Source organism: Electrophorus electricus, chromosome 3 (assembly GCF_041902795.1).
Source record: "Electrophorus electricus isolate QZ-2024a chromosome 3, ASM4190279v1, whole genome shotgun sequence".
NCBI lineage: Eukaryota > Metazoa > Chordata > Actinopteri > Gymnotiformes > Gymnotidae > Electrophorus > Electrophorus electricus.
In genome coordinates, this window is record NC_137499.1 from 2637738 (window position 1) to 2709826 (window position 72089).

General features: G+C 43.7%; 1 protein-coding gene across 3 annotated transcripts; it reads left to right on the forward strand.

The window, feature by feature from the left end:
* Positions 1 to 3025: 3025 nt before the first annotated feature.
* Positions 3026 to 50888, forward strand: galnt18b (UDP-N-acetyl-alpha-D-galactosamine:polypeptide N-acetylgalactosaminyltransferase 18b). 3 transcript variants are annotated; one of them, XM_081709533.1, is made up of 12 exons: positions 3394 to 3527; positions 24506 to 24650; positions 25678 to 25873; positions 26720 to 26886; positions 31228 to 31411; positions 31980 to 32177; positions 32428 to 32542; positions 38528 to 38713; positions 40094 to 40231; positions 42004 to 42099; positions 46229 to 46393; positions 50223 to 50888. In XM_081709533.1, the coding sequence occupies exons 2-12, from the start codon at positions 24620 to 24622 to the stop codon at positions 50367 to 50369; spliced, it is 1623 nt and encodes a 540-aa protein (XP_081565659.1). In that variant the 5' UTR covers positions 3394 to 3527; positions 24506 to 24619; the 3' UTR covers positions 50370 to 50888. The 3 variants fall into 3 exon arrangements, 2 of the variants coding, with proteins under 2 accessions (XP_026867416.1, XP_081565659.1); XR_014121863.1 differs by lacking the exons at positions 24506 to 24650; positions 50223 to 50888 and adding an exon at positions 42977 to 43674 and having other exon boundaries at positions 3026 to 3527; positions 46229 to 46365; XM_027011615.3 differs by lacking the exon at positions 24506 to 24650 and having other exon boundaries at positions 3028 to 3527.
* Positions 50889 to 72089: the final 21201 nt, after the last annotated feature.

Below are 72089 nucleotides of genomic sequence, written 5' to 3' on the forward strand. Positions count from 1 at the left end.
ACTCTTGGCTGTACATCCTAAGCACAATGCTGCATTATTGAGAAGCATAGGTTTGTCATAATTACGCATCTTTATTTCCAAATAGGAGAACAGACCCAGCCAAGGCTGGCTCCATCCTTCTGATGTCCAGTTTCCACCTCTCCGCAGACACATTCATCAATCTGACCTCACGGCCATTACCTTTGTCTGAGAGTTATGACTCAGAATGCCACAAGGGACAATAAATCTCCTTGTTCCTTTCAAACATGACTAGACAGGCCTCTGCGGAGAACACCTTCTACAGCATGCTGGACGTAGGTTTGAATTTCCATTCTAGCAGGAGCGCCTGACAAACAAGAACTGTCTCCACAGACAAATCAGCATTATGCACGCTGCTCCGTTAAACCAGGCAAATGGATGGCATGACAGGAGAGTTTTGATGGCCTTGCTGTCAGGGCAAACCCTGCAGCTTTGAACAGTGACTCAGACAGGTCTCCCATTATTCCAAGGTTAGATGAAGTCTCACTGTTTGACACAAGCTTTTACTGAAATTGTCACTTAATTTAGCATATCACTGAACAAACAAGCAAACAATGATTGAATGACCTTCTGTTCTTAGATCTTGGCCTATTTGCAATGAACCATATCATAGAGACATCATCATTAGATGACATGCTGCAGTACTAAGGTCATTAACATTCATTGAGAACTCTTTGTTTTTGTTTTTTTAAAGATAATGAATAATACAAGACAGCTAGAAAGGCACAAACAAGAAGCCTACAATGCAGTTTTATGTGGCAGCTGAAGATTAGTTTCATATGCAATAAGTACACCAGAGCCCATGCTGATTTGTAGACTTATTGATATCACAAATACCGTTACTTTGACTGAGTGGTTCAGAACGCCTGATGAGTTATAGGCACTGTTCACAGAGCTGGCTCCATATGTTCCAAAGATGCCTGCCACAAATTCTAATTGTATTGCTTTCTACAAAATTACACACACACACACACACACACACACACACACACACACACACACACACACACACACACACACACACACACACACACAAACAAACAGCACATTAAACATGCAACAGGAAGCATAAACAAACAACCACAAAGAGAAATAAAGAATTTGATTGGCAAAGCTGTGGCATAATCTATGCTCCCTTTATGGCTTATTACAGCAACACACCATATCAGCACGCTCCTCCGGCTTGCGACACCATTACCCGCATGAATCTTTTATGCAGTACGGCAAAGGCTGTTGCGTTCGTTCCCCTGGTGTGGAGAGAAACCTCGCGCAGCAGTTGAGTCACAGTGGAGTACCACATGTCAGCATCGACACAAAGAGGGCTGGGATCGATGTCATTCAGAGCGAGCCCACGGCTCCCTTATGCTGCAGCATCAGAGCCACTGAACACTGACAATATGTAACCGTTAGCAAGAACACTGTCACTTCCACTCTCAGACATCGCACTGATGCTTTTTCAGATAACTGGTGTGCATGTCATAGGTTAGGTGGGTTGTAAGATAATTTAGGTGTAGATATTTTATAACACTGTTGGCTGACCAATAAGAGACAGATGTGGTGATATGCAGTAACTATAGATGTCGTTTCCACCCTGCTGAAATGCTATGATGATCATCAGTCTCTGTGAATTTATTAGCTGTTCTTAATAAATGATTGCCAGTAGCCGAAAGTAATTTTCTTCATTGATTATTAAGCATTGACATGTGTTATATTCATATAGTATCTTACATGTCCATCTGATGTACCTTTGAGATTGAATTCAATTATTATCATTCAAGTATTACTGAAGTGCTGTAACCTTCGGTTCCTGTTTTCTTTGCGAATGTTATAGTCATTACAGTAAACTCTTTTGTCTCTATCTTGTGGTTCAGAAAAGTATGACATGTATTAGCGAAACATCAGAATGTGGATTAAGTAGTACAGATGAGTGAAGCGTGGTTTAAGTCTTTCTCTCCATCTCTGTCTCTCTCCCTGCCCTTCCCCGTTTTACGAAGGTTTTGCAAATAAATACTCCAGGCTCCTTCCTTCATATGCTTCATTAGGCGATGGGAGTGAGAGCATGCCTCACCTTTAATGCTTGCCATAACTAATTAGTTTGCTGTTACTTGAAACCCTAATTGACCGTACCGGAGCTCGCTGTGTTCGGACTGCTTGAGTGACTACGCCATGTGAATGTAAAGAAGTAACACAATCTTTTCCCAATCGTTTTTTACTGCTTTTCCTCATTTCTTTTTTAACCTCTGGAACAGGCGTGGTAGTCTGAAGATTTCAGATTCCAGATGAAAGCACTTCTCTTTGGAGTTGCTCCACTGGCGTGTCTCCACTGGTGCGTGTGCGTCCCGGGCTCAGCTGGTAAACGGCAGTGGGAAGCAGAAGGATCCTGCAGGTCTTTGCACATCTTAACCCTGTTCCTGCAGACACAGACACGCATCAAACCCGCGCTGCCTATGGAGTCACGATGTGCTGCCAAACAAGCAGATTCTCTACTATTACTTAGAAGGTGTAGCACAACAACATAACATTTATTAACAAGCATAAGATTCAACACTTTCTTGTTTTAAAGGCATAGATAGTAACTTTTAAAACGCTTTCTTGAGTCTTGTTTTGGTTTTGTTTTGCTGTATATTTATTTTGTTTATCTTTGGAAGACATTAGCAATCGCTTTGACTCCTACGCCAGCTCTCAAATGCCAGGGCTATAAAGTAACTGCGGTTTGGACCTTGATTAGAGCTTTATCTCCTGAAGAGGGAGTTTCGACATTAAATATTGTTTGCTTGCCGAGCACAACAGATACATTAACAATGCCATATTTGTTAATGACATGGGTCCATTGCCGTGTTTGGAAATTGAGCCCCGGTATCGTGGAAGAACACACCTCCGAAACTGTTATTGGACCACCCTGCAACTAAAAGCAAAGATTACGGCCGTGCTGTGGCGTCCCATTGGCCGCGCGGCTGGAGCGCAATGCCCCGCGCACCCACCCTCCCCGCTCCTGGATTATGTTGCCCAGCGCTAGCGATGGAAGGCGCGACCGTACGTGTTGGAGCAAGACAGAAGCCGTAATTTTGAATGCAGCTAAAAAGATTTGTCAGGCAAACTATGCGTGTAAAATTGTGTCTGGGGCGGCAGAAGACGCGCTGTGCTTAGAGAACAGGTTGTCGGACCACTGCAGGAATTTCACTAGGTCGTAGAGAACTGACGCGTAATTCACGCGGGCGACTCCAGCTCCGTTCTGCATCGGATTCTGGAGGCTGCGTGCAGGGATGTCGGAATGGCTTGTACCAGGAGAACCAAAACTTTGGTGTCTACGTGCGTGATCCTGAGTGGCATGACCAACATTGTCTGCCTGTTGTATGTCGGATGGGTAACTAATTATATCGCCAATGTGTACATCAAAGTTCCGATGCCTGTCCCAGCGAAAAAGTTGGAAGGCGACAAAAAGGGAGAAACTCTACGGATTATAGAACGACTCGATCGTCTCGAGAATGTTGTTAATCAGCATATCCAAGGTATGTTTTTGGAAAACTAAATACAATAGATTATTTTGAAGATGGCACTGTGAAAGACAACAATTCTAACATTTTATTTGCAATTTGGGAGGGTGTTTTTTTTTGTATGTTTAATCTGTCGCTAGATTCTTAACTCTTTTAAGGGTGCATACGTATTTCTTAACTTGTATTGATTGAGCGAAATTAAATATTTACCGAATGTAGTGTTCAGTACAGTGTTCAGCACAGTTCAGATTTACAACGGGACGTCGCAGGCCGTTTTAGGCGTTTAGACCCTCGACGAGTCTGCATCGTATAGGCCATGTGGGTTAGGCTGCATTCTGACGGAGTTACCTAGCTAGTAATCGTATTGAAATATGGCTAAATGCTGAACATTGAGATTAATATATTATATGTATAGACAGCTTTCAATTTCTAATACATTAAAGGTTTTTTTTCAGTGCTGATCTATTACTTATACAGTAGTTTGAATATCAACTTTGTAGCTAGTTCTATAATAAAGTGTAACATTTAACAGTAGGCTATAAATGATTGATTCGGTTATACAGAAAGGTGTGTGTCATCACTAATCAGACACGAAAATGAGTTGTAGGTCTATATTAAATGAGTGTAAGGCCAATTTGATCTCCATTTTCAGAAGACGCAGCAAGTCGCAACTAATTGTTTAATTCCTAGACATTAGTTCTGAAATGTTACCGTGGGCTTTCACCTTTTTTAATGTGAAAAACCTTGGAAACCATTTTCTCCTCTTCATCATCCAGTTCTTAACGCAACCATTTTCAGACCTTTATCTTCATGCTACTCAGGATGGTTTTGGTCGATTTTCATGGTAGGCGATAATATCTGCAGAAAAGAATGCCTAGAGAGTTCAGTTGAGAGTATAGTCATCCGCATCTTTATCAGACTAAATCATCTTATCTTTATCAGGTTAATAAAAGGACGTAGTGCCGATATGGTGCAAACCTTACTCCATGTTTTTTTTAATATATATATATATATATATATATATATATATATATATATATATATATATATATATATATATATATATATAATATTAATAATATTCTAAAATATTAATATCGGTAATGATATTACACCCTGTAAGCCTTCTAGATTTTGATTGTTGGTATTGACATTGAATTGGTGCACCTGTACACATGAGATAACAGAGGTTTCAAATTGTGGTCCAATTATTCTTGTAGAGCCAAATGTTTAATTGAATTTCCATGGTGTGTGTATGTGTGTGTATGTGTGTGCGTCTGTGTGTGTGTGTGTGTGTGTGTGTGTACATTCTGGGAGCTTCCCTTAGTAGAATGAAGTAAGAGATCTGTAGAAAAAATCAGGATAAATGGCTTCCAGTTTCCCGAAAGAGAGATTGTTCATTTGTTAGTCGTTGTCTGTTTGAGTCATTAAATGTCAAAATGTATGTAGTTTCCCTAAAGATTTTCAAGCATCATGCATTAATATAAACAGAGGCTCTTTTTCGGGGCTTGCCAGAGGTTTGTTAAAGCCAGAGCCTAAACTGCTTTTGTTACTTCCATATCACTTGTCCTTTCTGCTGCGTTCATTGTTTTTTTTCTAACAAACAGGGCAGCAGTGTGAAACTCAACCTGCACTCTGAAATGAATGATAACAATTCTGTTATTCATTGGCAAACACAAGTAGACTATGTTTAGCTCCATTACAAGGTTTTTATAACACCTGCTCAGCGTTTGGACTTTAATAATTTACTTCATTTAAATGCTTTGGTCCAAGTGGGTATATGCTCTATATTAATTTTAATTTGCATTTTTGGCATTTAGCCTTTTCATTTTTTGTAAAGCAATTGTTCAGAAGCGAACTGAAACAAGTAATTTAGAGCTTAACCGAGTCCCTTATGTCAGTGGCTGTTGGTTCTTTTCAGAACTCTCTCTCTGTATTTGAGGGAGCAACATGTCTTGGCTTTCTCTTCTAGTGAAATGTGAAAGGCTCTGACACCTTGTTCTTTCGATGTCCCTCACTGTGACATTAAAACTTTGCCAAAAAAACCCTTTTGCATGCCACCAAATTAGTTGCTAGCAAAATGTCTGGTTCTTAATCTGTCCTTATTTCCAAATGATGCGTACAGAGAGCAGACTTGAAAGGAATGCAAACTTTTTTTTTTTCTTGAAATATGCCATCATATCCAATATTTCCCTTCAACATAATCAAAGCCCAAACATGCGTGCCATCCGTTGTGCAGGTGTAATCTTTACTGGCACTGGCAATGCACAGAAGCTCGAGTCCTGTGTGAGAATGGGGTCACGTGAATGTGTTTCAGTCACGATGGCACCCCCTTTCCAGTGGAGCCCCCGATCTGTGAGGCACTCATGCTTGGCTGATTGCTTAAATGAACATTCCCTTCCTGGGTCAGCAGACGCACTCTGCTGCCTGGCACGGGTTTCCGCTTGCTGGACCGGCATCTGCAAAGCTAGCGCATTAGGGGTAGATTTCTCTAGTCTCAACACCCCCCTCCCCCCAGTCTCTCCATTCTACTTACAGCTTGACTTTTGGATACCACCCCAAGCACACCTTTGCTCTTTCTGATTGCTGATGTTTGTGGTTGGCCAAAAGCATATTAATTATCTCCTTCCCAGAGCCACTCAACAGTCAAGGATGACATAAGTGCACTGATTGCATCTAGTGTCCAGGCATCAAATGAGGGCTGATTGAGGATGTACTTTATTCTGGTATGCCATATTTATAACCAACATTTCTCTCTCTCTCTCTCTCTCTCTCTCTCTCTCTCTCTCTCTCTCACACACAGACACACAGACACACACACACTCCATGGCACTTGTGAGTGCTTGGTGGAATGAACGAATCGCATGCTGAAGATGCGCGCCAGCTGTAGCTTCGGCACCTGGCTCCAGCAGGCTGGAGGGTGATCTGTCTGATCTCTCCGTCATGGTGATAAAGCAAGGTGCTTCTCTTCACTGAGCCTTTACTCCATCTGAGGCAGAACCTCTATCCTTCAAAACTCAGGGAGTTGCCACGGTGGAACCTCACGTGACCCTGTGTACTTTACAGTTGAATAACCGTATCAGGGGAGCGTGGCTTGACAGGTTAACAGAAGCCGCATACCCATCTTTCTTGCCTTTTGTCCTCGGCTTGTACCTGAAAGCGTATTTCACATATTTCAGCTGGAATGTTCTGGAATAGACTTTGTTTCAAATGCTGTTTGTGTGTGCTGTTACTCTTCTGGAGGCAGTGATACAGATCAGATGGCTGAATGCAGATCTCAGAGTCGGCTTAGCTGAGGAAGTGGTATTAGGTTTCAGGTCTTTGTGTGAATTTCCTCCTCATTACAATACAGTACACTCTTCCTGCTTAAGGCTGAGGATATAGCTGGTCTCATGTTGCACCCAATTGCAAGGCTTCTGCTTGACTTCTTGATTAGGACACTTTGCAAAAGATTCCACTTGTACCAAGTTATTAAAATAAAGCATCTTAGCAAGTTTATTTAAACTTCAGTACTGCATGTAGTTACATGGGGATTTTGTTCTCACTCCTTTCATAATTCTTTTTGACAAATAATAATAAGTTTATCATTACTGTAGTTGCAGTATACTTTTAACTGTGTGTGGAAGCTGTCAGAACTGTGGAGAGGTGTGTATGTGTTTGTGTGTGTGTGTGTGTGTGTGTGTGTGTGTGTGTGTGTGTGTGTGTGTGTGTGTGTGTGTGTGTGTGTGTGTGTGTGTGTGTGTGTACATTCTGCGAGCTTCCCTTAGCAGAATGAAGTAAGAGATCTGTAGAATAAATCAGGATAAATGGCTTCCAGTTTCCAGAAAGAGAGATTGTTAATTTGTTTGTTAGTCGTCATCTGTTTGAGTCATTAAACAAACCAGAAAGCCCATTGATTTCTAAATAGATTTCTATGTGTTCAGCATACAGATTTTACTCAGGCAATAAAAAATAAAGTACTCAAACATAAAAATGCTCTTTAAAATTCTCAAAGGAAATAAAATATTGGCTGTATTTATGTTTAATCATGTTTAATTCTTACAGTTAATAATTAATATTAATAATTAGTTTAGTTTTTTAAAGAAATGTCCTGCTATTTTCACTACCAGTATATTTGTATGTGCCTGTCCTGGTGCACAGAGTTCCCGTGAGCTCAGGAACTGTGATATTTGGATATGTGCTGAGAGCTGCCTCCAGACCTCAAACCACTGGGAGTTGTATGGTGACAGAGGCGCTGTGGAATGGCTGAAGCATGGAGTTCCCCGTAAAGATGGGGGTCCTGGTTTCACCCTGTCCCCTCCCCAGTTTATTTTCAGTAAACAGCAGGTCAGGGTTAACTACCTCGCAAACCGAGGATCTGAGAAAGCTGTATAAACCAGTGACACATTGCCGTGGACATGAGAAAGCCACGCTGCGTTTGGTGTCTTCCAGAAGACTCTGGTGCTTTTTAAGTTGGTTCTGACTGCCACTGTGACTGATGAATGGCTCGGCTAATCAGTTGTCTTATCTGGCCAGAGTAAGGACCCCATCCCCGCGTGATGTATGGCTTGGGTGTGAAGGTTATCTCATGATAATCTCAATGAGTTCTGTTAATCTAAGACATTGCAAGGTCCCCCAGCCAGAGAGACACAGGCTATTAATCAGAAAAGCTCAGACAGCAGAGCACACACCACAATGTTTTTCTAGAGCTTTGCTTTTATTGCAAAAAGCACGTTAGCAGTGTTTGTCCTGAAAATGCACTTGGTTACTTAAGCAAGTCAGACATCTCTCTAGGTGCTGATGATTAGCCACACTGTGACGAGCTGTTCACCAATGCCATTTGATGTGTGCTTCTTCAGTGAGAGCTGAGGTATACATAACGGTTTTGGTAACTTGTTTCTTGGAGACTTATGCCACTGTTTCATTGAACATATTTAGGACGGTCACTGCCACAGCTAAATTTCCTACTCGTTTATCAGATGTAGAAGAAACCATGACACCAGTGAAGTAGTCGCAGCAGCAGAGCGAGTGCTTGAAGAAGACACCAACATGTTGATTTTTGTCTCAGCCAGATAGAACGAGTATTTAATTACCATAAATTAAGTGCAGTAGGACTGATAATGAAAACAATTAATTACTTTGAGGCTCGAGGGCCAAAGGCGCTCTGACAGGAACAAATTTAAAAACGATGTATTCTGACGTAACACTGTCATATTTTGTGCACATTATCCTTCACAGTGAAGCTGCTAACACAGTAATTTGCATAGAGCTACGTGTCATAGGCCCCCATAAGGTCCTGGTTTGTTTGTCTGTAGCTGTAATTCAGAGTTAGGGCAGACACATAGCAGACCAAATATCTTCCCCATAACAGCACATGGAACCTCACATTGTCTGTGTGCTGTAGGAATGGCAGGCGTGTATGCGAAGGTTAGGTTTACCACAGGAAGAGATGTTAAAGAGTAGTGACAGCAGAAGCATGTGGGTGACTCAGAAGAGAAAAAGAGACATAACTGATTGTTTTCAGAGAACTGCAGAATTAAGAGCTTGTACAGATTGCGAAGTGCGCAGGGTGTAAGACAGAGCTTGGTGTTTAGAACCAAGTCCAGCGGAAGAGCTCTGTGAGAATCAGGTCAGTGAGCCTAGTCAGGATCGCCTCAGAACAAAAAATACACACTTGGGATTGATGCAGTGCTTTCTAAGATACAACCAATATATCCATGAGTGTAACCTTTCAATGCTAAAATCTAATACATGGGCATTAGATAGTGAGACCAGTGGGGAAAATGTCATTTTGGAAAATGTCATTTTGAAAAATTACGAATATTAATATTAAAATGTATATAGCGCCTTTATATATAGTTAGCTGAATCAGGGAAATATTTATTGATCATTCACAGAGAAGAGCCTTGTGTTGCATAAGCAGTAGTCTCGATGGTCTTTAATAATACAACATGCATCCAATCACCTTACATCATTTATATGTATCCTGTAGATAACCATTTTTATAGCCTTTAAAACAGCCTCTTCAGGGGTTTAAACGTCAGTGAAATCTGACGTGTAAGGCCACCTTGTTTCCCTGATTGCCACTGCTCCTCAGAGCTGTTTCTCCTCTTTACATCATGGCCTCCTTCTGGGCAATTTGTACCAGTCACTCATACAGTCTTACACTGTTTGCTGAGTGCACGTGTGGGCACTGAGGAGAGGTTATTCTATCAGGCAAACACTTTCAGTGGCTGAGGATCTGAATAGACTCCAATTACCAACTGAAGTGTCCTATTCCCTTCCAGGCTAATGCTGCAGATGTTTCAAAGACAAAGTGATTCTGGTTGAATTTGTTACTAGAAATTAGGTCTATATTTGGATGTACAAGCTATTACACTAAAATCAGCTTTGGGATCTTATCTAAACTACCATTAATACTGTATATCCTATATATCTTATATAATAATATCCTTAATACCACTAATATGGCGATAATTCAGAATAATTTTTTTTTTTTCCATGCTGTTACAAAATCATATTTGCTGTTATACTGCTGAGACATAAGAGTATATCCTTGGAGTATATCCTGTGGTATAGTGTTGAACATACACCTAATAGAAATACTAAACTGCTATCTCAGGGAGAACGGCACACTAAGAAATGTGCACACCAAATTTTCTTCTTTTGGAACTCTTGTCTAACCCTCCCAAGGAAAAGACGCAGTTGGCACGCTGGGACAAGCCGAGGTTGTTCCTGGGCGAACTGCACAGCACAGCACAGCACCATGCATTCACCAGAATGCTAGCGAGGGAGTTCTTTTGATCAGTGTATTGTATGTATCAAAGGCTATTCGGTTAACGGCTTTCGTGTAGAATTAAGATTTCATCCGTGCCGTGTTTGTGCACTGCTGGATTGATATTAAAAGTGACGTTTCCCAGAAATGACAAACGCCATTCATACCAGGTGGAGAAAGGGATTAAAGACACTGCAGTAGGGTCATTTAAAATCTTTGTTAGCCCTTAAGAACACAGCTGGCTTTGAGGGCTTTTTTTTTTTTTAATTAACATGCCCTGTTCAAATTGATCATTCATATTCTTGTTCTCCTCTCATTACCTTGAGTCTAAGCAGTCGTGCCAATAAATTAGAAAAACACTGATTGTCACACGCTTTTATTTTACATTCATCAGATAGGTTCAGTGGATCAATTCCGACTGATTACTGCAGGAGCAAAACAGCGATCCAGCCCTATTTATTGGCAAAGGATGAGAAATAAACGCGTTCCACTCAGCAGGAAAAAAAGGGGGAAAGACAAGTGACTCCGGCTGCTTCACTCAGCAACAGTGTCTGAAATGAGCATGAGTGGTGTGGCTAAAAATGTCCTTATTTCAGCTTGAGAGAGAATATTAAACAGCAGAGGAACAGAACTAGAAGCAATGGTGTATAATTACTCGTTAATTAAGGCAGGAGTCATGCGCTGTTCAGGAAGCGTAGCCACGGAGTGTCGCTTGTTCCTAGAACTTAAGAGCGCACGCTGGGAATTGGCGCGTCGTCCCTAACAAGACCGGTGTATGCCACATTTATCTCCTGCATTGCAGGAAGAGACTTAAGGCCCATGGTATAATTATCACCTTATCTCTACTTATTATTTCTACCCAGGGATTTAATTACCACCGATGCCGATGCCGTACTGCTGTGTTTTCCTGCTGCCCGCATGCGAACTTGCTCGGATGAGTGATTGCCGACCATGGGTTCTCCATAGCAACCCGAGCCATTGTCCTTTGTCTGCTGAGCAGTCTTGTTGTTTGCAGTCGCTGTCAAAGCTGTTGTGGTGTGTTATTACATCCCTTGTCCCCCCTCCCTTAAATCTCAGCCTGGAGTGCAGGCTGGACACGACATGCTCAGTGGGACTCGTATGGTTAATGATGGGCAGGGTCTTGGTGCGTTAAGAATCACTCAGCTGGTGATGTGTGTGTCCATTGCTCTCCTTGTCATGACAGGAAATGCTGTGGCTGTACCATGTTGCCCCCCCCCCCAAAAAAAAGACCAAAGCTATTTATGATATGATTCAATGTGTTTTAACTTGGTAAAGTTTGATATTTTTCCAGCGCACTGCGAAACGTTTGGGTTATTGAAGGTCTCGGTCTTGTTACTTGTACCAATTACTTAAGAAACCTCCCCCATTCACCACACCCCATTACAGACAGAACACATAAACCCGATTCTAGCCAAACTCCAGCGTAATCCTTCCAACCGTATAACTTGTCCATTTTCTGGAGTGAAAGAGGGGCGATGAATCAGACACAGGTCTTTTGAGGTCCCAACGCGACTGTGGATGAAATAACGGAGCAGGAGAAGCTCGCACTGATTCTCTGGGAGGTGGAGAGGCCTCTCGTAAGCGCAGTGGAATCATGTCCTGGTTGTGTCGAGAGGGCTCCTGGAGGGAGGCTACAACCCTGCCATCGGCTTGAAATGCTGTCAGAGAGGTAACAAGGGGCGCGCTATTGTTAACTGAAGCCTGAAGGTGATCATCTGTTTCAAATGGCAGGAGAGGTAAACTACAGGATGAGTATCAGTGCTAACAGGCAGCAGGCTTTTGTTCTGTGTCCCTCTATACCCCCACATTCTTTTTTAACAGATTGTCTGCTTGCAGGTTGCTCTACCCCCATTGATAGCGACCGTAATATAGTTGTAGAGCTCCAGGCAATTGTGTCGATTGCTGCAAGTCGCCTGCATCGATGAATCTCAAAATCTGATTGTATGAAGAAAAGCAAGAGTGAACAAAAAAGGCTTTGTCCCTGAATTAGCATCTTAATAGAAAAATAAACGTGTTGGAGATAGGGATGTTCACTCAGCAGAGCAAACAACGTCATCGCTCGAGATGCCTTATCTTTTGCTCTGCAAGGTGCGCACTCCGAGCACCACGATAAGGAGTCCCCTGAGCTGAGAGTCATTGGGTGAATTGCCTCATTTGAACATTCCCAAAGTCACTACAGCTGTTTGCTGGCAGATCACATCTACCGGAATATGTAACGATGCATGTAAAATGCTGAATGTAAAACAGAAACCAAGCTGCAAGCGCATGTGGCTTTTCCCGGCCGTCGCAGTCAGGTTCAGTCAAATTCGAGTTTTAGCTAGAAAGCAGTGATGCTAACAGCAGCCCTCTGCACATACAAGCTAGTACATGCAAGCTAGTTCTTTGCTTTCTGTTTTAGTTCTTGTCCTCTGTGGTATTTTCTGGTACCTCAGTGATTTCTATGTATTAAGAAGACGCACAGGTCTTCATGCTTGGTGCTGCAGTGCTCTGGGCCTAAACATCCCTCACCTTTAACGCATTCAGACCTCCGGGGTCGGTATCACGTATTTTATAGTGATGTCTGGATATTAGCTACGTCACAATGGGGAGGCCCTGCAGAATTCCTTTTAGGCAGGACTGGGTCATGGCGACTGGGTATGGAGAGCCTCGTAGATGACGTTGGGCTCAGTAACGAGAGGAGCCCTGCACTCTCTGACTGCATGGGATGGGGAATTGCATCAGTGACACTTGTACGAATTGTATCAGGTGCTCGTTTGTGTGATTTAATTTGCTAGCAGGGAATTTGGCTGTGCTGCAGGATTAGATTAGTATTACCGTGTCACGGAGTGTTTTGAAGAAAAGAAAAAAAACCAGTTTGCTGAGAGCAGCTAACCTAGAAAAATGATCTCACTGCATAAATCTCTCATAGAGCACTGTACGACGAGTGATGTTCATTAAGGATAATTGCAGCGTTTATACTTCTATAGGTGCATGCAAGTCTGGGCGGTAGTGTAGTATTCTTCTCATTAAAGATTTTCATGAATGGGCCGCTGCTTCAGAACTGGTCCGTCGGTCCGCTACTCTGTCCGCACCTCAACCCCGAAGGGAGGACTATCAGTCCGTCATAGCTTTGGGCAGACCCTGGGGGACCCTCCCTGGAGATGGACCTGGCTTCGCTGTGAAAATAGCGTCATCGTTTCAGACAGATCTCCAAGTGACCTGTCCGTTCCCCTAAGCCTTGCTGACAGACACAGGGCACAGGAATATGCTCACTGGGACTGTCAGCAACGGTGCCTGTCGATGACCTGATGGGGAACTGGGTATTTGAAGATGATGGCAAAGTCAATTCATAGACTTCACAGAAATCGTTGCTTGATGTTTTATCCATTTTAAAGACATAATAGGAATCTTCAGCTGGAAAACAATTCAAAGGACACAGCGTGTGTAAAACATCACTTTCCATTTCCACTCTCCTTTTGTTCCGCGGCTTTTATGTTTCTCCAGTGATGGATTAAACTGGTTTGATTCCTTACCTGCCTGAGGTTCGGCCTGGTTCAGAGATGGGTGTTGATACAGAAGTGTGTTTGCTCACCAAAAGCCTCTGAATGCAGCTGGGATGGGCTCTGGGTCCTCATGAAGTGCATGCGCTTTGCCCACACACCCCTCATCTCTTTGCCTTTTTGACCGTACAAGTGCAGAGTATGCAAATCCAGAGTGTAAAAATAGACTCTGGTTGCATTGGTGAGTTGTACTAGAAGGTCATTATGCATAAACTCACCCGTGATGCACTAAAACGCTGTCAGTATTTGCATATTCTCCGCTGGTTGGTGCAGCGCTCATATAAACATGTTGTGCATCAGAGCATCCGTGGTGCATCCAGTGGGGATTTCTTTTTCCTAGTAGGTGCACGATTAAAGCAAAGAACAGGCACTCAGAGAGACTTGGCAGGATCTCTTTGTGTGCATGTGTACTGGGGCACAAAAAGTCATGCCGCTTTCTTTCCACCTAAAACCTTTTCCAACAAAAACCCTGCGCGCCGTAAGAGGGTCCCCCCTTTTGCCTGGTGCTTTTCAAGTTATATTGATTGAGTCTGGGATTTCAGCATTTTCTCCAGGGTTATCTCGTGGTTTACAAATACATGTAAGTGTACAATGTAATTACTTTTTGACCAGGCACAGTTTGAAGTAAGCATCACAGACAGTATCTTCTACACTCTGCATAAAGATGAGAGTGAAATTGTTGAAAGCATTAGGCAGTTGAGTTGCAGAGCTCAAATGCACACCGTACTTTCACTTTTCAGAGTGCTAAATGGCTAATTCAGAGACATCTGTCGTCGAAGCACAACAGACAGCAATTGGGAACGAGGTTGTCAAGGAAAGCGAAGAGCGAAAACACAGCAACCAGGCAGAGGTGTCAATCAGGCATGTGGTGCAGCAGCCCCTCCTCCCTTCTCTCTCCCTCTTTTCTCCCACTCTTACAGTCATTCTCTCCTCCCTTCTCTATTCCTCTTTCTTTCTCTCTCCTTCTCCGCCCCCCCCCCCCCCCCCCCCCCCCCGGCTCTTCTGTGTGGTCCTGAGGAACTGGTGAACAGGCCCCATGTGAACTGCTCTCTCACGTCCAGTCAAAGTTACATCTGCACGGTGATGATAAGACCCAAACTCCGGCTCCAGACTTTCATCGTGGCACATGGGCTGCAGTCAATTAATCACAGCTGGGCCATATCGCAAAATTAGACTCTCACATTGTTTGACGGAGGGAATATGGGTCTGGGCCTGACCAGCGTGCAGTGCGGCCTGAACATGACGAGGAGAAGTGCACGTACGACCTTCAAGCACTTCCATGCGTTAGTATCTATGCCAGCCAGCTGGATCCTTCGTTACTGCATGTTCAAGCCCGCTGTTACCTGCTCATCCACAGGCTTACAGCTGGAGGTCGGCCTGCTGATCTCCTGCTGCTCCCCTCTCACTCACGCGATTTTACGCGTATCATTTTTATTTGTGCGTATGTTCCTTTTTTATTCCTCTGAATCCAAATGCTTTTTGACCTCTGGTCTTTAACCGATGTGAATCTTCTAAGTCTTCTACACTAAGACCCTCACCTTCTTGAGAACAAAGGCTTCTGTTGTGCTGTAAGCCTGTTTACGAGAAATCTCCACTGCCAACCCTACGCTGCATCTTTAACGTTTGCTAGCACGCGTCGGCCCAGGCAGGGTTTGTGATGCGCTGAAAGAGTGCACGCGCAGGTGCCGCCGATACCGTTGCCAGGCTGCCAGAGAACTTTCGCAGGCGATAGCGAGAAGAAAAAAAACGACTTGCCAGAAGGACGGGAGGCCTGTTTATCATCAGCTGGCAATCTTTGATCCTTCCAGAAATATTTCAGGAGCATGAGCACCTTGGAGGGAAGCGCGCTTGAGTGAGTCATCAGCGCAGGCCGAAAGTGTGCCCGGCAGGTGTGCACGCTGCAGTGAAGCCCCGTTGCGCAGACACTCCGAGCGTGCTCCATAGGAACCAAGCGGTCCTAGAGTCGTGCCTGCCTATAACCACTCATCTATTGAGCCCACTGTCATGTCTTATTACAGGCCTAATAGCCTCCTGAAGTGGAGATCAAGGACTCATTGGTTGAGATGGGAGGTTTCATCTGGGGAAAATGGAAGAACGGCTGTGGAATTTCCACAGCCACCGGGGCATTTCGGTGTGAGTCCAGCACGCTGCGGTGAAGCCCCGTTGCGCAGACGCTCCGAGCGTGCTCCATAGGAACCAAGCGGTCCTAGAGTCGTGCCTGCCTATAACCACTCATCTATTGAGCCCACTGTCATGTCTTATTACAGGCCTAATAGCCTCCTGAAGTGGAGATCCAGGACTCATTGGTGGAGATGGGAGGTTTCATCTGGGGAAAATGGAAGAACGTCTGGGTCTCATCACAGGAATTTCCACAGCCACCGGGGCATTTCGGTGTGAGTCCAGTCTTCCACTGGGGTAGCGATGGAAAGGCTTTTAGTGGGCTGTGATTTCCTGCACCGTTCAAGATCCATTTGGTGGACTTGGATAGCCTGTTCGAGGTGAACGAATGGGTTTTACAGAAATGGCCCTTTCAAGAGCAGCCTAACAGCCTGAGATCTTTTATCCTGTACATTTAAGTGATGGCGGTAAATTATAGTAGCCTGGAAAACGGCTTTTAAATTGAGGGGAATTATCAGTCTCTTGGGTCTGGGTTAATCACACGTGCGTGAATAGTATGACATGGCATGTTTTCCGCACTGCTCCCAGCAGATAAACCAGGAGAACCACTCTTCTTAGACAGCGCTTTCGCAGCTCAAGTGAAGCCTGCTTCATTTGAATTAACTTATCGCCAAGAACCTGGCGAGCCCGGTGAGAACCTTACTTCATAGCTGGTGACAATACCAGCATCTGCGGGCTCCCAGTGACCCGTGCCAGATTGCCAACATTTCTCCTCGCTGGAACCAGAGGCGATCTCCGTTCCTGCATTATTTATGAACGAATGAAATAGCGGCGCCGAGATGAGAGGCCTCTTCCTCGACTGTAGCTTCCCTGGTCCTTTGGCTGCTCTGATAGATGAACCACTGATGCTCTGGATGAGAGAGAGGGCCTCGACTCTAGGAATATTACATCACTGCAGGGGGCGAGAATGACGAAGATGCACTCCAAACGAGCTTCGTACCTCGGACCCACGGCCCTCATATTGAAGAGCCCTTACACTCTTCATTCAGACATGTACCAGTCATTTCAAGGACACTGCTGGCCTTTGTAGATTGGTTGTTATAATTTAGTGTTTAGACAGTTGCCAAATGCTGATGTTGCCATAAGCACCATACAAATGTACATATATTTTTTAAGATTCGCTAAGACTACCAGCAAGCCCTTGAACTCAATGCCTCCTCTCTTCTCTCGTTTGCTCTGGTGTTATGCCTGCGATACAAGATAATGTGATTATCTACCACTGTGTAGAGGCAGCAGGGAAAATTCGTGTTCAGTTGACATAGCAAAGGACCTCAATTCCCTCTTTTAAAGAATGTTTTTCCCCTAATGGGTGAGAATGAGCACTTTTTACAGCACTTGTTCCCTAGACTACTTTGGGACTTTTGATCTCATTGGAGTGAGCTGTAGCAAAATGTCTGTTTACCAAAATTGGTAAGATAATTTAAAAAGTGAGGGAAGAAAAGTAGAATGTTATGAACTGGCTTCTTATTCATACACAGTTATGCAATGCTGAATAAGGTAGCTGAATAAGGAGGCCACAGTATTACCCAAGTCCATGTTATGGTCAGCTTCTGCTATCTGATGGGCTTTGAACTGAGGGACTGAATCTAATTGAGCTGTGACAGGTTGAGTCTCTTTTAAATTGGGATGGAAGCCATTTTTAACTAATGAAACAAAAAGAACAAAAGATTTGTTATTTGGTGCACACATCAAAGTCTTCAAAACATTAACGAAAAGCTTTAAGGAACGTTTAGCTTTTTCTGTGAGCTGCTCTTCTTTCTAATCACCGAAGGCTTGTATTGGTGACCTAATGATCTTGGCTCGGTATATTTGCGAACTACGTCTCACTCATGGCAGGCTGACAGGCTTGCTGCCATGTGCTGATGCATGGCAGGTCAGTTTTGCTGCCCTTTGCACACATTAAACAAGACAGATGAGCAGAGCCTTGCAGGACACAGTAAACCGAACACACAGGCGCCGATTCCAACTCCTCCTCCACAGTCCGCGCTCAAGAAGAAATTGTATGCACTCCAGTGTGACCCTGTCTATTGTATGTGTTTAATCGTTTTTTGCAGAAGAGTTAGCGGCCAAGAACTTAAGAATACTTCAGAAAATATATTTTTAAAAATTGTTTTTGTTTTGAAAAAAAGCCCTGGAAGGAAATGGTAGTAGTTCTCGTCAGTGTTTCTCTCATGGTTGGCAGTTGATATGCAAGTGCCTCGTGCGAGTTGCCTTCCCGAGGAGTGAAATGTCTCGATTTGTTTATTACGGTCCGAGTACACAAGACCAAAGCAAAATAAATCTTTTGGGGAGGGGAGAGGTGGCTGCTTTGTAAAAGCAACTTCAGCCGGAACCTTGACACATAGCCCTCTGACGCTCACTGGTCATTGGCATTCTGGGAGATAATGCAAGGCATTCTGGGAGATAATGCAATGGGAGCAGGCGCCTGCGTCCCCGAACCAGCTAATTGGCAGATAAGTATCATGCAGTATGTGCTGTCGTACATGCACATGTCAGCAAGCTGCGGAGCTCACGGTGGAATAAGCTGAACTGATGCTGAGTGGAGCCCTGTGAAATCTGTCCACAGACTCATTATTGCATATTAGACTTTGGAGCATTTATCATTCTAGGGTATTTAAAATACAGCAATGCCAGCAGTGTATACAGTGTATACCCCCTTCCAGTGGGAGGTCATATCGATGTTGTCATTACTTGGATCTGTTGACGCTACTCCTCCAGCTCCCATATCATCACTGGTACCATTAGCTTGGTGGTGTCTGCATTCTATAGGACCTTAAACTCAGTAGTAACTGTAAACTGTCAAAAATGTAACCCAAAATCATTAAAACATAAATTGAGTGTTGAATGGTTTAAACAGAATTGTAGAAGCGTGTGGAAAGAATAGATGTAAATTATTTTAATTATTTGTTGAGGAGACTCCTCCTCCACCAGGACGCCCAGTCCACACATTCAAGCAAGCACATTCATGAGATAGCCAGCCAGCAAAATAGAATAGGTTTTCATTCAAAAACAAATGTTAGAAAATGTTATCTATAGTGTTACCAAGGATGACAACACACTGCAGGCCTTATTTGATTGATATGTTTGCAATGTGCAAAATATATATATATGTATCTATATCTCCACTCCAGGGAGACTACCCAACTAACCAGAACATCTTCACCTGAGTAGTGATGTTCTACACTTGTTCCCTCTCTAGTTAATGACTCTCTCCTCATATATAGACTACCCTTCCTGCATTGTTTATCTGTCCATACTGAAGATAAAAACCTCCGCGTTTGGATCCGAACATACCTGTGTCCTAGTGTTTACTACAGTCGATGGGTACTGCGGTTTGTGCACATCCATGGCCAACTATGCAGAAAAGCCTTCACAAAACAATATTTGTAAGACAAAAATGTATTGCTTGAGTTATGTTTCCATGTTTTCATGGAAACATGCAGCACAATTTCATGAGTCAGTCAACATGTTTCGGATACATTTAGAAGGAAAATGTTTTTAAAGTGATAACAACTACTTTTTGTTATCACGTTAAACACATTTTTACCCCACACTTCCTGTGTGTGTGACTGCTACAACCTTGATGTTAAACTTTTCTGCCTCTTATCTCCTATCACGGTGTCTCGATGATTCACAAGGTACAGCCAGGTATAAATAGTACAAATTTCACTGTAGTTTCCTAAACAAAACCAGGACATTTTTGCAAGAGATGCTTCATCAGCAAACTCAAAAGGCTTCATCAGGTAGACATGACGAAGGACTTCTGTCCAAAACACACGTGCACACACACCAATTTGTCATAACATTAAAACCACCTGCTGCCAAAACAGCTCTGAAGCATCCCTAAGATTTGGACTCCACAAGACGTCTGAAAGAATCCTGTGGTACCTGACACCAAGACATAAGCAGCAGATTCTTTCAGTCCAGCATGTTTTGAGGTGGGGACTCCATGGATCAGACTTCTTTTACAGCACATCCCAAAGACGGATGATGGGATTGAGATCTGGAGAATATGTCGACACCTTAAACTTTTTGTCATGTTCCTCAAAGGCCACTGCCATTAGGGAATACTGTTGCGGTGAAGGGGTGTGCTTGGTCTGCAACAGTTAAGCCAGGTGGTGCACGTCAAAGTAACATTCACTTGAGCACCACACTGCCTCCATCGGCTTGCCTTCTTCCCATAGTGTGTCCTGGTGCCCAGTAGTGCACTTGCACACGGCCATCCACATGACATAAAAGCAAACATGACTCATCAGATCAGGCCTCCTTCTTCAGTTGCTCTTTGGTCCACTTCTGATGCTCGTGTGCCCACAGCAGGCTCTTTCGGTGGTGGATGATCTCGCTGGTCTATGCAGCGAGCTGCAAATCACTGTGTGTTCCGACACCTTTCTGTCATAGCGAGCATTAATATTTTCAGCAGTCTGTGCAGGAGTAGCTCTTCTGTGGGACTGGACCAGATGGGCTAGAGTAGCTCTTCTGTGGGACTGGACCACCGGTTGGTTTTCCTCTGACTGCTTTTGGAAGGTACTAACTGCTGTACGCTGGGAACCACACACAAGTACTGCTGTTTTGGACATGCAGAGTCACAGGCGTTTTGCCGTCATCAGTTGGACCACGTCAAAGTGTGTGTGCATGTGTGTGTGTGTGTGTGTGTGTGTGTGTGTGTGTGTGTGTGTGTTTGTACATTTTTAATGATCCAGTGCATCTGGTCTTGTAGAGCTGTTCTCAGCTGCTTGACTGATGTTGACATGAACTCTAGTTACAGCAGAGTGATTTGAGCAGAGAGGATATAACTACGATTCTGTTATTACTGTTTTCTATGCAAACTCACATGTGACAATTAAACACAGTGCTCTGTGTTTAATGCAAACCCCAAGCAAAATTCAGAGAACAAAACAGCAATAAGAAACGGGAGAGAGAGGAGAGTGTCAGCACGGTCAGACTCTCACTCACCCATTCTATTAACGTACATCATTACCTGTCAGCAAGCTTTGAAAAGTGCATGTGCACGTGGTGCGTTGTGTTTCCCAGTAAGAATAACAAAAAAATACTACAGCCACATTTATATGATCACATAGGTGGTGATTTATCGCTCCATGGAGCTATTTTGATCATTCTTGGCTGCTCGTGGTCGCCAGCACCTTCCTGCTGTGCTCGTGTTCAGGCCAGCTGGAGGTGTTGATGTTGAGCGGTGCACCGGCAGTGTGTATCACAGCGCCACACCTGCTCAGCCCTGCCCACCCCCTTGAAGCGCCACACCCCCGATGTCGATGGAACCGCGCGAGCCTGGAGCAGCCTCCTTCGTGTGAGCCTGGAGCCTCCTCCCTGCGAGCGTCCGCCGAATAAAGGCGCTAGCAGGATGAGGCTGCCACTCAGCGCGGTTCTCCGGCCACGCTCCTGGATCACCTCCTTTCCCTGCTTACAGCGCACCTGGCTCAGCTCACTGCGAGCTAATGAGACCTTGATGAGTTTAAATGGGCTTGTTAGAGCGAACAGAGCTAAACTCTGCACTCCTGGACCCGGGAATGTGAGCGAGTTCCACACAACATGGGCATACGTAAACACACACATGCACACCCCACACACTCATGCAAATGCTGCCCTGAATTCCCTCTGCCTCTTAGCTAACTCCTCTGTGCAATTTAAAGGCTGCTAACTCCATGAAAGACAGAAGAGGTGGGGAAAAATCTAGTTATTTGTTGCCACATTTAACACAGGAAATGCTTCAAAGGACACAAATGTCTTCGATTGCTCATCTCTGTCTGTTTGCCTGTTTCGTGGCCCATTGCATGGTGGGAAGCAAATAGTTTATTTTTAAACTATTTACACTTTGACCAGGTTAGTCCATCCTAACGATCAGGTGCAGGCCAGGCTGCACTACCCCTCGTGTTTGCTGGTGTGACTCGCTGTGCACGATTGCAGAGGGTCGCCGGGCTGTAATTATCTTGTAGAAGAGACATTTGTCAGATCAGAATGCACTGTAAGAATAGAGAAAGGTAATCTTGCTCCCCCCGTCATGGCACGGTTTCCCTGCTTTAGGGTCATTTCTGTTCAGCATAATCTCAGAAGGAAAAAAAGCATGTGAAGCAAAGTGTGGAATTTTATCCATTCCTAAAGAGAGGATCTTCCAGAAACTCCATCCCAAATGCATGTGTAGCATGTATTTATTATATGGAGTTTTATTATTATATATGAGTTTTAGTTTGGAAGGCTGTAATATGCTTTTACCTAAATCTTTTAACTCTATGGCTTCAAGCCCAGTGCAGTCACTGGGCCTGCTTCCAATTATTTCATTAACACCTAGCTCGTCCTCACAAACTAGCTTTCTGTTGTCATGGAGACGTTTGCGTGAAGTTGTGATACATTGTTTCTTTGTCTTGTGTGACTGGAGGGGAACAGACTGCTGATCTTGCTTTTAAAATGGACTGTTCGTGTGCTGGGTACATCCTCTCCACACAAAAGACATACTGATTCAGAAGACATGTCCAAAGCTTTCTCACTCGCTCGTACCACACGAGTTGCTGGAACGTCTGACCTTCTCAGCTCTGACGTGACCTGTCTGGTGCGTGCACACATACACACATACACACGCACGCACACACACACACACACACACACACACACACACACACAAACACACACACACACACACACACCGAGAGCCAGACTCACATTTCCTGCATGAAGTCTTTGGCCCCTAGCAACGCTAGGGTCTCTGGTCCCTAGCAACGCTGCCACGTGCATGTTAAAGGCTTGGTCCTGACATTTAGCAACGAGCATCTCTTTCAGGTGGCAGGTCACCTCAGAATTCCTGGGCTGGTGGAAAACCTTTGGAGCAGCACTGCCCGCACGTTGCCAAGGTTCCCAGAGCGCTCCTGACCACCACGGAATCTCCTCTTGCTAGCAGGGATGTGGTCTCAGCCCAAATAATCACAGCCCCCATTAGCCACTTGAAGAAGCTTTCAGGCAGAGAGTATACACTTTTTAGTGTTACATTCCTGCTGTAATTAAAATACTCCCACTGGAAAAAGTTTTCTTTTTTTTTCTGCAGATGTGGAAAAGTACCTGTGGCTTGACGATTCAGTCCAGTGCATTCTGCACTTTTAAATTTGAGCTCTCGCTATGGTCACTGTGGATTAATTTGCTATTATATTCTGTGATTATTCATCAAACTACCTGTCATCAATAGTGCAATTGCATTCAATTAGAACGTCCCTTCAGATTACGCTGATGAATACAAATGCCCAGCAGTAATTCCCACGCTTGACTACAATGTTTTTAAGGCTAATGGTTTTAGTTGAGTCTATAACCTTGGCCTGCATCACCTTTTGTATCTAAGATGTGTGATGCTCAAGCTTTGTTAATGCCTCTGCTCTTCAGAATGAGTGGAGGTGCACAAAGAAAAGGCCATTTATTCAAGTTATTCCAGCACTCCATGTTTCAGTTCTTTTATAGGAACGTAGGCCCAATTAGTTCTCTAAAAAAATCTGTTTGGGCAGTACATTCTTAAACCACTTCGGACAAATAACTGGGAAGAACGTTCTCTGCTCAGAGCATTGTGACCAGAAAAAAAGCTGGTTTCATAAATATTTTCTTAAACTGATTAAATTGAGCTGTTGTGAAAGGATGTTTAAAATCTACAGCTCTGCTTCACAGAAGAGCATGGTATGTTTCTAAACTGCTTTTGATATAATATGTTTCTCAGATGAAGTCTGTCCTCAGTTCCTTTTTTCTTTTGTTTTCTGTCTTTTATGTTCGTTTTTTTCTTTTACCTATATGGTAACTGTCGTGGTAGTTCCCATATGGAGAAATGTGTAAGTAGCTCTAAGGCTATAGATTTGCTTGGCGCAACTAGCCGACATTTACCTGGTTAATTACTCAGTTCGGTTATTTTTGTATGGGGTGCTGCATTTTCAGCCTTATAACAAATTGGCTCCATTAGCAGCAGTATACAACATAAAAAATGACCGATTTAATGACAGCACACTTGTAACTGCTTCAGGGTGTGTGTTTTAAATGTTTCTTTCCCTATCTAACAGATTGTAATATGCAGTAAACTTGCTGGTAAAAGACACCAGTTGTTCATGGTTGGATTTGCTGCTGACTTTTCAAAGGAATATCTGCCTACTGTGAACCAAATGAACCAAATGAAAAGTAATGAAATCACACACAGGGTCACACCCCAGGGACAGTCAACATGAAACCGGTGTGATGGCACGTGACCCTTTACAGAGAGAAATTGCATTCGATCCAGTCTCGGTAGACACACAGATAATATACATAGGGCTGTGCTTGTAGGGTGTTTACTGAATGCTGGCAGTCTGGACCTAACAACGATGCCCTTTATTCAGACCTGGTACTGCGCAGTATTGCTCTGTTGGCCCGGCTTCCCCAGCCGCCCCTCTCCTGCCTGGGTCACGGCGCGCCGGCCGTCCACAATGCCACTTCCTCGCGCGGCATATCTGCCCTCTAGTGACCCTCCTGGGTCTGTGCCATGCCAGGTATCGGGTGCCCTGCTTGAAAAAGAACGGCCTTCAAGGAAACACGGACTGCTGCACAGCTGTCTGGCAGGATAGGCACCTGTGCTGTGATAAGAAGTCTTGCCGGCTCCTCTGATGTGGACAGTGGTGAACATAGCCATTATGGGTATGCCAGCTTATCCTTCTGCCCACATTTACCTCAATATGTGGATATTTTACCTCAGGTATGTTTGATGCTAAAGTATCAGAACCACAGGGACTAAAAGAATGTCATTCCTCTTACCCGAATCAGGGGGCCCATTGTGCTGCATCTACTTGCTCGGAAGCCTGGGTCTGGGGCAGGTGCCGCAAGAAAGGTCACCGCAGACATTCAAACGAAAAGGTCAAAGAAAATAGGATACGTTCAGTGGTTACAGATAAAAAGAGTTGCCAGGTTTAGGCACAATAACACAAGCAATTATAGATTCTTATTGCCCTAAAGATAGTTGTATTTTGTTCGACAAACATATCCTTTTTCTTTCTTTTTCTGTTTAGCAGATGTGGCTGATACTGAAACGTGTCCCTTTGCGTGAGCTGGTGCGTACGGCACCGCGAGCATTGCTCTACTCGGAGCTCAGTTTAATATTACAGTGTATTGTCCAATTCTACTGGGCCCATTAAATGATAGCCCTAAGGCATAATGTAGACTTATGGGGGTTATAATGAAGGGCTTTGTTTGGGCCATAAAGTGGAGTCTGTTTAAATCCAATCTGATTTAAGGTGCAAACACTGCAATCAGATGGGAACACTCAGGCTGGCCACCTTTCTTGCTGCTTATCACATTCCTTAGACTTTTCCCGCTCTGTTCTCAATGTTTAGGTGCCTTGTGCCCTCTAAATCGCTTGCTTCATTTTCTGAAGGAGGCTTTTTGACAATAAGCCGATTTTTTTTTTCCCCCCCAATAGTATCATTTTAATACTGATGCTGTTTCCTTGGCTCATTTGTGAGACTGAGTCCAGAGTTTTGTATTCAGTTTGAATTAATTTGTATGAAATAGCAGTTTGACCTTTACGTGAATGAAAATACCAAGCTGAAATAGCATGAATATTTTTAGGGGACAGTTTTTACCTCATAAGCGTGTCCCTGTGGAGTGGGTGATCTGTGTATGGCTGATGTCATGTTCAATGCCCCCTGTCTGTTTCTGGCTCTGACAGAGACCCCGCTGAGGGGTGACAGTGGTCAGGTGGACCACTCTTTCTCTGACTCCTCCCTCTTCAGCCACTGGGGCCAGGAGCTGAGCCCAGAGAGCCGTCGGGTGGCCCTCAAGATGTTCCAGTACTACGGCTACAACGGCTACCTCAGCGACCGTCTGGCCATGGACAGACCCATCCCGGACTACCGACCCGAAGGGTGAGGCATCTCCTTGGTCCAAAACCTCGAGAGGGTTCTTTTATGACAGTACATGACTTTGTTAAAACTTAACTGGAACTAGAGCTGTATTGCTCCTGGTCTGACTGATACCAGGATTCATTTTTGACTGGAATGCAATCAAAAGGTTAAATGTTTCTGAAATATTGACATCCCTGTGTCTGGAAAGGCCTTTTTAAACAGACCATTGGGTTATGATAGGTATGATAGTAAGACAAGACATGGCTCATGTAAGCGCACTTATGGAGACGCATAAAAAGAGCCTTGTTTTAGTTCAGATTTCCCTGGAAGTTTTTTATTGCTGGTTTGAACAATTGAGTATGTGCCTCCATGGCTGACGCAGACCCACACAGTTTTGACAAGCATTGAGTTCTGGTTTAGAAAAGAAATGCCCTGTTCTGTGACCTATAATTACTGTGTCTTTTTTGTTGAGGCGTGAGACTCGTATTTGGATTTTTTTTTTTCTTGTTTGTTTTCTTTATCAGGGGAGTAAAATTCAGGCGGATGTCACAGCCAGTCTGTGCTCGGATCTCACAGGCTCTTTGAACAAACCTAAAACACCCACACGGGTCTAGTTTTCTGCAGCTTTTTATACGCTCAGCTCTGTAATACTGTCAGAATCATTGACTCAACCAGCATCGGTCTGTAGCCCTGTCAGTTACAGAAAATGTTGACTGAGCTGACACCGGAAAAATAAAAATGACTTCTAAATTGCCATGCTGACATTTGGCGGGAAAAAAATGCTCCTGGTTTTTCCCGCCTGACTGCCGGTTCTTCGGCGCAGCTTCTCTCCTTCCTTCCCATCTCACCCGTGTGCTCGTCGCGCAGGTGCAAGAACGTCACCTACCCCAGCGGCCTCCCCCAGCTCAGCATAGTGTTCATCTTTGTAAACGAGGCTCTCTCCGTCCTCCTGCGCTCCGTCCACTCCGCCATGCAGAAGACGCCTGGCCACCTCCTGAAAGAGATCGTCCTGGTGGACGACAACAGCAGCAGCGGTGAGTCCGCCCCCGCCCCCGCCCCCGCCCCCGCCCCCGCCGACGCGGCCGCCTCCAGCCTCGCTCCGCCACCACTTGAGTCTGGTTGTTTTATTTCTTTGTGTGTTTATTTATTTATGTGTATTTTCATTCTTCTCCACTGTTAAGGAATGGAGAGAGTGAGGAAATTGAAGTTCGCTTTTTAAAGGGCAGCTAATTTCCTGGAACGCTGACGGGGATTAATATGGAGGGAAGCGTTATGAAGAACGGGCACTTCCTCTTTGCTGTGTGCATGCCCATTTGACTTTCCTCTGTGTGATTCTTAGCCTTAATACTTACTCACTGTATGCCTTGATGACTTCATTTCTTTAATCTAACCTTTTAATGTGCATAATTAGACTCTATGCAGAGTGGATTAAGAAGATGGGTGTAAGAATACTAATTAGCAATAATGTTTGGGTAATATTTGCCTGGGGTACATTACATTAGGGAGAGCATAAAGCTAATGTTACATGAAAACAAACCCACTGTACACATAAGAGGGCATTGTTTTACTTCAGAAGCTCGTTCGAGTTAGTTCTAGTTCCTTAGGTCTAGGTAAATGGTTTCTTTGTTATCAGGTGCTGCGCGTTACAAATCACAGGGAGAAAATAACAACACATGTAATCTGGGTCACAAGAGTCTTTAGTCACTGTTCGTACACCGTGATTGACAACTGTGTCTTCACAAGTGGCTCAGACTAAGCATGTATCCCTCCCACTGACAGGAGGTTGCATGAGATGAGCTCTGTTGGGCTTCAGCTCCTGTGTGCCAGCAATGGCCTGCTGCATCCCACCTCAGGGGACCCGTGAAACGTCCTGGAGGATCGGAGACGCTGCCCCTGCTAGCGGCGGGATGTTGTCCCTCTTTGGCTGTTTTCAGTGCATCCTCCCGCCACAAGGGTTTTCAGATGGATGCATTTCGCCCGTCTTTAGGAAGCACTGACGTTTCGCAGACACCGTTGCAGCATGTGTATGCATGCCAGTGCGCTGTCAGATGGCGGTGCTGACAGATTGACCTCTTTCGTGATGGCTATGACTGCTAGTGTCATCACCGCTAACTGCTGTCGTCCAGGCACCTCTGCAGGATGGTGACCTTGCCCGCCTGCGGGTAGCGCTCGGTTCGCCATGCCGCTCATTAGCATGCGGCCGGCGCTGTGACCGCCGCGCGAGGGCGGTTAAGGTGGCCTCACTGAACCTGCACTAATTGGTCAGTTTTGTGGACCTACAGGTCATGTGTGTTGTGTGGACCGGCAGGGGCGCCGGCAGGGGCGCCGTCTTCAAACCCTGGCGGTGGGCTGTGTCTGCACGCCCAACCCAGCCAAGAGTCATGGGGTGCCCACTTGAGCTGGTGACAGGAAGTCCACAGTGGGGCCTTAAGCATGTCAGTCAATGGCTGAAGGGCACTGGGGAATTAAGCAAAGGGAAAAGCTGTGGTGGTAACAGTAACCCCCAGCCTCCCTCAAAAATATGAAATCTGTCTGTTTTTATACTTTCCTTGAACACAACTGCAGGAGATGAAGTGGGATTTGTTATCTTAATCCACTGCCTTAGTCTGCTGTCCTTCTCTTCTGGTGCATAAAACCCCCTGTGCTTTTCACTGGGTGCAGGGGCTAGCATGGATGGAAGGCTTTGCTCCTGTTGCTCTTAGGGAATCTGTCATCATACGTTAGCAGATCACTCTGACATGCTGTTTCTGTCTGTCCTCTGAGCAGCTCCGTATATAGACAGGACAGGGTGGGGGGTGGAGGGAGTGTGTAGTGCTTCCTGAGCTGACAGGGTTTTTTTTCCCTTTCTGTATTGTCCAGATGATAAATGTCCCCTTTCTGCTCCTCTTCACTGACAGACAGCACCTAGCCGAACAGTAAGGGCCATAGAGGGGTTTTAAATGTCAGAGGTGGACACCAGGGGAGCAAAAAGAAAATGTCATTTTCAAAAGCTTGGATGTCATATGATGCTGTTTGGGGAGCAGTGTGGAATACACTTTCTATGTCATAACAGAGAGCCGAACAGTGGTGAAGTTTGTGAAATGGTGGTGTCTGTGCTAGTAGTTTTGGTAAGAAGGGCACTCGATGTAGGGTTTTACAAAGGATTGATATTGCGGTCATGCGCATCTCAGAGATAATGTACCAGTTATGCCCAGTGCCTCATTGAGATTCATGCCAGACTGTTACTGGTCATCATTCTTCTTTCAGAGCAATTCTCTTTCATTTGAATTTGTTAATTATTAATCTAGAGGGAATGAAATATAATAAACGTGTTTGTTCTGATATGTACAGAGGAAATGCTTTGCTTGTGGCGTAAGGCTGAAGACGAGGCGGAGCGTCTCAGCCGAAAGACTGAGGCTGGGCCAGAGAAATCCTAGAGCAGATTTCATTTAGCATTTCCCTGTTTGAACCACGGACTCCATCACAGGAGGAGGGAGGAGGCATTAACGCAATTTGAGGAGCAGAGAACTCATATCAAACTTCCTGCCAAAAAACCAAAACAAAAGAAAAAGACAGAGTAGAAAGAGAAGACACACACAGCCATTCTGTGCACGTTCCCACGTGTAATTCCACCTTCTTGATGATCGATGAGGGCCACTGTCTGCTCAAGGGTAAACAATATAGCAGCGTGCTTGGCTGAACCGAACTGCGCGCTCGAGGGGAAGGCGAATTGCTTTGTGGTGGCATGGCAAGGGGCTTCGAAGCAACTTTTACCCAAACACACTGGCCTGATGACATCTCCATTAATAACTGCAACACCGTCTCCGTGGCAAGGGCCCCACATATGGCAGGTGCTCGGAGCTGCAGTTTCTCGCCGCGTCTGCATGCTTACGGACGGCACACGCTGCACTAGCTGTGGTGATGTGCGGGACTGTTTGCCTTCCTGCCTCGCTCCCTTCTTGCCTTGGCAGGCTGTCGGCTGTGGGTTCATTGGTTAGCTGGAGCTAATGTGTGATGGCACTGGGCACAGAAGCTGCCTGCAGTCAGATGAGAGCCTGCAGGCCAGACAACCCCAGGCAACAGCAGATCGCAGGTTCTTATTCTTTTATTCTGCTTGGGACATTTCGGTTACCTTCAGTTCTTGGGCTCCATGGTCAGCTGCTGTGTTTAGTCCCATAGCATTTCATTGTAATTTATATAAAGCCTATGATCATTTGTTTGTCTTAACAGCAACGTGCAACATAATTGTGTTGGTAGGATTGGGAGTCTGTGTGGCCCTTAGCCATACCATCTGCTCATTATCATAAGAAACTGTTTGTCATGCAGGGAAATTGGAAGTGATTGCACACACACAGAGACAAACACACATAAACATAATACATACATTAACACACACACACACACACACGTATGCGCATGCGCAGACATACAATCGTTATTCAGAATAGACTATAAAACCATATCCTATTCTCTGATTTAAACATTATTTGAAGCCATTTCTTTTGTCAATAGTGATCCAGTGTGCTTGCATGTCCCCTGGATTAAAGACCACAGTTCATAGCTAATGGGGTGGATTGTAGTTTCTTGCCATAAGAATTTAACACTGGAGTAGTATAATATAATTAGGCTTTAGAGAAAAGCAGAGTCAAGTGAACATGTACAGAAATTACTTATGTATTTTACATCCTGCCTCTTCAGAGCAGCCACTCAGAACTAATTCATCTCTTACTCATCATAGTAAAGACAAAAGCAAAGTGAGATCAGCTATAGCACAGACGCAGACATGAGTGCTAATAAGATTTAATAAGCAACATCTCATTGAGATGCACGCAGTGTATTTATGAGTGTCTGATAGTAGTGCCTTGACTGCTATGACTGATGCTCTTGAACTGTGCATCTGACTACATCTTGAGAACTTTCACACACTGCCACGTACAGGATTATGTCCATTCTACTAGTGACCAACAAACTCAGATGTAAACCTGCATTTGCACGCAATGTGAATGATGTGTTTTGCATGAAACCTATGCAGGAACGTTGCCGTGTAATTTACGGTATATATTTGGTTGAATTTACGGTAAATATTTGGTGAGGTATGAACAGAGGGGATGGAGGTTTGGCAGTCTTAGCATGCGAACAGCCAGGCCTGGCTGTAGTGGTTTAGCTCTGCCCCTTGGCTATGCATTCTGGTGCAGTGAAGTGACGCTTTAAACTTAGGTAACTTTACCACAGTCAGAGTCTACTGTGTCTTCTCCATTTAACCAGAGATAATGAGGACAGAGCAATGGGAATTGAGCCCTGGGACCTGATGCTTGTTCATAGTCTCTTCTCTCTCTCTCTCTCTCTCCCTCTCTCCCTCTCTCCATCCTTCTCTCTCACTCGCTTTTGCACTCTAGAGGAACTGAAGGATAAATTGCAGGAGTTTGTGGAAGAGACGAATGCTAAGCGCCCGGCCTTCATCAAGGTGGTTCGTCACAGCAAACAGGAGGGGCTGATCCGCTCGCGTGTGAGCGGCTGGAGGGTTGCCACCGCCCCCGTGGTGGCCCTGTTCGACGCCCATGTAGAGTTCAACGTGGGCTGGTGGGTGAACTGTGCAGCCTTGGGGAAAAAAAAGCACAGGGAATAAAACATTGTATTAATTTTGAATGAAGGTCCTTCATAATTTATGTTGATGCTGATATATGGTGTTGGATTGCATGTGTGTTGTGTTGGAGGCACTGAAGAGGTGAAGCACTCACATTTATAGGCAAAGCAATCTGTTTGATCCTGGGAATACATCCAGGTGTTCTCCTTTGAACACAAAGCATAATTCACTCCCTCTTCACTCTCCCTTCCCCACCCCTGCTTATTATTACACTCCATCGGAATCGCATTCCACATTCAAAGCAGCTCATGATGTAGGCTACCGCTGTTACTCACTTAACAATCTGACCCAGATATGTCAGAACAGTTTGAACAGCATCCAGAATATTTCTGACTTTAATTGGCTTTCACGTGATCCCCAGCCCAAGTTCGCTGAAATGCAAAACTTTGGGCTCAGGACCAAAGAGCTCAGTCTACAAACTAATGCATCCTGCTTCAGATATTTACTTTTGTCATTGTTCACCAAGGTGCTCCAAATGGAATTGCACTTTACCTTTGGCTGCAGGGCTGAGCCCATTCTCCAGAGGATCCAGGAGGACAGAACGCGGATCATATCGCCGTCCTTCGACAACATCAAATACGACACGTTCGAGGTGGAGGAGTACCCGCTCTCCGCTCAGGGCTTCGACTGGGAGTTGTGGTGCCGATACCTGAACCCACCCAAGTCCTGGTGGAATTTGAACAACACCACTGCTCCGATCAGGTAGCAGACCGGCTGTTCCCTTCTCTGTTCCCTTCACTTTGACTGTTTCCTCACTGGAAGCATTAAGAATTCCCACCATCCTTAGGACCGTTTGCATGTGCAGTCTCATATAATGTGGAGCTAAACAGGTCATAGGTAATTTCTTTTCAAAACTATTCCTTTTAAAAACAACAGTGTTTCCCTAATATTCCTGCCTCAGTCAACGTTAGGTTAGTTTTATCACTCTGTTGCCACGTTTGCCCCTCGACAGGAGTCCTGCTCTGATTGGCTGCTTCGTGGTGGACAGGCAGTACTTTGCGGAGATCGGGCTGCTGGACGAAGGCATGGAGATCTACGGTGGAGAGAACGTGGAGTTGGGTGTGAGGGTGAGTGATGAGGGAGCCCTCCACAGCCCATGGCGTAATGAAGACAGTGGTCTCCCACCTGAAAGATTAACAGCAACAGGGACTCGCTCTGCTTTTGGCACGGCTCATAGAAACTCTGGCAATTTATTCAGGTTGCCCACTCATCAAAGTGAGTGCTTCTTTGTTCCTGACTGGGATCTTGGCAAGATGAACCAGATAAAGTCTGCATAAATTTTAACTCAAATTTTCTAAGTTCTCTTAAGCTGTATCTGTAATAGGTTCATATATAACTTTGTTTTATCTAATTCAGATATGTTGTTTAATCTACACCTGTATAAGACATGGTATAAATGTTGGTGTAAATAATTTACATTAATTGTTTGTATGGACAGACAAGATAGATGTTTCAAGTGCATGTTGTGTGGGTGAGTTGGTGGTTAGGTATGTGCATGAGTATGCAGGCTTGTGTCTGTGCGTCTGTGTGGTTTTGTTTGTGTGTGCTTCAAAAGGCATCTGAAAAACTAATGGAAATGACTGGATATTGAAGATCACTCAGGGCCAGAAAAGACAACCTTCAGTGATCCTTTGCTTTAAATGGAATTAATTACATTTCTTCAGCTTCAAGCCCATTTCATCATTTGATTTCTGTGTGGACTGTGTTCATCTGCTGAGGTGTTCCTTCTCTCTGGCATCTTGGAAGTCTTCAAACAAACTGTACATGCTATCAGATGGACAAAAGGAGGTGTTAGGGTTCTAGAGTACAGCTATTTATAGGCAGCCGACAAGTGTTAGGGACAGTAGCACCACCAGACACGGATATCAGCTTTTGTGGTAACAGCTAGAAATTTGGCTAGTCCTCTACTGATACCAGTATATTCACAGAGTGGTCTACTTGCATCGCCTGCAATGATGTCATCATCAGTCAGTCCAATGGGAGCGGGTGAGGAGAGGAAGGATATGGCCCTTGTAATTATTTAATTTAATTTTCCTTCCTAGATTTCTATTTTTGATTTTCTGTGGAATCATGCACAATTTTCTTTTAGATACAGTAAAGGCTTTTTTTCCACCAAATATCCCTCACTAAATTGTGTATAAATAGGAAGTGAATAATTGTGATTGCACTAGCAGTAACAAAAGAGGCCCAGCATGGTGGATTTATACACAGAGTCCAATTTCTTACTCGACACAGGTTAAAAGCAGCAGTGGGTGGTGGCTCTATTCCAGTGGGAGGTGACCTTGATCCCAAGGGTTAATTGCATTTGTGCATGGCAAAAGCTGCTGGAGAGAGCAGATTGCAAGGGATTGGGGTGTAGAGGGAAGTGCAGGATTGGAGGGGGGGGGGGGTTACAGGATTAGAGGCCTGTGAGGCTTTGGCACTGAACCCAGGACACCAGCTCCATTTTAGCCCTTGTCTAGCCCAGCTGCAGGCAGTGTATTGGGCCTGACTGGGGACTGCCTGCTCTAGTATTCTCTGCCATTACTGCACTTTCACAGGAGGCAGGAGCCTTTCACTGTGTTGACCTCCACTAGCAGTAGCAAGTTGACTCATTCGTTCAATGATTTAAAGTTGCCTACATGCCCTTCTTTCCCTACACATCACACATGTGCTAGCTCTACATTTATGGCTTTTATCCAAAGCAACTTCCAATTATGACTGGGTACAAATTGGGCAATTAGAGGTAAGGTCCTTGCTCAGGAGTCCAGCAGTTGAGTGGCAACTTGTCAGTGGTGGGGCTTGAGCTGGCAACCTTCTGATTATAAGCCAATATCTTAACCACTGAACATTCACTATTCAAACTCATACCCTGCAGATGTGCTAGCATTCTGTATTGAAACTCATAACCAGCAGGTGTGCTAGCATTTGCTATTCAAACTCATATCCCACTGGTGTGCTAGCATTCGGTATTGAAACTCATACCCCTTTGGTGTGCTAGCATTCTGTATTCAACCTCATACCCTGCGGGTGTGCTAGCATTTGCTATTCAACCACATACCCTGAAGGTGTGCTAGCATTCGCTATTCAAACTCATATTCCATGGGTGTGCTAGCATTCGCTATTTAAACTCATACCTTGCAGGTGTGCTAGCATTTGCTATTCAAACTCATACCCTGCAGGTGTGCTAGCATTCACTATTCAAACTCATTCCCTGTGGGTGTGCTAGCATTTGCTATTTAAACTCATACTCTGTGGATGTGCTAGCATTTGCTATTCAAACTCATACCCTGCAGGTGTGCTAGCATTCGTCTACCAATCCCTGTAGAACCAGAAGCATTGCATGTCCTCCCCGTACACATTTTTCAAAGATATCGTTAATATCAGCGTTCTGGTTGGTGGATATGTGTTCATAAATCCTGTTTGGGGACAGGCTCTGACTGCCAGGCCTCTCAGGAGCTGAAGAATACTCCATCGAGTGCAGTGTTGTGGCTCATAAAGCATTTATGCAAATGCTCACATCTACACTTCAAAATAAATGATCATGCCCAGGACCTCTGGGAGGCCTAATGTACCTTAGATAGGGTATGAAAGTCTGGTGATGGAGCACGCCATGTCCACGTGGAAAAGCCAAACCTGGGCGAAGAATCGCAGCACTTCGGCGACTCCAAGCTGTGGCTTGCCTTACAGAGTTTTTTCTGACTTCCTTTGTTAACTTCTCATTGTTTCAGTCTTCACACACTGGATTTTTTTGTTTCCTTTTTTTTGTGTGAATCAGTTTAATCTATAAATAAGCCACAAAAAAGCTTTGGGTTTTTGCGGTAATGCTGCCCTACTCTAAATAAATCAGAAGCCACACATCATCACCTGGTGCGGGATCAAAGTTGCCAGGCTTGCTGCTGCCTAATGGTTGACTGCTGCTTGGAAAAAGCTGCATCTGCAGTAGGGTCAATGGCTGAAGGCCTGCTCCTCATCACTTTCTTTCTTCTGGTTGAATTTCCCTTGCTTACCCACTCTCTCTCTCTCTCTCTCTCTCTCTCTCTCTCTCTGTCTCTCTCTGACTCCCTCTGTCTGTCTCTCTCTCTCTCTCTCTCTTTCTCTCCCTCCCGGGGGACCGATATGGCTGATTGCTGATGATGCAGCTCTGTGTGGTAGGTGAAGGCAGGAGGTTGATGTAGAGGGCTCTAAGCTCTCGTCAATCAGGGACAGGTTGCACTATTCCTCCTTCCTTGCCCCACTGGGATGGGGCCAAGCCACCAGAGCAATATTGACTAATGAGGCTTATCCAGCGTTGCTGTTTCACCCCTGGTTTACCCTGGGGGTCTGTTGGGGGAGGGGGCGGGGGGTTGTGACATCGAGTGTTGACACTGCTGGAGCATTTGCTGCAGACGTGAAGGCGCCAAGCTGCCGGCTGTCAGAGCAGTGGGGATGTGAGGAGAAGGTATTCATAGAGAAGCCATCCTCAGAAGGTGCTGTTCATTGGGAACATCACTGGGAAAATACAGCAGTCACCTACTTTGTGCTGCAGTAATTGTATCTGAATTGAAAAGTTTCTGTTTATTGTGTGTATATGCATGTATGTATTTGTGTGTGTGTGTGTGTGTGTGTGTGTGCGTGTGTGTGTGTGCTGCCTTGTCTGTCAGACAGTAGAGCTTTCTCTGTTAGATAGCCCTGGTTTCTCTGTGACTGGCTTTCTCAACTATGGACAGACAGATTAGGGGGAATAAGGACAAACGGATATTGTGACACTTGACAACCATGTCGTCCTCTTTCACTAACTCAGATGTCTCTCTTTGCTGAGGAATGAAGGGGCTATTATGTGCTGGAATGGTTGGAATGGGACTTAGGCAATGTTTGCAAATTGAGTGATTGACAGTTCACTTCGTTTGAACAGTTCAGAATCTGTATTAGCACAGTGGGATAAACTCAAATACAAGGGAGTCAATGTTTTTGAATTTTTTTTTTTTGTCGTTGTTGATAGAAGCGTGTTTGTTCAGACACAGCAAGGCTGGTCACCGGCTGAGTACTAGCAGGGAGTGCTTGTAAGACCAATGCGCACACACACATTATACACACCATCCAAAACACATCACCACACCTCACATTATATGTTGCTGCTTGCTAATGTCGCAGATTAGAGTCGTGGGAAAAACGTGGATAATGGAATCAGAATTTGGTGACTGGGGAAATCTGTGTCACGACAAAGTAGATGTGGCGTTCTTTTGTCTTATACAATGATATGATATCGGGAGGTGGACAGCAGGTAATTCACCTACACACAGACAAGCTGCAGCATTGAACACAAGGAATGTGAAGTCTATGTAGCACCTGTGGAGCCACTTGCTACAATTTGCCTTGCATAATCCCCTCTTTGGGGGGGGGGGGGGGGTAATTGCTAGAGGACATTTGGGGTAATATCTATAGGCAGTCCCACTGACATCAGGAAAGGTTGGGTAGTGCTTAAGTGAACGATGATGGTCGTAGGTAGACATCCTGAGGGCTCGAGTCAAACATAAATTGCATAAAAGTAAACTTCACTCGTCTTGCAACTTTAACCTTAAATGATGACAAACTTGACATTTGTTGCCATTGTACTGCCGTTGTTAGAATGTGATGTTTGCTAACATTGCACTGTGTCATCATTACGGATGTGATTCACAATATTTGCATTCCTGTACAAACTACCCAAAAAAAATCTTACAGAAAGGAGAAGAGAATGCTTGATGTGCACCATGGTCTCACTGCCTGATGAAATATCATGTATGATTCAAATGTGCTGGGCCTTGAATGCCACCACTGGGAATGTTGCAAAACAGTTACGCCAAAGCCTACACTGGGATGTTAAGAAGGCAAAGAAATGTCTCTAATCATGCCTGCCAATTCCTGCAATTTGGTCTAATAACCTCATACCACACCCATTTCCGTTTATGATGGAAATATTGTGTAATGGTGAATAAATAAAGCACACCTCAAACTTCAACTCCAACTTAAATCTTGTGCACACCTCTGGTGGTTGGTGTAGGGTAATGAGCCACTTTGTTTATACTTAATACTTTAATATTTTAGTGCCAAACTTATGTGGCTTCAGCTTTCCCCTGGTTTCCATGGCACCAGTAAACCCTGCCTCATCTCATCTCTGCTATTTGATTCGCAAGATGAACGTGCCTGACTCATTGAAGCATGTCGCTCCTTCCCAAGGTTCCGTGGCAGTGTTGGTGTCTGTCTGGAGGACCCAGATATCTGGACATCAAGTGTAAAGTTCGTAGTTACCAAAACCAATGTGCTTTTCCAAAACCCCCTGGAAAACTCGACTGTCTGACAGTTGAAGCGTTCCGGAGCTCCCGTGGATGGAAGTCTGTGCTGTTGGATGGCCTTGCGTTTGCCGAGGGATCGGTAGCGGAATGCAGAGCACAGCTTCGGTTTTGGCGTGGCTCCCCGTGTCTCTCCCGGGATGTGAGTGCACTTGCCTGGTCTCACTCTACCACGTAAACTTCCCGCTCGTGCAGAGCCTCACGACAGGCTGGTGCTGCCTTGCCCTAGAGTCAAATTCCCAGCCTAACACCGTCCACACAGGCCCTGTCCTCACGCTGCTCTGGCATTAACCGACAAGAGAGGTTTAAGAAAACACGCCAAAGACGGAAGGTCAGTGCAGGGCACCTCTGCTCTGTGCAAGGGCAAAGTGAGACAGACTGAGACAGGCCTGCTGTCAGTCTGTATGGGATGCCGTTGATGCATTACATGAGGGTTTCTCATTAAGAGCCCTCATCGGGTTATAAATAGCTTTCTGCTTTTCTGAAGCCCTTCCTCTGTGTCCTTCAGAACACGATGCATTAGGCACACCATTTAGAGACAGAGTGTAGAGCTCAGAGTTTATGTTCCTCGGGAGACCATTTTATCAGTGTCAGGAAAAATCCATCATCTTCTTTATTAACTTTTCTTTCCGCATGATAACTCCGAAAGGCCTGTCCTGCCTCACGTTTCCAGGCCATACGTAACCAGATTTACTGCTGTGTTCCCTATGAATGCCGTAGCAGTGACATCTGACTGCTGTGTGCGTGTGTGTGACCCTGCAGGTGTGGCAGTGCGGTGGCAGTGTGGAGGTGCTGCCCTGTGCCCGAATTGCCCATATCGAGCGCGCCCATAAGCCCTACACCGAGGACCTGACTGCACACGTGCGTCGCAACGCCCTCAGGATGGCTGAGGTGTGGATGGACGAGTTCAAGAGCCACGTCTACATGGCCTGGAACATCCCACAGGAGGTGGGATCACCAAAAAAAATTCCTAATTCTTAATTTCTGCTCCTAACATGCATAATAGTGTTTTCACAGGTCTTCAGTCTGGTGAAAATGCTATCTCCTGTGAGCTTTAAGGTTTATCGCAGCTGATTGTATCTGTGCAATCTCCTTTCCCCCCCTGTTTGTGCCGTGCCGGAACACATCATATTCTGTTCTGCCTAATCCATCTTGAAACTTTAATCTTTGCCCTCGTTCCGCACAGCAGGGATGGATCTGTGTAGGAGAGCGCACAGAGCAGCACTTTTGTCTGTTTAGCAGCCATTACCTCATTTATAGCTGTGTCTCTCCAGTCGCTCGGTCAGTAGTCAGGAGCCTTGGCCCCTGCCATGTGCCTGTCAGGCAGACAGCGATTAAACGGATGTGGGAGGAGAGGGCGGCATGATCAGGTCACTATGGTTCACACGACTGGACCTTCGCACAGGAAGCAGGGAGAAGAGATGTGAGGGCCATGCAGCCTTTGAATTATATGAGCAGAGGCAGGACTTTATAGTTCAGCTCTGGCGGGGCGAAGGTCGCCACCCTTTGCCACGGTAGGACACAGTGGTCAAAGTGGGCATGATGAGGCTCGAGAGCTCAGCTGTGGACATCGGGAAACTCATTTGCCCGGGGAAAGAATATACATTTTGCGGACGCTCTTGGCCAGGGGGACATATAGAAGTGCTTTGTTGTCTCTTTGAAAGCTCTCCTTATGCTCGTACAAATATGCCAAAAGTGTAAGGATACCATGCTTGAGCCATGTGAGAGAACATACAACAATGAACAAGAAAAATATGTACTAGCAGTATGTTTTTTAACATTATTAAGTGCAGGAAAAGTTATAAATCAAGTGCCTTTGAAGTATTTAGAGATCATTCAGGTACATTTTACAGAAATGTGTCATCAGTCCACATTTGAAGACCATAATAGGATCTGCTACGCAGACAGAGAGTGGGAGTTCTGTGTTGAGACATGCCCCTCTGACTCTTGAGGGTATGAACGGTCTTCCAGTCATGGGAGGGAGTGAGACATTACCGTTATGTTGCCTAGCATCGTTGGTGAAGGTCCGGTCCAGGTCAGTGTGCTGTTCCTGGTGGAGAAGTGGACACATCGCAAAATGTGGGTGAACTTATGGAAGTAGAGGTTTGGCAAGGAGAAGCACTTGAGCTGGAAGGTGGACACGGCATGAAAGTCGCACGCTGTCAACCTTCATTAGCAGTTCCATTAATGTGTGGCAACCTCTCGTATTCTTTCATTTGGATTCCACTCTGCTCCACCTATTAGAGGACTGTGGTTAATGGAACTGCATTAACACAAAAGAGCCATATCTCTCCTTCCCTTTTTGTGTGTGTGCATGGGTGTGTGCAGGACTCTGGCATAGACATTGGGGATGTCTCGGCGAGGAAGACCCTCAGGAAGAGGCTGCACTGTAAGACGTTCCGCTGGTATCTGGTGAATATCTACCCCGAGATGAGGATGTACACAGACACCATTGCTTATGGAGTGGTGAGCCTGCACAAATGTTACCATTTTGCATGCATGTACAAGACACTGCATGCATGCCTGTGTGATACACTAAATACCCCAAAGCCAAAATGCAGATCGGATGCAGTGGGAGTGCCAGGCTCGTTTCCGTGGCTACAGCTGCCACATGTGCTCGGTGCTGCCCCTTGAAGGTAGAATCTAGGAGCAGCATTCACTGGGTGTGACATCCGTTCCCTGTTCTGGCAGACATGAACCAATGTGTCTTCCCAAAGCCGCTTGGGAAAAGGCGGCCAGTGTTTTTAGTGCAGTGCCACTGGAGCACATTGCTGACCCCCAAATCCCCAACTCCCACCCTGGCTACCAGACACTTCCAATTTGCTGTTCATGTGAAATACAAAATGATCTTATGTTATATTTAAGCTTCTCTGCCAAAAGTTATAATTTGGTCTGCAAGTCAGTGTGGGTGTGCAAACACTTGGCTCTGTGGGGACGGCCTGTTCGTTTCACGCCTGATTTCATCTTACGTGTTTTTGCGGCAGAAATGAAAAGGGGGAGATGGTGTGGAAAGTGGGTCAGACTTATTAAAAATAAATCTGGGAGTAAAGAGTTCAGAAATAACTCTTGCCCTCATTACTCCACGACTTGTCAATCAAGCTGGGAGTTTGGGAGTCAAATGCAGAACGTTAATGCATGGTCACGCTAATAGGTCACACTAATGCATGGTCATGCTAATGTGCGTTCATGCTAATGCGTGATCATGCTAATGTATGCACGTCCAAACAGAATACAAGTGCAGAAGACAGTCGGGCAGAAAACGTGTAAAATTAACGTGCCAGAGAAGGCCATGCCCCCAATGGTGTGCCCTCTTGTTTAAATATGGTTTTCCACATTGATTAAATTAATCACTGGTTCTTTCTTGGAGTTGAGGCTTATCACTAGCTCACGCTACACTGCAGGGGGTACACTCACTCTAAAAAGCGTCATATTTCAGTAGACCTCCCATATGACGTGCCATTTTTCAGCAGCGACTCATAGAGCGGAGGTGTAAGGCAGTTTTAAGGTGTTCAGATGGAGACGTTATACCTTCTGAGAGGTTACGAAATTTCCAGCCTCAAGTAAAGTATTATGCGATTCTGGCAGCTCAAGGGACGACTGTGGCAAAAGTGGATGTTTGCAAAACATCCTTGAGCAGATAATGCATCTTTACAGTACTCTTACATCTGAAGAAATGCGTTTTAAACTCCAGGCCAAGAGCACGGAAACAAGCTGTTACTATGCAACATGGTAGCAATCCTGACGATCTTTTAGAACTTAGACAGGAAAGGACAGCAAGATGTATGCCAGAAAGTGGTCTGGCTCCCACAGCCACCCTGTCTCTCAGCCATCAAATTCCTACATGGGTTTAACTTGACCTAAATAAATAAAAGAAAAGCATGTCTCATCAGTTAACAATGATTTTTAAAAGAACATGTCGACATTTGGAATGCCTTTCCGTCACTGTATATCTGCTCGAACGTGGTGAAAGGATGACTCCATTATGTCAAACTGTCAATGTTAAACTTAAATGTAGAAGAACGTTATTTTGGTCGATGTAGAATTTAGCAAAAACAAATTGAGGACCTATTCACTAACGACCTTTTGTTTTATTAGTAAACATATTGTCTGTTATTACTGGAAAAAAAACACATGTATTTTTAGTTAGTACTGCTTCCAAACCTTTGACCTGTGGTGTATGTTAATTTGAAAGGGCTCTGTTCTCTATGACCATATCATTATTTTTGTCTTCCCTGCAGCTAAAGAATTCTCTGAGGAGTGAGCTGTGCTTGGATCAGGGCCCAGACACAGACAACGTCCCCATCCTGTACCTCTGCCATGGAATGACCCCTCAGGTGGGCAGCCCTGCTAAGCCTGTTCTCATTGCCTTGCTCTGTTCCAGCAACCGTGACCATTTTCTCTATTGAAAATACTGCAGATTTCAGCGGCTTTCCAATGGTGCATGTATCTGTGGTTATCCAAGCATGCATGCATCCAGGGCTTTCCAAGGGTGCATGTATGCAGGGCTTTCCAAGAATGCATGTATCCATGGCTATCCAAGGATGCATGTATTCAGGGGATTCCAAGAGTGCATGTATCTGTGGCAATACAAGGATTCATGTATCCAGGGCTTTCCAAGGATGCATGTATTCGTGGCTAGTCAAGGATGTGTTTTCAGAGGTTTTCAAGGAATTAATTTGGCCAATTTTGATATGCCCCCTAGAGACTACTACCTGGGCGAGTAAGGACTAGTTCATTCTTCCTCCATGACACATGTATCCCATTATCATCCTTTCATGCTGCTCCTCGTGGTATTTGGTAGGACAGCTAAATGTGCTCACTGGGACGGAAAATTCCAGTTATTGTCCGTAACTGAACGGATGAACACAACTGGCTTCCATAGCTGTGGAGAGAGGGACTAGGCTGTCCTTTTCAGAGAACTGGGTCAGTGGGGCCAGTCACGCTCTCCTGCTCTTCGGGCCACAAACGGCTTGTCATCACCGGGATTTAATATCAGGTCCTGGCAATATCAGGCACCGCTCAGGAGCCCAGTCTTGTTTTTGTAGTACTGTACTGTACTGCATGTAGGACCTGTTCTCTCACAGGGCCCCACAGGAATGTTGGGTAGACTACCTATCCTAGGAATGAAATGTGGTGAGAGGTAACATTTTTCATGTGTTTAGCTGATCTGATCATTTAACTGATCTACTTATCATTTCTTTGTTTTAACAGGAAAAAACACTCTGGTGGAACCGATTCAAACACAGCCATAGGAAGACCCTGGTATTTCTGCCAGTGTTCACAGAGTAATAGCATGTTTCACAAAGAACAACACCAGTTCTTTTGCTCTGCCACTTTACAGTGGTTTATCTCCAACCACAAAACATACCAGATCCTGTTTATCAAAGCCCTCCATAGCATCTGAGCACTATATATTCAACTCTGCAGGTAGTTGTCCAGGTCAAGAGTTTGGCTTCTGTATTTGACATTATTTAGGCAGAGAAGAAAATCCATTCGGAGTTTCAGAGCCTTGCCGTCTGGATGAAACCTTTCCTCTTTGCTTTCCGTATCTCATAAACACCTTGAATCAGGATGCCTCATTGTCGGGTGCATTCGCCGACACCTCATGGAGCTGGTGGAGTTATTAAAAAGGTGTAGCTCTGCCGGCTAAGAAGCTGAACCCTCTTCACCATCTCTCATTTCCCTCACAAAAGACACATATTCAAGCTGCTTCTCCAGAACCCACTCCGGCGCTGACTTTGCTCGCTGTGAGACACCCAGGGCCCTGTTTGTGCACCTGAACAGCAGGGAGGGAAACAAAAGCACCTTGAAAACATCTTGCAACAACATGGAGGTTCTTTGCTGAGAGCGTCTCAAAGCACAGCGCACAGAGCACACAGTGGAGGCAGCACTATTCCCACAGAGATTAGGTCAGACTTCTCTCTCTCTGTCTCTCTCTCTCTCTCTCTCTCCCTCCCTCCCACTCTCTCACTTTCTGTTCTCCCACTATTTTTCCTTTCTTTCTCTCTCTCTGCTCACTGTGGAGGTGGTGAGATAGCTAGGGCTGTTCAGCGCAGATACGTCCCAGATGCTGGCTGATATGGGCAGGTGGGCAGCTTGCTGGCGGGTTCTGCCAGGAAGCCCTTCTCGACAGCGCCTCGGATCGGTTCAGGCTGATGTGCAGATACAAGTCTCTCTGACAAGCATTGCCGTGGTGGTAGCGTCGAGGAGTTGGAAGAGGAGCAGGTGTTTGTGTATATGAGAAACTGCTCAGCTAAAGGGAGATTTCAGGTGAACTGGAAGATAGTGGTAGCCTCTCTGTTGGTGGTGGTTCTGTTCAATAATCATCTTGCAAAGGCAGGCGGCAGTGGCCTCAAAGCTGGTTGTAAGTCTCTCTTGTGTATTTCAAGCTCAGAAATGAAAGACGGAGTGGTGCCAGGCATGGACTTCTTTAGTTTCAATGTTGTGCTCTGACTTGGTTGTTGACTTTGAGTTCGTGTGTTCTGGCTTGCCCAGTTGTTGTACTGAATACTGAATAATTGTTGTACTGAATAATTTTGAAAATGTCCTGTCTCCCGTAGTGTTCCAGAAGTAGTTTTTTGTATGTTCCTTTTCATTCAAAGTAGTCAGGACGCTGTCGTCATTCTGCACTTTCCACGTAGTGCAGGTATTCTATCGCCATTTTGTACTTTCCTCCTAACGCAATATTCTCCGCTTCAAAGGGTTTGATCAAGGCCACAGAAATGACCTGGTTCCTTTGAAAACCGCTTACCATCATAGCGATTCACATATTGTCCACAGAACAGCTTCACAGGCTTAAGCACTGTTCTCCAGCTACACAGTCATCCTGATAGTCATCAGAGATGATGCTTTACATGCATAGCAGCTTTTTGGTGACGTGACCTCCCAAATCTGGATCTTGGCGATTATTTGAAGATTATTATTTATCATCTGAGAATTACTCATCTTTTATACTTTGCCCTTATCTGATCTGTACCTAAATGACCTTCTGAACTTTTCATAGCATGCATATTTAGGTGGCATCCTCTCAATTCTGCGCTAAACCGTGGTTTCATTAAACTTGGTTATTAACTGGTGAGTTGGTTTAGGTGTGTTTGAGTAGGGAAATCAACCAACTGCGCTGCAGTCTAACCTCAATCTGGAGATGTGCATCATTGATCCAGATGCAGCTGAGCGTGTACCTTTTCATTTTCTTTCTGAAGTGTGTCACAAGTGGTTTCATGACTTCATCTGTGCCCGGCGCAGAGCGAAGGACATGTCTCCCAGATGTTACACTGCACATGCACAAACACACACATGCACACGCGTGCGCACACACACAAACACACATGCACACACACATAATCACATGCAGGCACACACACGCACCATCCTTGGTCTCTTCATTCAGCAAGTGCATTCAGAGTGGCTGCACTATGATGTCATCTGCAGGGGTTGTTTATGCCTGTGTTCTGGGTGATCTTTTTCTTCCTGCACGGATAAACATGGACCAGCAAAAGAAACAGAAAATCAAGAACATAATTACAGTTCCCTGACATGTCTGATATTACTACTTAGGATATGACAGAATGTAAATAATATAAATATCTGTATCAGTTAACTCACAATACTATTTTGCACACACAGCTACGCTGACAGTAAAAAAAATTGTGGAGGTTTTCACAACATGCGTTCACAGCACTGAGATAATGTGAGACGGAAGCGTATTTGTGGCTGCAGTCACCTGCCGAGTGTTTATTTTTTCTGATGGATGTTGTCATGGCTACTGATTTAAAGAGTGGACTGCTCCAGTTTTAGTGCGGTGTATTTAGGCCAGTGGGGATCATGGTGTCTCCAGTTAACCTATGTGAGAGCTTGTGCTCATTTCTGTCTGCAAAGCCTGTCTGTGGTGAGCACACTTGCCTTGGCATTTCTCACTGAAGCGTTGAACTCTGGTGTGTACTTTAATGCAGTACATTATTGTAATTGACAGAGGTTCTGATGTGGCTAGCCTGTGTATGAAGTGTGCTTATACTGCATAAACATAATGTCATATTAAGTGGTCGTGGCTAATGATGGAGGTTTGCTGCAGTTGAGTGGAACGCTGGATTGTATTTTGATGTTTTGTGCTACCATTTAGTGATGCATTTAAGGTCCCTGTGTTCTGCTTCTGTTTTTGCGTCCCTGCCTCTACACCACATTCACAAGCAATTTTATGTCTCCGTTATGCACCAAATGTATTTACCTGTTTCATGGTTCCTTGCTAGAGGGAGAAGTATCTGTTTACTTCTTTTTGACATGGCTTGCAGCACATCTCATTTGCCATCGGCACCAGCCTGTGCTTTTAGGTTTTTTTTCACATTGTGCTCACGGAATAGACAGCCTACAAGGTAGCAGGCTTTCTAAGAGTCCTTTGTCGTTTTTGCCTTATGCTCCGGAGTATCTGATTTCCAAGCCGAGCTCTTGGCGCATTCTGTCTTTCAGAACGTCTACTACAGCAGTGCGGAGCAGCTCTACGTGGGCGTCCTTAGCCCGACCATCGACGACGATGACAACAAGTGCCTGGTAGACGTGAACAGTCGACCCAGGCTGATCGAGTGCAGCTACGCAGTGGCTAAGCGCATGAAGCTCCGCTGGCTTTTTACTCAGGTAAGAGGAGCCACTCGCAGGACGGGATCGTGGTGGGGCAGTTGTGCGGGACCAATCTCTGCACTCTGGAGGTCAAGTCAGGATGGCACGAAGTGATTATAAAAAAGTTTGCCGATGCCCAAAAAAACAAAACATTTTTTAAACCCAACAACTAAATCGTTAGGTAATACGGCCAGAGGAACTTGGGCTACCCTTTGAGTCTTGGTTACATGCTTCTCTCTTTGAGTCTCGGTTCCTCTCAAGGTTTCTTCCTCGTGCTCTAGGGAGCTTTTCCTTGCCACTTTCGCCCTTGGCTTGCTCACTGGGGGCTTGGACTTGGACATTTGTAAAGCTGCTTTGTGACGACATCTGTTGTAAAAAGTGGTATATAAATAAATTTTGATTGATTGATGCTTTAACATAACAATCCATAACAAATAATGCAATTATTTAATGCTTTGATAATTGTGGTAAAGTCATAAAATTGTTTTGTAGACATTAATAAATATTGCAATTTGAGCTATTACAAATGTACCTATATTTCTTTGCAGTATTATCTATTTACCTACTAAGGGGATGGCCAGTGATTTTTGCTCGGCCATTTGTGAGCTTGACTGACACTCGGATGCACAGAAAGGATGCCCTTTGTTCCATAAAGAACACCTTGTCCTTTTTTTCTGTGAGCATAGCACTTTAGCTTAAATAAGAGTTATTTATAAAAAAAAATTTAAATGTGAGAAAACCATGTTGCAGTGTTTCTTTACTAGTTCACATATGAGCTGCCCCATGCCTGTGTATTTACAAAGTTAATGTGTTTAATAATTGAGACTATAGCATTTATTAATGAGTACAAAGCTAAGAAAAATTAAATGTATTAAAAGTATTCAAAACGTATTAGAATACTGATTAAGTTCCTATTTATTAGGGTCTGTTTTTATAAAGTTCACCCTCCCTAAAGAGTTCATCACTTCACATCCAACAGCCAAAAGCCACACTGTGAAAACAAACTGGGTTGCAAGGAAAGAGAAAATGAGCTGAGAGGAGGGTCTCTCGGGTTGAAAGGATGTGTGCTCAGTGGGGGACGCTGGGAGGGCTTGTTCCTGCCGCTGATGCGGTCCTCTCTTTAGAGCGTGTGGTTGGCAAGCAGATAGAGACTGGGTTCACACCTCACACACACTCTGACATGCTCATCACCTCCTTTCAGCTATGAACTGTGATCGTGCATATTGGCCTCCCACATCCTCATCAAGTGCTTGGACCCCAGAACATTGCTGCATAAAGGAGGCCACGATAGGCGGGTTGAGTCAAGGTGCGAACCACAGGTGCAATTAAAGCTGTTTTTAAAAGGATGAGCTTTTTGAACTGCCAGTGTCTGGGGACTTTTAGACTACAAAGCAGAAAAACAGAGAAGGAAGAATGGGGACTGTGGAAATAGAGCTAACACAAGATAATGAATTTTAACGCCATTGATTGTACCGTCTGGCTTGCATTAGACAAGGGATTTGGTGTTTGCTGATTAAGGTTGTGCTATTTCAGAGAGAGGATAAGCATGGCATTTTTGTTTGGCTTTTTTTAGTGTTACCATTCATTTGTATTTGCATAACCAAATATATTATTGTAGGATCTTTTATCCCAAAGAAATTAATGTTTACTGTTATAGCTTCTTGCTGATAGTGTATTAAATTTAAACGTATTGTACCCATCTTGTACACACACTCTCATACCCTTGTACACCCCTCAACACACACACACACATACACGTATGCATGTATCAGTGGATCAGTGAGGTAATGGAGTGCTCCCAAGTTAACTGCTTACCCCTGAAGTTGAACCTAGAGCAATTATTATAACAGCCAACCAGCAGATTCTTTATTACAAATCAATGTGTTGGTCTGGCACTCCTCCACACACATTTCGTCAGGAGAGAAGCCCGGTGTAGTCTCAGGTAGCCTGCCACCAGTAAACATAACCACTTCAATTAATCAGGCTCCAGAGTGAGTGCTAAAGCAGTTTCATATGCACAGAAACACTCATCAAAGAAATTTCTTAAAGATACATGTTTAACTAAAGCCAAATAGGAAATATTTAAAAGAATCTCACACTGAGCGTAAAGGTTTCCATTTACAGAAAGCATGTACTTCATTGAACTATGAATCACAGGACTATTTATACTGTGCATGTGGTCCTCAAACCTTATTTGGTGTGGTTTCAGTATTTGAGCAGAAACTTCAGCTTGGTTGTTGGCTCTTCTCATACCATGTGTAGACTCGGACGTGGTTTTACTGTTCTCCAGGCTCAGCTGGAAGCTGAGCACAAGTGGTATGAGCAGAGGGCACAGAGTGCAACACATTCAAATATTTGAATTCTTTTGCATTTGTCCACACCTGCTGTGTGTGCAGGTGGAAACATTTTGCCTTAGGTAATTTCATCTGGCTTATGATGTGAAGTACGCCATGAAGCATGGCAAATCAGAGTGGAATTAGGCTGAAGTGAAAAATATATCCAGGGAAATAAATATGCCTGTGAGTGCAGTGAGCAGAGAATATTTCTGACACAACTGTGATGGCAAAGCAGATAATATTACATCTCCATCTGATTTCTTTTGTTTGTTGTTTTCTCATGAGTCTAGACACATCCTTAACAGTAGATGGGCTCCATGGACTTTTCTAGAAATAACAAGCCACGGCAAACATTTTCATATGGGACCCCTAGAAACATTGCCCTGGGAAGCATTTTCTTGTTTCCATGTTTGCTTTCTTTTTTACACCATTGTTGCCTTTGTTTGGGTTGTTTTGAATAATTATTGTTGCCTTCTCCTTTTTCCCCGATCTGATATATACTGCATGTTGTATATGAACAAAGTCCCAATACTACAAATGAATCAAGCTTTGATTTTCTGCCTCAGACTGATTCATCGTCCTTCATATGATGGGACTGAGTGATTAAAAACAAATTACACAAAGAAATTATGAGCTTTATCATTACATTGGTGCATTGAAGCAGGCAGCCATTTCGTTTAGCGGGCTGAACCACGCTAAAATTGTATAAAGGACGCCCGTATATTCCATGCACCAGAAGTTCCCACATTGCTCATCTATGGTAAAAATATAATTAAATACCCTTGTGGTGAACAGATAAACTAATACTTAGGAACACAGCTGTTAATCAGACTGCTAAATGGACCTCCATGTAGTATGTTTCTGTTATGTAACACTGCCCTCAGTGTCCTGTAAATGCCTTGTGTGCTGTGATGCTTGAAATGAAGCTTGCTACACCTGTGGTGGGGGTTGTGGATGAGCTGGTTACCTGAAAGCAGGTCCCCTTTCACTGATATGGAACTCCTCTGCTAGCTTCCAGACACGGTCATGGTGTCTGGTCTCGATCCCGCCTTCTCAAGAGCCCTGATGCTAGAACTGTGGGCTCCTCGGTCTGTGCTGTGTGAGCTGAGAGGACTGCCAGGGGAGAGGCAGACAGTGTAAGGCCTTTTTGTGTAAGCCCTTTTCCACAGGCCTGGGAACAGTGGTGTCTCTGCCTCAGGCCCTTAGCCTTCGCTTTGATACCGGAGCCTCCGACTCTGGTATCCCTCTCTCTCTGCGGAATGGGTAGAGTCCGCGGGACACACGCAGCGAGACAGGCAGAAGGATGAAGGGGGCCAGGGGCGAATGTGATTTGCTCAACATGCTGCCCGTCTGGAAAGTTTTGGCAGGAAGTGTGTTGGCCCTGTACTTTTCCGCTTTGTTTCCACTCTCTCCCGCTCTGTGGTGCGTGGAGATCATAGGAAACGTGAGCCGGAACGTTTGTGATGCCGTGTGTATTCAGTCTGTCCTCTTTTTTTTTGGTCTGTTTCCAGGGAGGCTCCATACAGAACAGGAAGTCAAAGCGATGCCTTGAGCTCATGGAAAGCAACGACAATGAGTTTGGATATCAGCTGATTCTCCAAAAATGCACTGGACAGAAATGGACTATCACCAACATACTGCCCGGTAGCACCTTATAAAGGGATCAGAGTGAAGAAAAGCCAAATACAGTACACTGGACACCATTGAGGGGACCTGCTGAGTGCAAGGAGACCAAAATGCAGCTGGATGTCTCTATTTGAACTTGGCATCATATGCTAAATGTTAAACATTTTTTCCTAGCTACTGTACATGTGCAAAAGAATCGGCCATGTTGGGCAGATACTGCGTTGTGCATTTTGAAGTTTCACACTGTTCTATTTGTGCAAGTCATTCTTGGGTTCGTCTTGACTTGAAAGTTTGACTTGGGCCCAGTGCAATGGTGTTTCTGGACTGGGCCCATATTTGCTACTGTGTAGCAAGCTTTGGCAATGATTCTTGCTGTATTTCTTTTCTTCTAGTGTCTCAGGTTTGTAGTTTGAGATTATTTTAAAAATCAAGCTGTACATTTTGGGGACATGTCAATATGTTGAAATATATATAGAGATACAATCAACTATTTTATATCTTTATGTAAATATTCTCAGTATTTATAATATATGGCATTAAAAGAACAGGTGATGAGAAAATGAGCTGCAGTTGTTTATTTCACTTACACATTATCTTAATTCATTATCTTAATAAGTCTCATGGGAGGTGAAGAGTCAGTATATTGTTGCATTGCAATGCCTGTCAGGTGTGTGCGGCCTTGCGTGCTGGTCAGAGCATGGCTGGCAAGGTGCAGCACTTAATGTCTCATCCTCTGCAAAGCCGAGTTCTACGGGCAAATGATCACAGGTGAATTAACAGGTACAAAGTCTGAAAATGATCACAGGTGTTTTAGCATGTTATGAAATGCTAAGTGTTTCATAACAGGCTATGTAGATTAAGCAAGCAATACCTTTTGGCTGTGTGGGCACTACATTGTACCTCCTATATTCCATAGCAATTTTTATTCATATTTTTTATTTTTAGAAGAGTGCTTTTGTCCCTGATGATGTACTTACACTTTTCACATCGCAGGAGTGCCATGCTCAGATTCACCCTGGTTTTTCTCTTCCTCGCGCTCTCTTGTGTCTCGTGGGTAATGGGCAGGGGGGTTGACTCAACACTATGCATTACCGTCTACGCTCCTGCTGGAGCAGAGGGACTTTGGCCATTACATTAACATGCACGTTGGTTTCCCGCGGCTTCTCCTCACCACAGCAGTCAGGGAGCTGCATGCTTTCACGGCCACTTTAAGTTTCACCTTTTTAGCTCCAGATGGATTTTCAAACTTGTTTCCATCTTGTCAGTGCTTGGCTAATGATGTTTTAAAGAAACGGCATAACTTTGTACGGAAAAAAAAAAAATTCATGCTTCATTTATTTTCCAGCTTCCCAATTCTGAATAACATGTGCCCTTTGATACTTAATTAGCACGTGTCCTCTTTGTACCCTTGAAGGGTGTCTCATTTAAAAACAAGATTTGTTTGGCCTTTTTTGAATTTTTCATGATCTCGCTAGGAAGATGAAAGGTGTTCAATGAAGAAAAATGAAGAAGCGTCATGTCTTGCTGTTTGCATACTTACCAGCCTGTTGACTCTCCAAAATACAGAATTCAGATTACAGAGAAAGCACGGATGACCACACTCAAGAAACAAATGAGCAAGGGGCTATTGCTATTCACATCATTCTTTTTTATACATTATAATGCAGTCCTGTCCTCAACATCATTCACAATTGGTGCATATAAGTGTTGTTTTAAATATTCAGTGTCATGTGACTTTCACAAGATTACACTGAGATAGACCCACAACAAATACAGGCTGCACACATTTCCACAATCCCAAAGAAAATGCTTTATAAGAGGGGAGAGATAAATTCCTAATTATCTAAGACAAAAAAAGTGAAAGGTTAAAAAAAGGTGAAGGCTGGTGCCATGGTAACTAAAATGGGAATCCAAAAAGCTTCCTGTTTTAAAATCTGGTTGCTGTCCCCACTTCTTTCAAGTTTCTATACCAGTTCATCCATTTAAAAGCTTGTACATTATGATTTGATTTATAATGTCTGGCCACTGGGAAATGAAGTTCCTTTCTTGTGATCTTCTAGCTTGTAGTGGTCTTGATGTCTATCCAATGCAGCCAATCGAACATAGACAAAATAAAAAGTAAACAACATTCATATATGTTATGCATCATATACATTTTAACTGGAAGTTTTAATTTCATTTAATCTTATACTAGTTCTTGGATGGATGAAAGAACTGGTTTTCACAAAATTTTTACTCACAGCACATTGCATGTGAGGAGAACAGCCTGGAGTGACTGGAAGTGTTGACTTGTTTCTTAAGGTAATGTACCAATCTGTCATTTAAAGTACACACTCTCCTAAATGAAAAAAGAGGGGGCTTTCTAAAAACTTGTGAAAGTTTTTAAAATATGCCAGTGCTGCAGACAGAGAGTGTTAGATAATTAGGAATTGGCCTCTCCCCTCGTCTGAAGCTTTTTCCTGAAGCCTGAAGAATGTGGAAATGTGTAAAGCCCGTGTGTGTTGCACTCAACTCTTCACCTGGGTCTGTTTCGGTGTTAAATTTGATTGGGTGACAGTCATGTGACATTGAGTAATTCAAACACCTGTATGCAATATTTTTGAATGGCATTCAGGGTGGCAGGAGGCATGTCCGCCTTACAATAAATAAAAGAAAAATGATTTAAACAGCAATAACCTCGTGCTCATTTGTTTGTTGCACACGGCCGTCTGTGCTTTCTCAGGAAGATGAAGGGTGTTTTCAAGCCTCACTTGGCCTGCCACAGCTCAGGGCATGAAAGCAGTGTCAGCAGTCCTCTCTGATCTACGCCTTTTAAAGACTTATGGAATCAGTATTTCATTCAGCCATTCCACTTGCAAGTGCCCTTGTGGAGACAAATGACTGTAATCTGTCTCCTTCCCTATGCATATGATGACATACCCCTTTAACCCCACAGTCCTGTCTCAGCAGTTGTGCTGCTCTGTCTGTCCATAACCAACGCTGAGGACTAAGCCAGAGGACTACTGGGTGATTGCATTATTTCATTTATATTTATACATTCTATTCTGTTTACACTTATACATTATATTTTATGTCCACATTTAGGAAATTATCTTGTATGTGATATTTGTTGTTATTTATTTGATTATTTGTTGTAATGATAACATTGGCACCTGCTACAGTTTATTCTTGGTAATATGATAGGGAATAAAATCAATGTGAAAAGAAAAGAAAGAAACATTAGTTGCACACATCATGACTATTGAGTGAAATCCACATTTCATTGCTGTGAGGGCACTTAGCTTTCCAGATTCATGCAGGCAGAGCTTTTATCTTACTCTGGAATCAGTATGAGGAGAAAAATACAGGCAATAAGATGCATAAAGCAGCTAGCAGTTTCTCTACTCCCACCCAGATATATATGATTCAGGTGTCCCTCTGTAGGGAGAGTGGTGATGAAAGAGTCAGGGCACACACACACACACACAGTGCAGCCCCTGAGGCAGCGGCAATACCACCAGACCAAACAGAAGAGGAAGACAGATATTTCTGGCACACACCAAGCTGAGCACGAACTGGGCTTTAAGAGCAGCGGGTCTAGCATTGCGGAAGGATGCAGCACTTAACGTAGGGGCAGTTCACTGGCTAGGCGAGTCGGCTGCACCTGGGACTCCAGCAGCTCAGGCATGTAGCAATCTGTCTAGAAGCAAACATCCTCAGCCTTCTTAAACAGACAGCACGTTTCTGGCATTATTTGTTAATTAGTTGATTAGTTATGCATAATCTGCCTGGAGCATTTGCTCAGCAAAATTTGCAGATATCAAGCCATACTGTGGGATATTTCAAACATCACTGTCTATAGGTATTAATCTCTAAATTACCTTCACTGCATGTCTTTATGTCCACAGTTCCTCATGTTCCCATGGTTACTGGGCTTCAGTCAGTGATGTTGTAGATACCCCAAGGCATCATTTCATATAAAGGCTCTTAAACAAGCCTGACAACCTTCTGATATTTTCCCTCACATAAGATTAAAGTTTGACCTTTTAGACGTCTGACCTTTTAAGGTTACTCGTGAGTGCTTTAAGATGTCCTGAAAGACTCTCTGGAAGCAGTGTGTCTGTCCCTGTTCCCTGTTTCCCTGTAGCTACAGTCAATATTCCCAGAAATACTAACATACTAACATTTCACAGAGAGTCTCTGACTTATTACATACTTATACTGCAGAGTACTTAGCTGTGTTGCTGAAGTTTCTGTCGAGTAAGTAGAATACTTTCCTTATTCTGTAGTAATGCGTCTTAATTAACAATGCAGACTGGTAAAAAGCCTGCTGGAATATATATTAGGTACAATTGTGTGTGTGTGTGTCTGTGTGTGTGTGTATGGTAACTACACCGCATTCCACATTATTATGCAAATTGGATTTAAGTGTCATAAAGATTTAATTTATTGTTTTTCAATTTAACTCATGGATGGTATTGTGTCTCAGGGCTCTTTGGATCACTGAAATCAATCTCAGACACCTGTGATAATTAGTTTGCCAGGTGAGCCCAATTAAAGAGCCCAATTCTTAACTACTTAAGAAGGACGTTCCACGTTATTAAAGAGGCCACAGGTTTCAAGCAATATGGGAAGGAAAAAGGATCTCTGCTGCCGAAAAATGTCAAATAGTGCAATGCCTTGGAAAAGGTCTGAAAACATTAGATATTTCACGAAAACTTAAGCGTGATCATCGTACTGTGACAAGATTTGTGGCTGATTCAGAGCACAGACGGGTTCATACAGATAAAAGCATAATGAGGATGGTTTCTGCCAGACAAATTCATCGGATTAAGAGAGCAGCTGCTAAAATGCCGTTACAAAGCAGCAAACAGGTATTTGAAGCTGCTGGTGCATCTGGAGTACCACGAACCTCAAGGTTTAGGATACTATTCGGCCACCCCTAATCAGTGCTCACAAGCAGAAATGGTTGTATTGGGCCCAGACATACATGAAGACTAATTTTCAAACAGTCTTGTGTACTGATGAGTGCCGTGCAACCCTGGATGGTCCAGATGGATGGAGTAGTGGATGGTTGGTGGATGGTCACCATGTCCCAACAAGGCTGCGATGTCAGCAAGGAGGTGGCAGAGTCGTGTTTTGGGCCGGAATCATGGGGAGAGAGCTGGTAGGCCCCTTTAGGGTCCCTGAAGGTGTGAAAAGTATATAGAGTTTATGACAGACCACTTTCTTCCATGGTACAAAAAGAAGAACTGTGCCTTCTGTAGCAAAATCATCTTCATGCATGACAATGCACCATCTCATGCTGCAAAGAATACCTCTGTGTCATTGGTTGTTACGGGCATAAAAGGAGAGAAACTCATGGTATGGCCACCATCCTCCCCTGACCTCAACCCTATTGAGAACCTTTGGAGTATCCTCAAGTAATAGATCTATGAGGGTGGGAGGCAGTCATATCAAAACAGCAGCTCTCGGAGGCTGTTCCGACATCCTGCAAAGAAATTCAAGCAGAAACTCTCCAAAAACTCACAAGTTCAATGGATGCTAGAATTGTGAAGGTGATATCAAAGAATGGGTCCTATGTTAACATGTAACTTGGCCTGTTAAGATGTTTGTTTGTTTGTTTTTTTAAATAGCTTTGATTTCAGTAAATGTGACCTCTTAATGCTGCAAGTTCAACAAATGACCATTTTCAGTTCTTTACAACCTATAACATGTTTTAAAACTCTGTTGTGCATAATAATTTTGAACAGTGCATTTTGAGTTTCTTTATTTTTTGAAAAAATACTGTTATCAATAGCAGGTTTGTTCAATAAAATTCGATTTATAATCTAACGGTTGATGACTTGAAAATTATAGTGACTGTCATTTGCATTGACCATTTAGGAAAATCAGAGAAAAATATCATTTGCATAATAATTCAGAATGCAGTGTAGTTTGTACTAAGCTGTGTTTGGAGAGATGCTTAGAGTTAACTGAGGCGCCAGCCCTGCTCCACTGGAAGTTATTAAGGCATTCTTCAGCTAACAACAGAGAAAAGTCATGAATTATATTCAAAGCCATTCTATAAAATCAGCAGAATAGAGATGCCAGGGCCTTGACTGCTTAATGACTATTTAACTATTCCCAGTTCATTTTTGGAGGATGGAAGGTTGAATATTTAATTTATTTAGTTATATGAATTATATGATTACTGGATTATATGATTGCAACTTTTCACTTTCATTTGACTACAATGCACTTTGACTGGCTACTCAATGTTGGCTAGATTCTTTGAAACTTTCTTAGCAGCTGGGAATCACATATACCAGATGGTATAGCTAAACTAGTGGCTTAGTTGCTTGTAATTTCTAACTATTCCTTATATGCTGCCGTGTCATTTAAAATAATTGCAGTGCAATGGCAGGGACGCATGACCACATCCTCACTGATATTAAATGCCTGCAAGTGTGGAGATGCATACATAGGCCACTGCTGATCAAGTAGACTCACTTCATTAAAACTGGGCGACAGAATAGACAGGTGGGTGGATATTACATCAGTTTAATGTCCCTAATCTTTCCCACATCCATAGGCATGAGGGTCCTTTTATTAAAAACTTAATGAAATGAACTTTCCTGCTGAGCATGACACTAATCAGCCAATTGGGTCAAACTGACATTTTTTCTCTCTCTTCCCCTATCCAACGCGTTAATGACATGGTTAATTTAATGCATGGCTCATTTGGTAGATGTAAAACAGCACATGGACTCTGGACAATGGGCTCCAAAAAAAAATGGCTTCACTAGTCACACTTTTGAGGCAGGAAGCATGATTAATATGGACAAGCTGGTTGACTGTGAGCGAGACTGCACAGTCTGTGGCAGTGCGGGTTCTAGTCACCCTGCAGGCCAAACCGTGCGCGTCCTCTGCGTGTTATTTACAGACACCAAAGCAAAGACAGACCAGGTGCTCCAGTCCAGATTTATACAAAGTGCAATTGAACCTGTCAGTTCTCCCAGCGGAGACAAAGCGATCATCCGGAATATTAGCTGCCGCTGTCAGCCTCTGCCAGTCGGAGGGAGTCTGAACTATGATCCATTGCCACATTCATTCCCAGGGATACTCTCCTCCCAGCCTCTTCAGTGTGAGAGCTGCATTTGTAGAATTAATGTCTGAGATTAAACGTAATGTTACATATACATTCTGGTTATTATCAAACTATAAACACTTGTACAAAATTGAACCTGTCTCACGGCTCTGGATTGTTTGTTTAATTGTGTAAGACATTTCACGTCACCGACACTGTGAGAATTGCTCGACAGTTACAGAATGTTCTGTCAGTTTGTGTAAGAGGCTGTTTACTCAGGGCAGTCACATATTAATGACGCTCTTGCTCCAGTGTTATTCAGCCATCGTTAATCTCTTCTATAAGGTCGTTTGTATCCATTACGATCTGACACATATGGAGGTTCTCTGTGAGTGTGCTGTAGAGGGTTAACCAGAAACTTAAACAAACTTTAACAAACCTGGCTGCCACATTAATCTCACTTACCTCAAATCTGTAAATGTAGTCGCTTCATCCGAACAGCATCTGAAACTTTTCTGAAGGTCAGTGTTTTTTTTCAGCCAGCTGGAGTTTATCTTTTCTTGAAAGTCACATCCTGTCTGGTTGTGTGAAAGATTTGGCTTTAAGTGAGCAGTTTTTGGGATAAACCGACATACACACAGCTTGAGCAATAAACCTTTCAACAAAATCAATATAAATTGAAGTTGGCTTTGCCAAATGTTTTTTGAACCACAGGAATGGTAGTTTGCTGTAATTTCTTTCTCTTTAGTCTGAATACAGCTGTCAAAGCTGTTCGATTTATGTGGGGAGTCAGAGATTTCCTACAAAGCCACACAGCTCCACTTTAGTGTTGTTCAGCAGTGTTGCTGAAGCTGAGTTTCTTGGGTGGGTGTCTGTGTGTGTTGGGGGCGGCACTCTGAGTTTATCCAGCCCTGTGCTACCTTCCACATCAGGAACATTTATATAACACCCCTGTATTCATGCTGATTCCTTATTGCTTTTTGCTATTCAGAGGGGAGAAAGCTGTAATAAACCCGGATCTCCTCGCAATATTTAGTCATAAAACTAAAATACAGTATCTGCAATGTTTCATATCAACTTTTAATATGAATTTAGACCTGTGCTATACTTCACAAACAAACTGCAAGACAAACATTTGATGTTTTATTGATGTTTATGGCACAAAGACCTTAGAGGGCAGTATTTCACCCTCATTAGTGTCATACAAATTAAACTTTAATTATGTTTGGATTTGCTTTCTGTGGGCTACTGTGCTATGCACGCACTGTTGCATTCATATTTGAATGACTAAAATTCTTCCATTATAATGTTATTTTCTTGTGTACAGTGTTGCCTTTCAATTTTCCACTAATGCGGCCAAACAAGTAATATCAACTGTTATGTTGTGAAAACCGAACTGAAGATGGTTGTGTTTTCTGTTATTATGCATCAGCTTAATGAACTTTTTGGTCAGACTGCTTCAATCACTTGTTTTATAAGGACACAGTACGATGTCAGATTATACATGAAGCTCTTGGTGAAAATGCCAGAGGATGTAACTGATATAAACACACAAACACACAATTAAGAGACCATAGCAAGGCCTCTATTCTTTAGCCAAGCTTGCTATTAATTTATTATTTATTATAATCTTGGCTACAACTAATATACAACAAATGAATATACATATTGTATGCTAGGAAAAGAACAAGAGCTGTAGACTATAGTTCAAGTCTTTCCTGCAATTCACAGTGCTCCCTAGAGCATGACGGTCAACTGTAAAACGGATTCTTTTGTTTCACCACAGACAGTGACGCAACGCTGGGGGTAAAGCCGAACTGCTCTGAACATCACTATGGATGTAACCTGTGATTGTTACTCAGAAAGGGCTGCAGCTATTTTATGATAGTTGATCACATCCTGATCACAACTGTCAGGTACTCAAACCATACACAACTGTTAAATGTGTATTTGTGGATATTTTTCTCAGATTTTCCTAAATGGTCAATGCAAATGAAAGTCACTATAATTTTCAAGTCATCAACCGTTAGATTATAAATCGAATTTTATTGAACAAACCTCCTATTGATAACAGTATTTTTTTTTTAAATAAAGAAACTCAAAATGCACTGTTCAAAATTATTATGCACAACAGAGTTTTAAAACATGTTATAGGTTGTAAAGAACTGAAAATGGTCATTTGTTGAACTTGCAGCATTAAGAGGTCACATTTACTGAAATCAAAGCTATTTAAAAAAACAAACAAACAAACATCTTAACAGGCCAAGTTACATGTTAACATAGGACCCATTCTTTGATATCACCTTCACAATTCTAGCATCCATTGAACTTGTGAGTTTTTGGAGAGTTTCTGCTTGAATTTCTTTGCAGGATGTCGGAACAGCCTCCGAGAGCTGCTGTTTTGATGTGACTGCCTCCCACCCTCATAGATCTATTACTTGAGGATACTCCAAAGGTTCTCAATAGGGTTGAGGTCAGGGGAGGATGGTGGCCATACCATGAGTTTCTCTCCTTTTATGCCCGTAACAACCAATGACACAGAGGTATTCTTTGCAGCATGAGATGGTGCATTGTCATGCATGAAGATGATTTTGCTACAGAAGGCACAGTTCTTCTTTTTGTACCATGGAAGAAAGTGGTCTGTCATAAACTCTATATACTTTGCCGAGGTCATTTTCACACCTTCAGGGACCCTAAAGGGGCCTACCAGCTCTCTCCCCATGATTCCGGCCCAAAACACGACTCTGCCACCTCCTTGCTGACATCGCAGCCTTGTTGGGACATGGTGACCATCCATCAACCATCCACTACTCCATCCATCTGGACCATCCAGGGTTGCACGGCACTCATCAGTACACAAGACTCTTTGAAAATTAGTCTTCATGTATGTCTGGCCCCACTGCAACCATTTCTGGTTGTGAGCACTGATTAGGGGTGGCCGAATAGTAGGTTTATGCACAACTGCAAGCCTCTGGAGGATCCTACACCTTGAGGTTCGTGGTACTCCAGATGCACCAGCAGCTTCAAATACCTGTTTGCTGCTTTGTAATGGCATTTTAGCAGCTGCTCTCTTAATCCGATGAATTTGTCTGGCAGAAACCTTCCTCGTTATGCCTTTATCTGCACAAACCCGTCTGCTCTGAATCAGCCACAAATCTTGTCGCAGTACAATGATCATGCTTAAGTTTTTGTGAAATATCTGTTTTCATACCTTGTCCAAGGCACTGCACTATTTGATGTTTTTTGGCAGCAGAGAGATCCTTTTTATTTCCCATACTGCTTGAAATCTGTGGCCTGCTTAATAATGTGGAATGTCCTTAAGTAGTTTTCCTTTAATTGGGCTCACCTGGAAAACTAATTATCACAGGTGTCTGAGATTGATTTCAGTGATCCAAAGAGCCCTGAGTGTATCGAATCTGCTGGCCCGAGTGCCGAAGGGCGTGGAGCAGGACACACAGACTCCCTCGATATAGTGAGACATTTATTGGCATCACACACGAATAATGGTGGCACTCACACACAACATTAACGTCAGACATTACGTATACATTTAACTAAACACAGACTACAATAATGTTTTAACACAGACTACACACAAGTATTTACATACAACTGCAGACTCACAATGACCAATACAGTACACACACCATCAGAGATTTAAATAGACAAAAGACACAAAACATTAAACACCGTACAGGTGCGTGCACTTACAAAGGGCGTGGTTACAAACAAGGTGAAACCCCCTGCACGCGGCAGACCGTACCACATGACTTGTTGGTGGGGGGAGCGTCCCGTGACACTGAGACACAATACCATCCATGAGTTTAATTGAAAAACAAAAAATTAAATCTTTATGACACTTCAATCCAATTTGCATAATAATGTGGAATGCGGTGTACATCTCCCAGGTGACTCCAGGCCTCTGCTACTGAGACAACAGTCCTGAGGCCCTGATCCACAGGAGGAACTGGGAAAATGACTGATGGTGACATTTCTGAATTCATTTGAGTCATAATGTAATTCTAGCCTGCAAAACCAGGTGAGTCCGACGAGTCCTGCACAGACCCAGCCCCTGAACTGAATGTAGACATTAGCTTCTTGTGTCTATCCCATGCAATGTAACCCAATGCTGGAGCTGAAAGAGAGAGAAGAGTGAATGAGTGGCCAGTGGTCCCCTGGAATCGATATATGCTAGAAGTGCTTTGTGTAAACAGGTTCACTGGCTGGCTGACGGGTTTGGCTTCTTTATTTCAGTCAGCCTCCTTTGCCTGCTTGTTGTTATCATCCCAGCACTGGTCTTATTGCCCAGGCATGTAGTGATTAGAGCACCTCCCGACCATACAGAGGTGAGCGTCATTGCTTTTTTAGGTTATTGTTCCTAGCCAGCTAGGAAGATACACACACTCCTCAGCATCTGGACAGTTGTTTGTGTGTTTTTCCTAAAGCCTTCTGTTTCCACAGAGACAAGGGTTACTGCGGGTCCATTTCCCTCTGCTGGGTCATTTATCTTTAAAGACCTGTTTTTTTCTTTGCTGCTATCCTGCAGTGAGGTGCTGAGTAGTGCTGTGTTGTGGACTAAATGCCAAAGCAGAGGAGACTGAAGCTACATCATTTTGTTTGAGCGTCACTGTATTCCACTGGAAAGGAGGAGGACCTATTCAAATATTATCACTTCTGCAGAAATATGCTCTAATTTCCCATAGTCTCAGATGAATGTCACTGCTCAGAATATTCAGTGACATGTCAACGGCATGATGGGTGCATATACCAATACTTGGTGCACAAAGCACAGCTTCTGCCGTGTGACCTCACAGTTGGCGTAATGTTAAATCTTTTATAGGGCTCAAAAAATGTATTTTCTTCCCTTTCTTAGTGAAGACAGGTGACCAAAATAGCACAGAACTTGGGGCCATTCTAAGGTTAGCGATTTTCACACAGCATATCTGACTCTTAGAGGGAGCAGTGACACTTGCTGAAGCTGTTTGAAGTGCTAATGAAGCGAAGCAGAGGAAGCCTGAACAAAGCGTTGGTGGAATCTGGATCTGGACTTTAGAGACTGTCATTAGTGCTTAAGTTCATGTAATTGCTCTCTTTTATTTTCTTTGTACTCACAATGTTGGCTCTCCCATGCACCCTCCCTTTGGTTTCCTGGAACAGGACTGCTGTGTTATTTAGGGATTGGATCAGCATTCATGCACCTGCAAGGTTTTGCCTCCTGCGTTATGTTGGTGTAGCCAGTCCCATATCTTGCAGAGGAGGTCCCTAGACCTGCCACTGACCCGTCTGACTGTTTATGTCTGTTGGGGAGTTCATAGCACACTGGAAAAGAGCAACAGTAATAATAATAATAATAATAATAGATTAGATTTATATAGCAACTTTCGCCAAAACCCAAGGTCACTTTACAAACATGGTGAAGGGAAATACTGAGAAAAGAGGTAGGATTTGAGCTGGGTTTTAAAGGTAGAGAGAGGGAAATGGGAGTGGACAGGTGTAGGAAAGGAGTTCCAGAGAGAAGGTGCTGCAACAATAAACGACCACCACTCTCTGTGGACAGCCAAAACCTGGAGACAGTGAATCAGAGGACCTTAATGAACCAGATGTAATGTATGGGTGGAGTAAGTTATTAATATGAGAGGGTGCAAGGCCACAGAGTGCTCTGAAGGTCAGCAGAAGGATTTTGTATTGAATGCGTTTATCTATAGGTAACCAGTGTAACTGTCGAAGGATGGGGGTGATATGCACCGTTATTTTAGTGGGTACCAAGACTGTAGCTGCAGCAATTTGTGTACGCCAAAGGGGGGCAGAGAGATTTAGAAGGCAAACCATAGAGAAGAGAACTGCAGTAATCTAACCTGAATGCTTGAACCAGGATCTCAGAGTCTTTATGCACCATTATCCAGTGCAGGCGGGCAGTATTGCAGAGATGGAAGTATGCAGTATGAAATTTGCGGTTTGAATGACAAACATGGGTCAAAAAGAACACCACAGTTGCGTGCAGTGGTGGAGGGGCTAACAGGAGTGTCACCGATGACCGGTGCAGAGCTGGACAATGAAACACCGGCAGATTTAGTGTCGATAGACAGAAATTCGGTGGGCATTAAGCTGTAAAAGCTGTAAAAGCTATAAAAAGTTTGAGAAAAAGCCAAGAATTTAGTGCTTGAGCACAAGCGGTCAGGGCAGGAGTAGGGAATAGGTCGGAAGGATTCATATTCACATAAATTTACATGTTGTCAGCATAGCAATAAAATGTAAAATTTTGATGATGAATTATATCATCAAGGGGCCACGAACAGATCCTTGGGGAACACCCTGACCAACAATAGCGTGTCGGATTTATGCCTCCCTATACAAACAGATTGGAGCCTATCAGTTAGGTGGGATTTAAACCAGGACAGAACAGTTCCAGTAAAACAAATCTTTGTGTAATTAAGTGTAATTAAAATGTTATTGTTAATTGAGGTGGAGTAATAACAGGATGGCAGCAGAACCAGAGTCACAGTGCAGAAGGAGATTATTGAGAACATAAAGAAGAGCTTGTGTCGGTGCTATGACAGGCGCGGAGGCCTGACTGAAAAGTCTCAAAGAGAATGTCGGAGTTTAGAAAGTCTAGTAGCTGGGATGCCACAACTCTTTCTAGGACTTTGGAAACAAATGTAAAATTGGATACGGATCTGAAATTCTCCACAGCTGAACTATCAAGACCCAATTTCTTAATAATGGGGGTGACAGCTGCTAGTTTGAGAGCAGGGGGAACATAACCGGTTGTAAGTGACAGATTGATGATGCGACAGCTAGGAAAAGAAAAGTTGGGGAGAGAGCACTTTAACAGTGAGGTGGGAGCGGGATCGAGCTGTGATGATGTCGTTATGGAATTAGAGATGATCTCAGAGATAGAGTTTGTATTTACAGAAGAGAAATCAGAAAAGGTGCGAAGAGAGAGAGGGACAGTCGAAGGAGGACAATCCGATAAACCGATTTTAGGGAGCTCGTGATAGATGGCACTAACCTAATCTTGAAAATAATTGAGAATTGCATTGAATTTTCCTGGGGAACCAGGAGGGGAAATAGGATGTTCTCGATGTGTGACAACTTGGTGATGTGCAATTTCAACAGGACATTAAACAGTGTGGAACGGAGCAATACTCAGTATTGTCAGCATGACCAAAAATTCATAAATTTATAACTTATCCTATAAGTTATTTATAATGCCTAACTAGTCATTTCACAAAAATAGCATTTTGCTTGTTATTGGGTGCCATGCTGTTCCAAAGTGTTCCAAACTGCCTATAAGAAAAGTCCTAGTCTGCAGTTAATTGTTTCTCAACACAAGGACACCGAACAAAATTAATTAAACAGTGGCTGCACAGGGGCGGGCGGAATAAGATACATCTCTGTAGGGGTTGAGTCCCCAGCCCTTCCGCACCTCTCTGCATGCACCTCCATTTACACGCACCCACAGTGGACTTCCCCTCTTACTCGCTCTTGAAAGAAAATCAATGAGCACTGTGCTGGGCTAAGTAAGCCAGAGGGGGGAACCGCTCCGTCCAATTGTCCCGCGGCCCTGCTTCCTCTTGTTTTTTGTGCTGTGCGAAACTTGCCCAGAGAGCTTATTCAAGGCAACCTTGATTGCAGACTCCGGCAAATGGAACAACGCACAGGGGCCACAGGATTCATTAACTCTGCCCGTCTGGGCTGGGCCTGTAGCCAGAACCAAGCCCTCACAGGACCAGGTTTCTGCTGTGTCGATCTGTCCACGGAGGAGATCCAGGTGACCTCTTCTGCCCCTTACACCCATCTGCTCCCTGGCTAAAGGAGATGTCTTTCCTCCCATCAACACTTCATTGTGCCTCCGGCTGCTGCCAGCAGAAAAGCAGCGTGCTAATTGTGCTTGCTTCTCCGTAGGAGATGCTAATGGAGGTTAGATGACAAGACGTCGCCCAAGCCAAAGCAGCTCATCCTTTGTCAGATGTTCCATTCACACGGGTGATCTAATAAACATCTAAACAAATAACTCATTATTACTGGAGCTGCAAAATCCCAGAAATGGCTTAGAAATGTTATATAAAATGATAAAATGCTGTATGAATATTTTTGTGCAAAAAATAATAATAAAAAAACACATTGGAAGATTCCAGGTCCAATGGTGAATGACCATAGAATGTCATTTTACTCTGACCTGGGATCAGCTGGGTTTGGGTATATTTGATTACAATATAATTTTATTGTATGTGTCACGGGTGGCAGGCCTCCCAGCAGGTGGACCATGCCCACTCGCTGGGAGGACCACAGCACACATCTACTCCACTCTCAGTCACCAGCCTACTAACCATATGCACCTGTCCCTTATTTCTCCCTTCCACGATTTCAACCCACAGGTCAGCAGGGACGGAGCTGACCATTAGCGCATTACCTGTTAGGGAACCACGACAAGCACTTACCTTTTGTTTCATTTTTGTTGCTATATGCTAGTGCCTTTAGTTATGGAAAATAAACAGCACCTTCTAGCAACCACGCCTCTCGCTCCCGCTGTGCTGCCAACGTCACAGTATGTTTATATTTATATTTTTTTCTGCATCCTACTTCAGTGAAGAATGGCACATATAATAAGCTTCTTGAGCCAAAATAGAGCTGTAATATTTGGGGTTCCACTGAGTTTCTATTTTATACCTAAATTTGCTTTCTGTGCCCAACACAAAGGAGCAGTCGGTGCATGAGGACAGTGGACACCTTCCATGTTTACGAGGCACCTAGTCATTCTCTATGCTGTCTTCATGCCTTCTGGGTCATTTTCAGTCTTAATACCCTAGTGAATCAAGAAACTCATATGGGAGATACATCATCAGATCTAACCACTGTGAAACACATTACTGAATAACTATTTTATGTTCTATGATGTTGCCCTATACGCAGGAGGAATAATTTCACAGCTAAAATTAATACTCTGTGCTGGATCAGTCGCAGCAAATGGCATGAAAGTCTCCGGTGGCTGGCATCTGTGGTGGCCACGTCTGAGGTGGCCGGTTCGAGTTTTGGTCCGTTAGAGAACAGCTGTGTGATTTTCTTCCTGTGCAATGCCTCACTCGGTTTCCCAGATAATTACTGAACCCTGGGTGAGTTGAACCAGGTGCACAGAATGTAGGGTGCTGTGTATTTTCTGCTCTGGAATCTGTTTAGTGTTGTTCCACAGTTTTCATAAGGAGAACACTGAGCTGGTCTTATTTTAATTCCATGTGTTTACATTAAAATACGGTCTGTTATTTATTTAATAAAAAGAAAGTCCTCTGGTCTGGTGGTCTGGTGCTCATTTAATGAAAAGCACAGTCACTTAAGTAACTGTTAGTTACAGTTGTTTGAAATATTTAACCTAATATTTAACAGTTTTACCTAAGCTTAAATTACATTTGCAGCAGTGTTTTTTACCCTTTAATTTTCTTGTATAAATTGCAATAATAGATTTAAACAATATTCTTTAAATCTTGAACCAGCTTACTTGATTTTAAAAGATTTCATGTAAAGACTCTTTACATTAAATGTAAAATAGTACATTAAAGTTGTCGCGGTTGGTTCCTCCTAGCGAGCATGTTTCTATGGTTTCCTTATCTCGTGTGATTGTTTTCTCTGCCTTTTATTTGTAGCCCCTGTGTCTAGTTAACACTTATTAATTCATGCATATAAACACTGTCTTGTTGCCTGTGTGTTTGCAATCCGTGTCTCCATGTTTGAAAGCCCGTGTGTTATTCTACCCGCTTGTTTATCCTTACCTTCGTGTGTTACATCCTAGCCCATGATTTATATCGTGTACTTTTTTTTCATTTAGTTTATCATGTCATCTCAATCTCTGGTAAACTGACCCTGGACTACAACAACGCTAACTTTGGATTTGCCCCTAATAAATCTCGGTCTTCTCCGCACATGCATCTGCCTCCATACCGTTCACCGTTGCAAAAGTATTCAATACATAGTATTCATTTCCTAGGGAAATGAGGATTAAGATATGCTGTACATCCTTATATTTACTTTAGAGAATACAAATTATGATGGAAGGTTTTAGAAAATAAACTATTGTCATTCTACAAGTACATGTTTTAAATAATTTTTCCATCCTCTATGTAGTAAGAAATGCTACAGAATACACTTTATTTCTTCTAAACGCCACTTCCATTATGTCATGAAATTTGCCAATGCATCCAGGCCACCGCTGGCTCTGAGTGCAGTGGGAAGCCCAAGTGAGATGACACATGCTGGGGCAAGCTGAAGCTCATTACAGATCCACCTGAGCCAGTCTACCCTCCCCCCCCCCCAGTCCCTCCCCCCCACTGAGTGACTTTTACAAAATTAGGAAGACATGTCTGGACATGCCTCTGATGTCAGCTGTTTACTTCTTACTGTGAGTTATTAGCTTCAGAGGGCCGGGATGCATCTCAGATGTGGTGCTGCCGTCGTCGGTAGATGCTGACTTTGGGAGAACTGAAAGGGCAACTCCCTTCAGGCAAACGTATCAAGCCATTCTTATCCATCAGTGAGCAACATCAAAAAGCCTTGTTTTAGATGAAGAGGAGGGGTAAACCAAGGATTGAAATGCAGCGACACAGCTTGATTGCCAGACCCACCCTGACTATGTGATTAGACCTCATGCCAGCATGGTGTCTTGCCTTGATGTTTTAAAAAAATGAATGTTGGCTGAGTGTTATTTGACATGCCACTAGCCTGACCTGTGGAAAACAGGCGTGACCATCGCTGTCACATGATTAATTAAAGCTGGATTAGCTACGATGTATGCGTGTCCCCTGATGCCTGATTCTTTCTGAACTTTCCGTTATTTTTTTTGTCTCCAAGTTTCACAAAAGCTCTCAACTGCAGTCCAAACTTGAGCTGCTTTGATGTTTCCCCAGTGAGTACAATGCAAAGATATGACATTTAATACATCAAAGATGAATCTGTCACTGGGTGTTGCTGTCCTTTTGGCAGCGGCACAGGGGACAGAGTGGACCTGAGTGTCCCGGCCACGGCAGATCCAAGGCAGCTATAGCCTGCGGGGCTGCACACAGCCGTGTGATTGAGTGCAGCCAGAGTCAACCATGAGCCTGATCTCTCCCGACAGACTGCAGGGAATGGTTCCTGCTCCCCCCATGGCCAACCAGAGGAACAAGACACTGTCTTCACCTTCGAGGGTGGGGCCCCCACCTGGGCCACCTCCTTCTGTGCCAAGAAGTTGTTGAAGAATGCGGCCTGCATTCCATGAGCTTGGCTGGGGCCTTCACCCAGGTTGCTGGATGTTTCTCATTCAGTTGCATCTGGCTTCAGGGATCCACCTGCATCTGCAGTTATGCATAGTGACAGCTGTCAGCATGTGGAGCCAAGTCCTGGAACCGTATACCGCCATGTGGACCCTGGCTATCTGTGTCAATGTGCCTCAAACAGACATGGGGCTGTCAGCAGAGGCAATGGAGGTGAGGTGAACACACAGAGAGAGAGAGAGAGAGAGAGAGAGAGAGAGAGAGAGAGAGAGAGAGAGAGAGAGAGAGAGAGAGCGAGAGGCAGAGGTACACTGTGGTAATAAACTATGCTTCTTTAAGGTGTGAGCTACATATTATATGTCCAGAGAAAAAAGAGAGAATGCAACATTAGTGATGAGCCAGTCTGGATGATCAATAGCACACAGAGTCTTGGGATGAGAGTCTGAGTTACATCAGCCTATTCCTGCAAGCAGGAGGGCATTACTGCTGACAGACATATAATACATATTGCAAATTATTTATAAGATACGCTTTGATGGAAAACCCTGATTAGTGATTACTTTCTCTTCTCCTTCTTTGCAGCTGTTCCTGGTGGTTTTCTACTATGTTAATATACCCTACTCCTTCTATTAAGGCTTTTATTAAATACAAAGTTTAAAATATACAATGGTAGTAAAATTAAAAATTAGAATTTGTCATTTACCAGATATTTACTTGCTTGAAGAAATATATTGGTATTTGTTCCTTTGAGTTTAATGTAAGGACGTACTGGAACCCCAGTATTAGATTGCTACAGTTTAATCTACCTAAAGCTTCTTATTGATTAAAATGAGAGATATTGATCTCTAACCCTGATGAGTAATAGGTCAGGAGGCAGTATCAACATGCATGTATAAGCAGTTCACAAGTGAAGAATGTACAGTAATACACTGAACCAGAAGGGGATGAAAGTGGAACCCTGGGGAATCCCTGAGAGCAGTGCCTGAGAAACATCTCATCTGGAATCCTACGGCAGGTGGGCAACCTCAGAGCAATCTAGATTAGTTCAGCATGAGTCGCCCAAAAGCTGGGCAGAAATGTAATTGGCAGGAAGCAGGGCGCATCACGCACTTCTCTGGAGGAGCACAGAAAATTGAGAATCACTGAAGTGGCGATCGATGAGCTTCTTAGGACATTGCTGTCAGTTGGGGAGATCCATCATCTCCATCAGTTCAGCTCCACGCAAAAGCAAGGCATGATGTCTTGGCACATTTTCCACCACCTAGACTGATGAAACCATTCATGTATTGTTGTCAAGACTGGGGCATATAAAGCTTAATAGCAAACTCTGATTCCTTTTTCGGGTCTTTATTCTTAAAGATGCTGCAGCATTCGTGCGTCCACACCAGTGCTTCACAGTGAGTCAGCACAGTTAGGCATGCACCGGAAAAAGTCGCATGTGACGAGTGATTGTGGGACTTGAGAAATGTCTGTGAAGGTGTTGTGTGGGATGGTGAGGCTGCACTTTATGAAGGTCACCAGCGTTCCCAGGCTGTTAGCCATAAATTCCTTCAGGAGTGTTTCTACTGAGGAGTAAGAAACAGATGAGCCTGGAGAGAGATACTAAAGCTACAAGGCGTTAAGAACTGGGGGATGTGTCAAACACCCTGGATACTGTGTCTCCCATATGAGCAAAACTAGAAATGCAGAGATCACCTCTGCTCCTGTTTCTATGTGACTGCTCAAACTCTCATTGCATTATTATTATTACTATGTAGTATGTATGTAGGTGTTACTATTACATGACGCTATATGTGCTCTGCCAGTTATTACATTATCATTTATAGATAATGTATTATAATATTTTAATTGTATTATAGACAGTATCTGTCATTTTGATAGCAATCTATAAGCAACTATCAATGAGGAACATACTGTGCTGCCAAAATTATATCTCTATGAAACAATAAACAAATTCCAGATACTTGAGGTTTGTGCGCTGCAATGTTTGAAAACATTTTCAAAATATTTTTCTTTCCTCTCAGATTTGCATATCTCACAGCTCACAGCTCATAGCTATACACAAGGGTCAGACCCCTCCAGCTGTTAGTGTACAGCTCAGAGAGCAATGAGCAGGATCAAGTGTCTAGCACAAGGACATGTAAACGGAGAAGTGCGCTCCTGGCTCCAGTCTATCTGCCTCTGGCACAGGGAGACTTCATACAGATCTTCAGCTCTGACCTTCTGAGAGGTTTTTTAACGAAGACCAGGACTCTATTCACTGCTGCAGCTGCTGCCAACAATTGCCACTAACTGCTGCCATTTCTTTGTATTGGGTCTACTGTAATTATGTCAATTGCTGTTTATTAAAATTAAAATTAAATTAGAAGTCTTTCAGTGTGTTGTTTACAGGCTTAATTATAGGCCACTCTGCTGAACTGGCACTTCCAGCTGCTGGCCACAACCAGCATGACTAATTTGAACCCCTGGGTCTTCAGCATGTCAGGCTCAACTCAGGAGTGTCAACTGTTTTTCTGAGCATGTCAAGAACTCTCTTTAACTACAAATTCCAAGCATGCACATTTTGTAGACAGTTAATATGAGTCAGAACCTTCTCATATATAGAACCATATAATGACTTTATGTACCACAAAAACTAATTCCATTCTACAAGAATTCAAAATCCTAATAGCACTTAGGTCTGAAAGACCAAACTGGACCATGTCATATTTCTAACAACTTTGCATTATTGCTATACCCATATTATTAAAATCTGCAGATGATTTGTAGTCATGTGTACTGCACAATGAAGGGTCTTTCCTTAAATTGCTGTGTGTCCCACACTAAAGCCTATTAAAGCAGGACAAAATGATGCATGTAATTGTACAGTGTATTTGCAATTGACATGACTTCCACTGATTGTTGAGTGATCATCAAGACCGAACGTTTACAAGCAAGGAATAATGTAGACTAATAATGTAGACTGCTTTACAAACAATCACAGACCAATGATACTGAAGCAATTGCTTAGTTTTGCACGTAAGACTTTTGAACACAAATGTTCAGTTTAGTTACCCACAGAAATGGAATATGTTGTCAATGTATTCCAGATTTAGACTCTAAAGAGAATCTCTTTTTTCATGGGAGCAGTCCAAGTACAAAAGACTACCTCAAACAACACAGTGCAAGGTCATTATTGAAAACATCATGGAGCTTGACAGTCCTTTATCTTTTTGTTCTCTGATGAGATTTTTCCCAATTTGCCTTTAATTCAGTTAAATAGCAAATTACACAATAGTACATTCACAGAAATCCTGTGTAGTGAGAGGTACTCGTTCACTGAAAATGAAGCTTTTTATTGTTCTATTACAAAATGTTCACTTTTAAGCCAAGCTGGAAAACACAGCTGTGCTTTTGTCTTGCAGGTCTTTCACAAAAAAATAACTTTGTTCAAGCCATTCATGCAGGTCCCCTTGATAAGAATT

Coding starts and splice junctions, on each gene's coding strand:
- galnt18b (XM_027011615.3), top strand. CDS start 3,290: ATGGCTTGTACCAGGAGAACCAAAACTTTGGTGTCTACGTGCGTGATC. Junction 26,887..31,227: donor GGACGACAACAGCAGCAGCG/GTGAGTCCGCCC, acceptor TTTGCACTCTAG/AGGAACTGAAGGATAAATTG. Junction 31,412..31,979: donor GTAGAGTTCAACGTGGGCTG/GTGGGTGAACTG, acceptor CTTTGGCTGCAG/GGCTGAGCCCATTCTCCAGA.